This window comes from Neovison vison, chromosome 1, assembly GCF_020171115.1.
Source record: "Neovison vison isolate M4711 chromosome 1, ASM_NN_V1, whole genome shotgun sequence".
NCBI classification, from domain to species: domain Eukaryota; kingdom Metazoa; phylum Chordata; class Mammalia; order Carnivora; family Mustelidae; genus Neogale; species Neogale vison.
Window position 1 is genome coordinate 83,260,690 of NC_058091.1, and position 72,089 is coordinate 83,332,778.

Sequence of the window (72,089 nt, forward strand, 5' to 3'; positions counted from 1 at the left end):
TGTGTTGGCCTTGTCTTAAATAGAACACAAGAATTAAGAAATATATATATATATGAGTAGTAACATCAGAATGGGGGTAGACTCCACTGAATTAGTTTTAGTAAGTCACCATATAAAAAAATTAAAATAAAATAAAACAAGAAAGCAGAACAACCACTTCCAGGATAAGATCAGAATCCTAAAATATCTAGTTTTCAAAAAAAAAAAGTACCATAAGCCAAAAACCAGGAAAGTATGATACACATACAGAAAAAAAAAAGCAATTAATAAAAACTGTGTCTGAATGGACCTAGATGCTGGACTTAGCAAACAAATCAGCTATAAAAAAATATGTCCTATTTGTTGAGTCACTACATCTCAAAAAAATTTTGATCTGACAGAAGAAAGAATTAGGAAACATGAAGACAAATCAACAGAGAAAATAATTACAAACAATAAAAAGAATAGAAAGACAAAGAATGAAGAAAACTGAACATAGCCTCAGAGACCTGGAGAAAATGTCAAGCATGCCAACGTAAATGCAAGAAGAGAAAAGGGCAGAAAAGAATATCTGAAGAACTTATGACTCAGATCTTCCCAAATTTGATGGAAAATACTGATCTGCACTTCCATGAAGCTCAACAAACAAGCAGGATCAAAGTGAAGGGACTTAAAGCTACACGGATCATAGTTAAATCACTGAAACATACATTTTAGGGTCCTTTTATTTCTGGGAAGGGTGCTTTCGGTATTTTGAGGACGATTGTGTTACATCTGTAGACAGTGTTGAGGCGTAGGGACATTTAATGATATGCATCCTTCCAATCCACAAACATGAGATGTTTTTCCATTTGTGTGTGTCTTCTTCTTGGACTTCCTTCAGCAAAGTCTTGCAGTTTACATTGTGCAGGTCCTTCAGTTCCCTGGTTACATTTACAAAGATTTCATTGGTTTTGTTGCACCTATGAATGAGATACCTGTGTTTCTTTTTCAGATATTTCATCATTAGTGTAAAGGAAAGAAACTTTTCTGTATATTGATTGTGTATCCTACAACTTTACTCTGATTATGGATTCAACAGTTTTTTGATGGGTTCGTAGAGATTTTCTATATATAGTCGTATCATCTGCAAGTGGTGGCTATTTTACTTCTCCATTTCTGACTTGGATGCCATTAACTTCTTTGTCTTCCCTAATGGCTCTAGCTAGGGCTTTTAGTATGAGAAGAGTGGTGAGAGTGGGAAGCCATGTCTTGCTCATGATCCTGGAGGAAAAGCTTTAAACCTTTCACTACTGAACATGATATTTGCTGTGGCTCCTCATAGATAGTCTTTATTATGTTGAGCTATATTCCTTCTGCACTCACTTAAGGATTCTTAGCACGAAAGGATGTTTTATATTTTCAGTTGTCTTTTTAGCATCTATTGAGATAATCATGGTATATTGTCTTTGATTTTATTGCTATATTACATTTATTTAGTTGTGCGTGTTGAATGAAACTTGCATCCTAAAGATAAATCCCACTATATCCCAGGGATATACTACTATAATGCATTTTTCAATTTGGTTGACTTTTTTGTGCAGAATTTTGCATCAAGAATATTGGTCTATATTTTTTGTTTGTTTTTATTTTAAATTCAATTAGCAAACATATAGTATATCATTAGTTTCAGATGTAGAATTCAGTGATTCATTAGTTGCATAAAACACCTCATGCTCATTACATCACATTCCCTCCTTAAGCCCATCACCCAGTTACCCCATCCCCCCACCACCTCCCTTCCAGCAACCCTCAGTTTGTTCCCTACAGTTGAGACTCTCTCATGGTTTGTCTCCCTCTCTAATTTCTTCCTGTTAATTTTTCCCTCCCTTCCCCTAAGAAACTCTGTGCTATTTCTTTTATTTGACATATGAGTATAAGCATAATTGTCTTTTGCTGATTGACTTATTTCAGTCAGAGTAATACCCTCCAGTTCCATCCATGTCAATGTAAATGGTAAGACTTCATCTTTTTGATGGCTGAGTAATATTCCTGTGTTTGTCTGTCTGTGTAGTAAATATGTACTATAAATACTGTGCTCTTTCTATTGTGCTATTTCTATTCTTTCTGCTCCTTCTACAGTTTGGCTATTGTGGACATTGCTGCTCTAAACATTGGGGTGCTGGTGCCCTGTTGGAGCACTACATTTGTATCTTTGGGCTAAATACTTCATAGTGCAATTGCTGGGTCATAATGCACCCCTATTTTTAACTTCTTGAGGAACCTCCGTACTGTTTTCCAGTATGGCTATACTAGCTTGCATTCCCACAAAGTGTAAGAGGATTCTCCTTTCTCTGCATTCTTGCTAGCATTTATTGTTTCCTGTCTTAATTTTAGCTATTCTGACTGCGGTAAGGTGGTACACCATTGTGGTTTTGATTTGCATTTCCTTGATGCCCAGTGATTGCGGGGCATTTTTTTCATGTGTCTGTTGGCCATTTGTATGTCTTCTATGGAGAAATGACTGTGCATGTCTTCTGCCCATTTCTTGACCAGATTATTTATTTTGGGGTGTTGAGTTTGACAAGTTCTTTATACATCTTGGATACTAGCCCTTTATCAGATGTGTCATTTGCAAATACGTTCTCCCATTATATAGGTTGCCTTACTCCCATTATATAGGTGCATTTTGCTGGTTATGGGTCTGTTTAAATTTTCTGTTTCTTTTGGTTTCAATTTTGGTAGTTTGGTGTCCTTGTCTGATTTTGGTACAAAGGTTAACAGTGGCATTACAGAATGAGTTTGGAAATGGGCCTTCACCCTGGATAATTTGGAAGACTTTGTGGAGGATTGGTATTGTTTCCTTCAATGTTTGGTAGAAATCATCTATAAAGCCATCTGATCCCAGGGATTTTGTGTTGGGCTGATAACTGATTCAATTTGTTGACTCCTCACTTGTCTGTTCAGATTGCCTATTTCTTCTTGATTCATTCTTCTAGGTTGTTTGATTCTACAAATGCATCCATTTATTCTAGATTATGTAATTTGCTGGCATATAATTGCTCACAGTCATCTCTTATGCTTCTATGTTTTATTGCTGTAGTATTACCTGCAATGTCTCCTCTTTCTTTTCTATTTGTTGTTGTTGATGTTTGACTCATTTGTCTTCCTTCTTTGTTAGTCAAGGTGAAGTTTTGTCATTTTGGTTGATCAGTCTTAGTTTTGTTGATCCTTTTTATTGTTTTTCTGGTCTCAATTTCATTTATTTCTGCTCTGATCTTTTTTTTTAAGATTTTATTTATTTATTTGACAGACAGAGATCACAAGTAGGCAGAGAGGCAGGCAGAGAGAGGAGGAAGCTGGCTCCCTGCTGAGCAGAGAGCCCGAAGCGGGGCTCGATCCCCGGGTCCTGGGATCATGACCTGAGCTGAAGGCAGAGGCTTTAACCCACTGAGCCACCCAGGCGCCCCTCTGCTCTGATCTTTTGATCTTTATTATTTCCTCCTTCTGCTTACTTTGGGCTTAACATGTTCTTCTCTGGTTCCTCAAGCTGTAAAATGGAGTACGTTATTTGGTCTCTTTCTAATTTGTAATATGTGATTAACAGATTTATATGTCCATGTAGTACTGTTCTCTCAGCACCCCGTAAGATTTAATATGATGTTCTAAAAAAGTTTTGATATGTTGCATTTCCATTGCATTTGTTTTGAGATCAAGTTTTCTTTTTTATTTATTTTTTCATTATTTTTTTATTGTGTTATGTTAGTGACCATAAAATACATCATTAGTTTTTTTTTAATTTATTTATTTTCAGAAAAACAGTATTCATTATTTTTTCACCACACCCAGTGCTCCATGCAAGCCGTGCCCTCTATAATACCCACCACCTGGTACCCCAACCTCCCACCCCCCCGCCACTTCAAACCCCTCAGACTGTCATTAGTTTTTGATGTCATGTTCCAAGATTCATTGTTTATGTACTAGACCCAGTGCTGCATGTAATATGTGCCCTCCTTAATACCCACCACCAGGCTCACTCATCCCCCACAACTCCCTCCCCTCTAAGACTCTCAGTTTGTTTCTCAGAGTCCACAATCATGTTTTCTTTTCCTTGTAATTTATTTTTGACTCACGAGTTATCCAGAAGTGTCATTCAATTTCTATATATTTGTAGATGTTTTCGCTTTCTTATTGTATCATACAAAGTCAGCAAAGATGGTATAAATTTAATCTTCTGAAATTTCTTAAGATTTTTGTATCCTATTATATAATCTATACTGCACAATAATGCGATGAATGTATATTTTGCAGGTGTTGGATGGATTCTTCAATGGATGTGTCTTAAGTCGGCTTCTTCTAAAGTATGTTTCCATTCTAATGTTTTCTTGTTGATTTTCTGTCTGGATAATGTGTCTACTGCTGATAGTGGCATGATGAAGTCTCTTAGTACTACTGGATTGCTATACACTTAGCCCTTAAGATCTGTTAGCATTTGCTTAATATTTTTCATTGCTTCCATTTTGGGAGTAGAAATACTTGTGGTTTTTATACCTTCTTGATGTATTGACCCTTCACATTCATATAATGACCTTCTTCTCTTTTGTTACCACTTTTGACTTGAAATCCATTTCATTTGCTATAAAACAGCTATAAAATAGCTCCCGTCTTCTTTTGGTTTTCACTTGTTTGGTATGTAATGTAATGTAATCTTCCATCTCTTCACTTTATGTCTTTAGACATAAGTCTCCTGTAGGCAGCATATAGTTGATTCTTGTGTTTGTTTTTTATCATTCCAACCACTGTGCGCACTATTAATGGGTGAGGTCATCCATTAATTAGGGTACATGATTAGAGTAACTATATTAATACATAAGGAATTGCTTTTATCTTTTGCTTTCTGATTATTTTCTATCTATATTGTTCCTTTTTTTTTTTAAAGATTTTATTTATTTATTTGAGAGAGAGAGAGACAGTGAGAGAGAGCATGAGCGAGGAGAAGGTCAGAGAGCGAAGCAGACTCCCCCATGGAGCTGGGAGCCTGATGTGGGACTCGATCCCGGGACTCCAGGATCACGCCCTGAGCCGAAGGCAGTCGTCCAACCAACTGAGCCACCCAGGCGTCCCTATCTATATTGTTCCTTTTTCATTCTGTTTCTATTCATCTTTGTAAAGTGGTGGGTTTTGTCATGATTTGCTCAGTCTTCCATTGGGGTGTGTGTGTGTGTGTGTGTGTGTGTGTGTCTGCTCCAGATTTTTGTTTTGTGGTTTCCCTGAATATTACATAAAACGTGCTAGTCCTTTTTCTCCTGCTAGCAACTCATACTGATTTGTGTCTGCTGAGTTTTGCCTTGTGCTTACATTGAGGCTTACATAAATAATGCTAGTCCTATATCTGCTGCTGGAACTCATATTCATTTCCCTATAATCATTCCACACTTTTACTCCTTCACTTTTATGTTTCTGATGTCAAAAATTACCTCTTAGAAGTGAAGTTGCTACATGGGGGGTTTGGAGGGTAGGAAAAGAATAAATGAAACAAGACGGGATAGGGAGGGAAGCAAACTGTAAGTGACTCTTAATCTCACAAAACAAACTGAGGGTTGCTGGGGGGAAGGGGGTCGGGAGAGGGGGGTGGGGTTATGGACATTGGGGAGGATATGTGCTATGGTGAGTGCTGTGAAGTGTGTAAACCTGGCGATTCACAAACCTGTACCCCTGGGGATAAAAATACATTATATGTTTATTAAAAAATTTAAAAAATTATCTCTTATTATGCGGTGAATTCCTTAACCGATTGCACTTCCCACCATCATTTTCAATACTCTTCTTCCTTAAACTTTATTCTATAATTGTTTAACAAACTATTCTTAAACTGAGCTAATTTTCCTATATTGACAGTCTATATCATCTCTATCAGAATTTTGTGTGATTTCATTTTTTGCATGTCACTAGTAATTTCAGCTTAAAGAGCTCTTTCAGCCTCTCTTACAAGGCAGGTCTAGTGTGGTAAACACCCTCAGCTACTGTTTGTCTGGGAAAGCTCTTATTTTCCTTCATCGCTGACATCTTTGGTGGACAGAGTATTCATGACTGCCATTTGTATCTTTCAGTAACTCTCCTTTGTCTCCTTTGTCTCCTGGTCTGTAGTGTTCCTGCTGAGAAATCTGCCCAGAGGCTAAGGGGTGAGGTGTTCCTTTGTGCACCAATTCTTCTCCCCCTGCCTCGAAATCTTTACCCTTGGTTTTAGACACTTAGAATGTCTCCTTGAGAAAGACTTTTTGGCATTGAGATAATAAAGTGTCCTATTAGCTCTGTGGACTTGTATGTTAAGTTCCTTCAGCAGATTTGGGAAGCTCTCAGCAATTATTTCTTTAAATAAATGCTATCTCCTTCTTTTCTTCTAGTATACTCATGATTCCTATATTGGCTTTTTTCAGTGTCTGATAACTCATATAAGGTTTCTTGACATGTTGAGAATCTTAGTCTCTCTCCTCTTCTACTGGAATCATTTTTAAATTCCTTTCATACAGATAGCTTATTTCCTTCCATCTGACCTGCTATATTTCCGATGCTTTTTTTTTTAAGATTTTATTTATTTATTTGACAGAGAGAGATGACAAGCAGGCAGAGAGGCAGGCAAAGAGAGAGGAGGAAGTAGGCTCCCTGCTGAGCGGAGAGCCCAATGTGGGGCTCGATCCCAGGACCCTGAGATCATGACCTGAGCGGCTTAACCCACTGAGCCACCCAGGCGCCCTTCCGATGCTTTCTAATTCATTTTTCATCTCACTTGTTGAGTTCCTCAGATCCAGAATTTGTTTGGTTCCTTTATATAGTTTCAATCTCATTGGTAAAGTACTCCTGTTCATTAATTTTACGCCTGAGTTCTCAGAACTGCCTTCTAAATGTACTGTAGCTGAGTTTCTTCATGAAAGCTGTTTTTAGTTATATATGAATAGGATCGCAATATTCAGTGTCTTTGAATTGTCATCATTTTATGATACCATCGTGCTATAATTCTTCATACCAGGTGAAATGTGCTTTGTCAACTGACTGGACAACTTTCTTATTTAGGAAAGCATCTTTCTTATTTAGGATCAAGCATCTTTCTTTTTTTAAAATTTATTTATTTATTTTCAGCATAACAGTATTCATTATTTTTGCACCACACCCAATGCTCTATGCAATATGTGCCCTCTCTAATACCCACCACCTGGTTCCCCCAACCCCTCACCCCCCTGCCACTTCAAACCCCTCAGATTGTTTTTCAGAGTCCATAGTCTCTCATGGACTCTCTCATAGTCTCTCACCTCCCCTTCCAATTTCCCCCAACCCCCTTCTTCTCTCTAACTCCCCTTGTCCTCCATGCTATTTGTTATGCTCCACAAATAAGTGAAACCATATGATAATTTACTCTCTCTGCTTGACTGATTTCACTCAGCATAATCTCTTCCAGTCCCATCCATGTTGCTACAAAAGCTGGGTATTCGTCCTTTCTGATGGAGGCATAATACTCCATAGCGTATATGGATCACATCTTCCTTATCCATTCGTCCGTTGAAGGGCATCTTGGTTCTTTCCACAGTCTGGCGACCGTGGCCATTGCTGCTATAAACATTGGGGTACATATGGCCCTTCTTTTCACTACATCTGTATCTTTGGGGTAAATACCCAGGAGTGCAATTGCAGGGTCATAGGGAAGTTCTATTCTTAATTTCTTGAGGAATCTCCACACTGTTCTCCAAAGTGGCTGCACCAACTTTCATTCCCACCAATAGTGGAAGAGGGTTCCCCTTTATCCACATCCCCTCCAACACATGTTGTTTCCTGTCTTGCTAATTTTAGCCATTCTAACTGGTATAAGGTGATATCTCAATGTGGTTTTAATTTGAATCTCCCTGATGGCTAGTGATGTTGAACATTTTTTCATGTGTCTGATAGCCATTTGTATGTCTTCATTGGAGAAGTGTCTGTTCAAATCTTCTTCCCATTTTTTGATATGATTGTCTGTTTTGTGAGTGTTGAGTTTGAGGAGTTCTTTATAGATCCTGGATATCAACCTTTTGTCTGTACTGTCCTTTGGAAATATCTTCTCCCATTCCGTGGGTTGCCTCTTTGTTTTGTTGACTGTTTCCTTTGCTGTGCAGAAGCTTTTGATCTTGATGAGGTCCCAAAAGTTCATTTTCGCTTTTGTTTCCTTTGCCTTTGGAGACATATCTTGAAAGAAGTTGCTGTGGCTGATATCGAAGAGATTATTGCCTATGTTCTCCTCTGGGACTCTGATGGATTCCTGTCTCACGTTGAGGTCTTTTATCCATTTTGAGTTGATCTTTGTGTACGGTGTAAGAGAATGGTCGAATTTCATTCTTCTACATATAGCTGCCCAGTTTTCCCAGCACCATTTATTGAAAAGACTGTCTTTTTTCCACTATATATTTTTTCCTGTTTTGTCAAAGATTATTTGACCATAGAGTTGAGGGTCCATATCTGGGCTCTCTACTCTGTTCCACTGGTCTATGTGTCTGTTTTTATGCCAGGACCATGCTGTCTTGGTGATCACAGCTTTGTAATAAAGCTTGAAATCAGGTAACGTGATGCCCCCAGTTTTACTTTTGTTTTTCAACATTTCCTTAGCAATCCAGGGTCTCTTCTGATTCCATACAAAGTTTTGGATTATTTGCTCCAGCTCTTTGAAGAATACTGGTGGAATTTTGATCGGAATGGCATTAAAAGTATAGATTGCTCTAGGCAGTATACACATTTTAACAATGTTTATTCTTCCGATCCAAGAGCATGGAATGGTCTTCCATCTTTTTGTGTCTTCTTCAATTTCTTTCATGAGTGTTCTGTAGTTCCTCGAGTACAGATCCTTTACCTCTTTGGTTAGGTTTATTCCCAGGTATCTTATGGTTCTTGGTGCTATAGTAAATGGAATCGATTCTCTAATTTCCCTTTCTGTATTTTCATTGTTAGTGTATAAGAAAGCCACTGATTTCTGTACACTGACTTTGTATCCTGCCACATTACTGAATTGCTGTATGAGTTCCAGTAGTTTGGGGGTGGAGCATCTTTCTTATTTAGGAAAGTCTTTGTTGATCTTAAGAATTAAGCACATTGGCAATCAGAAACTTTACTTGTGGGGCGCCTGGGTGGCTCAGTGGGTTAAGCCGCTGCCTTCGGCTCAGGTCATGATCTCAGGGTCCTGGGATCGAGTCCCGCATCGGGCTCTCTGCTCAGCAGGGAGCCTGCTTCCTCCTCTCTCTCTCTGCCTGCCTCTCTGCCTACTTGTGATTTCTCTCTGTCAAATAAATAAATAAAATCTTTAAAAAAAAAAAAAAAAGAAAAGAAACTTTACTTGTGTTTCCCAGAAGGTCATGATATCACACAATTCTCCTTTTTCCTTACTGGAATATTTCATTTTCTCTTGCTGGAGCTAATCCATTGCTAAAATTAGGAGCACACCTAAGAGAACTGACATTAAAAAAAAAAAAAAAAGTTGGTAGCAGAGTGGCAGGACCGTTGTGGGCTTTAGCACTTTGGTTGTGGGTGTGCCCAAGGCCAGTGGGATGGGTAAGTGGGGTCTCAGACCTCCCAGACTTCTTGAAATCCCAAGGCACACAGCAGGAAACACCTTCCTTCAATTCTTTTAGCCTTTCTTCCCTTTCCTTCCCTTGTGCCAGTCACAGAGCTCTCTTTAGGAATCTAGATGCTGCTGAAGAACAACAGGTCCCTCCGTGCACCTGAGCAGCCAACGGGACTTCAACTTACCCTTTGCTTTCTGCCTCCTCAGCCTCCTCTGCTAGGACCAGCACTGGCACGCTGCTGCTCTACCTCCCTTGGCCCTACAACCTCTCTGATTCCAAATCTACCCACTTCGGGATGCAGGTGCAAGGATCTCTCAGTGTCCTTTAATGCTCTGCAGGGGTACTTTCATCAGTCACAGATGTCCAATTAGATGTAAATGGCAAGGGAGAGAAAACACGCAATTCACACTGCCAAGATGCTGATGGGACACCTCTTGCTCATTTCAATAGAATTTAATGAGAAATGTTGAATTAGGAATTTCTTCTGTCTGGTGATTTACCTGAATGAGGATGGAGATGAATTTGAAATGCAGTACAGGTGTTACCTGGAAAAAACAGGCATATACGAAAGGGTGGGGAAGAACCTGAGGAAGGCCAGGTTCCAAGGACAACCACAGATGTCTGTTTTCCTCTACAAATACATGACTCACACCAGAACAGTGAGAACCCTTCCAAGATGCCACAACTTTATCTGAGATCAATCTATTCTAGAGCAACTTTAGACACCCATAATTGCCCAAACTCCATTTAACCTCCTGGAACCAAAACTCTATCACTCTAGCTCTGGTCCCATGATAATAGCACAAACCCCCTCCAGTCCATCTTTCACTTATCTATAAAATCTGGACAAATACCAAAAACCCCACAATTAGCCACAGACACCAAAGAGTGTATGGGAGACAAAACTTGAACAAGGGGCCAGCAAAGGGAATAAGGTTTCCAGGTTTCTATTTATTTTTGTGCCTTTTGTTTCTGCAACAACTCTTCCAATTGTGGGGCTGTCCTCACAACTCATAGAACGTGTTTGGTATCCCTGGCTTCTTCCCACCCTGATAGCTTGTGACAAACAGAAATGCTCCCACGTATTTCCAGGCTACACCCACAACCGGTTTCCTAGGACCACTTGGGGTCTATGGGGAACAAGGATCCTGGCTCAACACCCATCCCACCAAACTGTCCTCAGCAGATTCTGTTCCACTGCTGTCCTGCCATCGGGTCACCAGGCTGCTTTAATTGAAATTATTTCATAGGATGTTTTCCTTTGGGATTCTCGGAGGACACAGACTGAGATTTGCATGAGGACTGGGAAGGGCCCTCAGGACACCACCTGTGAGGGAGTAATGGCAGCTACTATGGGCAGAGGAGGAAGCTGAACTCCAATGACAGAGCATTAAGACCCTCAAGTGATCAAACAGGGAGCTAAGGAGCTGGGCTGCCCTTCAAGTTGCTTTAACTTGAGGCAGTTTTGCTGCTAGCGTTGGAATGCAGGGCGTCAGCTGTGGCCCCACAGCTGAAGAACTCAACACCTGCACTGCTGCATGTTTTATTTGCTCCTTGATTCACTTTTTTGATGAAATAAAGGCAAAAGAAAGATGAGGAGTATTTGTCTAAGTCCATTCAGGCTGCCATCACAGGACAGCATAGACTGGGTGGCTTCTAACAGCAGACCCTCTCACAGTTCAGAGGCTGGGAAGTCCAAGGCAATGCCACCAGGATTTCATGTCTGGAGAGAATCCCCTTCCTTCCTGGTCTTCTCACTGAGACCTCACATGGCAGAAGTGGCAAGGGAGCTCAGGGCTTTGTAAGGGCACTAATCCCAGTCGTCCCCTCCCAGAGGCCACCTCCTCACATCATCACCATGGGACTCAGGATTTCAATATATGAAACATTCAGCCCACACAGTACACCTCTCCCCTAAAATTTCATTGTGTGGAGCAGGAGGACAAGATGGAGAGGAAATGTGCGGAGATTTGGGAAAAAAGCCCTGTGAACAACTGCAGTGTTAACTCACCAATTTGAACACATTTATTAGTTGTCATTGTTATTTTTTCATATTCAGAAATTAATGTTCCCCATATTACAGAGGAAATCAAGAATCAGAGATTGTTAATTATGTACAAACTCTCAGTTATTAGAAGAGCCTATTACTCCAATTCTCACTCTTTCCACTAGAGCCATCTTATATATCTTCATACTACACATGCATTAATTTTTGGTGGTGAACTAAAATATGAAGTATTAAACATTAAAATCATTTTTTTTCCTTTGTGTTCAAGCTCTCTGGGGCTAGCTCAACATGTCCTGTTTCTTTATCAATTGAGTACCAATGTGAGGAAGAGAGACATTTCAACCTCACTTCATAAACTACATGGACACAGACACTTCCTATCTCAATAAGAATCCAATAACATAAGTTGATAATGGGGGGGGGAAAGGGGGGGGACACTAAATGCATACCTTAGAGAATGTGCCTAAGACTCTCCTTTTATGTTGTTTTTCAAGGGCCTTAGCATCAATATTTCCATTTTAAAACACTCTTGGTAACAGATTCTAATGGCTAAGGGCCATTTCAAACAACAGAGATAAATCAGTCTGACCTCTAACACAAAACTTAAATGTCAGAAGATGCATCCAAATATCAAGTTCTTTTAAAAATATCCCAAAAATCTAGGTTGAAAATGTTCCAGATCTGTAATTTCTAGACAGTGAGTTCCACAAGAATCAATCTATTAAAGATACCACCAAATATGGAGTATAATTCATTTTACTAAAGATTATATCACACCTATGGTTGGATTGGTATGGTCAAAGCTATATCCTATTTTTTTAATTTTGTTTTTCCAGTGTTCCCAGATTCACTGTGTATGCACCACACTCCATGCTCCATGCAATACATGCCCTCCTTAATGCCCACCACCAGACTCACCCATCCCCCCACCTCCCTTCCTTCCAAAACCCTCAGTTTATTTCTGAGTCCAGAGTCTTTCATGGTTTATCTCTCCCTCTGATTTCCCCCAATTCACTTTTCCTTTCCTTCTTCTAATGTCCTCCACGTTATTCCTTATGTTCCACAAATAAGTGAAACCATATGATAACTGACTTTCTCTGCTTGACTTATTTCACTCAGCATAATCTCCAGTCCCGTCCATGTTGATACAAAAGTTGGGTATTCATCCTTTCTGAAAGCTGCAGAATATTCCATTGTATATATGGACCATATCTTCTTTGTCCATTTGTCTGTTGAAGGGCATCTTGGCTCTTTCCACATTTTGGCAATTGTAGCCACTGCTGCTATGAACTTTGGGGTACAGATGGTCCTTCTTTTATAACCTATTTTTTAAAAGATTTTATTTATTTGAGGGAGCACAATCGGTTGGGAGTAGAGGAAGGAGAAATAGACTCCCCGCTGAGGAGGGAGCCTGATGTGTGGCTCCATCCGCATCCTGGGGTCATGATCTGAGCCAAAGGCAGACGTTTAACCAACTGAGCCACCCAGGTTCCCAGCTATAACCTATTTTTTGGGATGTCTTAGGCATGTGGAAGTAGCACATAGTCTAGTAATTTCCAGGCCCTTAATTGCTTTAGCTTAATATCTGCTTGAAACTGGTATGATTCATTCTTTGTTTTCTGAGCATCTGCTTTTACACAAAGGAGCCCCCCTCCACATGGTTTCACCTCCAGGCCTGTCTCAATATTCTGAGGATAGAGACCAGAGAACCCTGAAAGCCTTTTGGAATTATCAAGGACTACGGTAAGGTAAGTGGCACTGATATTAGTTGCAAAAATTAAGGAGGCACCAAAAACCCTTATTAAGATAAATACTATTTAATGCAGTATTTTAAAAAATAAAGATTAACATAAAATCCAAAATAAATAAAATATTCCAAATTTTAAGTAATTACTGGTTTGTCCTTTTACCTCAGGTGCCAAAATGGCTCTGCACAGCAGTTATTATTTAAAATTTTGTTTTGCTATCCCTTATAATGTTCTTGAACATTTTTGAGCATTTTTCCATTTTTTTTTAATGGGAGGTAAACTAAATTGTGCATTCCCAAACTACCTCACCCATTTTCTTTCCAAGTCCTTTGTCCAACTAAAGTGGTAGGAAACAGAAGGCTATCAACATAATATACCTTTTGGCAACATTCTGCATCTCTTACTCTGACACAGGTCCTAAAGCAGCGAAGAACCTATTGTCGTTACTGTTTATACATTTATATGGACTCATACTCCACGTATCATTTGCAAAAACCTTTCCCTATCACATTAGATATCGATGGTTTCTCCAAAATTACTCTCTACAGTTGTGGAAGTGTCGTCCCAACCCATTTTAATATATCATACAATGTCTACCTTTGCTGCCTGATATGTATGTTCTCTGAAAGACAAACACTGTGAGCTACTGGAGGTCGTTTACTACTTCGTGTTATAACACGAACTATGTGCTAGCACATAAATACTGAAAACCCACACTCCCCTCTCTCCTGGACTCCAAGAATGCATCTCTTTGCATCTTAGCACATGTATCTTTGGAGTTTGTGACAGTGCAAGCCATGAACTCATCCTGTGCATCCATAAGAGCTGTTATTCATCCTCTTCCTGGTCTTACCTCAACTAGGAAATGTTCCTGTAACCTTTTAGATGTGTTTGCCTTAAGTCAGTATTTATCCACCTCTTCCCTAAGGCACCTCTGCTGGCAGAAGAGTATAAAGTAATGCAGAATCCAGTTATGCAAAACTGAAGAAGGCAAACAGAACACTGAACTGTCATGATTTATCTTTAAAAAATGCATGCCAATTTTTCATTCTATTTCGTAATTCACTCATTCAACAAATATTAGATGCCTACTCAGTACCAGACATTGTCACAGGGATACAGCAAAGGATACACATACCTGTATTTGTTTTTAATCTTATATTTTATACAACTTAGCATACATAGAGAAACAAAAGCAAAAATCGTCCCAAATCCAAGAACCAAACTGATAATCTGAGGTGGCCAGTGATTGCTTCAAATACCACCAGTCATGCTTTTGCATATCCTGGCATTATATGTGCTCCATTTTGAAAAGTCCTTGTTTAACTCAGAAAACAAAAGAAATATTAGTATTTACTCTGGATGAAAATACTTCAGAGTATCATTAGAACAAACTCTTTGTCTTCATTTCCATACCATTAGGTTCTGCCTATATTCTGAAATGACAAAGGTAGAATTCACTTCAATACCTACAGAAAATGTAAAAAACTTACACTTTAAAAGAAAATCAGGAATCAAGAGGAGGTGGAAACACTCTGGACACTCGAAGGTCAAATCTTCATTGACCATAGCACTACATTTCTTCATCATTGCTTGTTTTACCCTTTATTAAACTGCTCTTGAGTTCTTAATGCATCTTCAGAAAGGATCTCTCCTTAGAAAAAGTTAATTCTTGGGGTGCCTAGGTGGCTCAGTAGGTTAAAGCCTCTGCCTTCGGCTCGGGTCATGATCCCAGGGTCCTGGGATCAAGCCGCGCATTGGGCTCTCTGCTCAGCGGGGAGCCTGCTTCCCTCTCTTTCTCTCTCTCTCTGCCTGCCTCTCTGCCTGCTTGTGATCGCTGTCTATCAAATAAATGAATAAAATCTTAAAAAAAAAAAAAAAGTTAATTCTCACACAAAAGAAACTTTTAGACTTGTCTCTGCAGAGAAATGCTGAGCATTACTGATATTCCCTTTTATTGGTCAGAACCAAAACTAGTGACAAAGTATTACATTCCTCAATGACAGTTTTGTCTTAAATAATATGATTTTAGCCAGAGTTCTAACTCCAAAAATAAACATGGGACTGAGGTGCTTGTGCTTGTGGATATGTAGTATATGTCCTTTTGAAAGGAGGCAGTGATCTGCAATAGCACAAGTAACTTCCTATTAGGATTAAGACTCAATTCTCCAAAACTACAGTGACTGGCTAACCTGCATGAAGCTTGGCTCTCCTACCTGAAGTCCCCAAGTCAGTCGTTCCAAATCATTACAGAAAAGGTCTCATATGTGCATTAATGTGCGTATGTGTTCTCCTGCAGACAGTGTACGACCTCAACAATTCAGAGCTTTTCAGAACTGGTTAAATTAGAAAAGTAAGGGAACATCACAAATATATATATTTCACGACTGTAGGATAAGGATTATCCAACGGTGTAACCTGTGTCAACTGGCATGAGATTTCACTGTTTCAAAATTCATATTAAAGTCAGTGTTTAATAAACTAAACTGAGAAAAGCCCAGGAGTGCACACCTTTTAATAATTCCACAGAGGATGCTGACTCAAATACTACCATAAGACTAAAGTCCACTTTAATCCTGAATACAAATTAGGATTCTGTTTTTGTAAAGACTTAAATCTATCAAGACCAAAGGCTAGAATTCAGGTTTAATGTGCTCTTTACCTCCGTCTGCTAGTATTTTATATTAATGATAGCACTCAGAAGCATAAAGCTGTCAGTGTCTCCAGCATGGGAATTCCAAGTTACTACAATTCCTTGTATATGAACCCTCATCTTTGCACTGCTGCACTCTATCTTCAAGTCTTAGTGTTACAGGCTGGATCTCTCTCTAACAGTAAATGATTTTAAATATGTGACCTTATTCCTACCAAGAAGAGGAACTGAACATGTTATATTTGAAACTTTAAGGTCAGTTTATTAAGTTCAATGATGAAAGCTATCAGAAGAATATTCTCCTGAAAATTATTTTTTCTTAGAAAAAAAGAAAGAAAAATCAACACCTCAGCACAGCCACAGATGCTGTGGCAGTCACACCTCTCTGCAGCTGGGGACAGTCCATTAGTCAGTCAAATCACTTTCTGGGTCAGCAGGATTATAGTCTGGATCATCCTCATCATCCTCTAGCTCCAAGTCATCCATTTCTTGGAACAGAGATTCATCTACCTCCACATTGTTTCCAGCTGCAAAAGACAAAAGATTTCACTCTCAGTCTTATACTCAGGAATAAATCACATAACTCACTGGCAACACCACACACAAACTTCTAAATGTGCAAGTGAGGTGCCGGTGATGAAATCCTGAACTACTACTGCAAATCAAAGCAACAGTGATCTGCACTGGTCAGCACAGACACATATTTTAAGAGCAACTTTATGCTTCAAGTTTAAAAAAAAAAAAAATCCAGTTATTAAAAAAAGCTTTCCTAGAATGAATTATTTATGACATGGCATGTTCTAAGCGGAGGACGATGGTATATCCTGGTTATACAAAGTTGACTGTTACTGACCACGGGGCCTGAACCAGGAGTTTATCTCTTCCAGTACTGGCAGATATGTACATCATTAAAGCTCAACTATACTTGTTATTTCATGGTTAGATATAACCTGACCCTTCCTCTCACATAGTTCCCCTTATAACCAATGGTATGCCTTCCTCAGATTCCAAATAGCTGAGCACTATACGAAACAATACCTTGGCCTTGCATTAAACATCTCTACTCTTCAGTTTGTCTCAAGTACATAAACGTGGGATAGTACAGTACTCTTAAATCACCAAAAATTGTTCATCTTCCGTTCCTGGCAGACTCCAGCCCACTGACATTCAATTCAATGAGAATGAGTCTTGCTTCATGCCTGTGAGCTGTTAAGTAATAAAATACACTTTTGCTAAGTGCAGGCCAAAGAATAATTCCCTGTCTCTGGGAATGACAGAGAAGGTTTCCCAAAACAGATGACATCTAAAATATCTTTATAATAAAGTTTAATCCACCAAGAAGAAAAGGGGACAGGATGAAGCAATTATAGGTAGAGGTATACACAAAGGGAGAAAGAAAAAATAAGACTGAATATTTCCAACTGGAATACAAGATTCTTTAGGAAAAATACCTGGAGATATCATAGATGAAGTCCAAATTGAAGGACTGTGTAGGCCAACCTTTTCCTCTAAATAACACAGAACCATCAAAAGATTTAAAGGAGAGAAGTGTCATGATCAAACATAAGTTTTAGGAATGCCACCTCAGGGGCAGTGACTAAAGGCACCAAAAAGAGGAAGGGACTGAAGCAAGGAGACAATGCAAGAAGCCACCACAAACACCGAGGGGGTAAAAAATGATAAAACACTCAAGTTAGGAGGAAAGAGTTGAAAATGTCTGGAAAAGACATTTCTGATGCAGAATCAATGGAGAGCTTTTGGGGTGAGTCACTGGATATGAAGAGATACTTGATCCATTAGACAGGGTAAGGAGTCAGGGATGAGGGGAGACAGTAAAACTTCTAAAGTGCAAGAGAGAGTAAGACACAGCTTTCTGGTTCCAGAATTTCTCAATAAAATAGGAGAAAAACAAGCTAGTAAAGTGAGGGGGGGATGCACAAGGACAACCTTGCTGGGTCGGTATGTCTGTCAGTTTGGGGTGTTTTTGGTTGTTTGAGACTAATAAATGTCTTGGAGCAAGAATGCAGTAAGATAAATAAAATAAAATGGTGAGTGTCCATAAGGGCCCAGCTCTAGTTAAGAAGCATGATTTGGCAGTGAGGCCACATCAACATTGCTTCTTAACCTTTTCCAGGAGATAGTCTAGGAACAAAGCTGAAAGGCCAGATGCTACAGGATCCCCAACTGGCAAGATGAGCATGAATAAACACTAATGAAGCAGAACTCTAGGACACTATCACAAGTGTGACTGAGTATGAAGCCCAGTTTAAGAACACACATAGGCCAGGGCAAGGAATTTGTCTATACTGTTCTCTGCTGCTGTATCATCAGCAACCAGGGCAACGCTTGGCTTATACTAGGGGTGCAAAATATCTATAGATGGATGAATAATGGATGGACAGAAGACTGAAAAAGGATAAGGTTTAGGATAAAAAGGAGAAGGAGAGTACAGGGAAATAGATGTTTAGGACGGTAAGATTAGTATGAAACATAAGATTTTCAGTTAGAGGGCATGAAGACTTTCAGATTTGAGGTCTTTATAAAGTTCCATGACCATGAAATAGTTTCCAGAGATTTTTGATACTAGAAATTTAAGTAAACCAGGTCACCTGGTTTACTGAGTTACAGTGGCCTGGTTTACTAGTTATCAGAGACTAATGTGACCACAGTTGTTTACTTCTCTTTGATGTTGTTTAGGTTATCAGAAAACTTTAAAAAACATATTGCTATAGTTTAGTGTATAAATTAACCAAACATTACAATCTATTCTTCAAAATGTGTGTGTTTTTAGCCTTGGAGGAAAATTTTACATTAAGTTATCTCTCTGATTTTCATGGTTTGATATTAAGAACAGTGCATTATGTACACGTGGAATCTTAATATTATCTTACCATCTTCCAGAAACTGGATATCAGATGTGTCAAGATTATGATCTGTCTCAAAGAGCTGTTTCCCTAAAAGAAACAAATATATTTAATTCAAACGTATTTTTCCTATATGTTCCAGTTTCCCACCTCTCCAGTTTTCCTCCATCTTCCCTACAATCCTTTAAAAAGTATAATAATCCAAGAAAACCTATTTTTCTGTGAATTTCAATAAATTTATCAATTCAGTAGAGGCATGTGATATGTATCTGCATTAAAATCAAACAAGTGAAAACCCAGTCTGCTTCAGAGTCCTAGAAAACCAAATGCAACTTGTCTCTACCACTTCTAACCATTGTGATTCAGAATGCTGTGGGAGCCACATCTCAAGATCTATCCATTGCGGTATTTTGATCAGAGGTAAGCCATAAAAATTAATTATAATTATGAATGAAGAAATGTCATCATGTCGATAGAATGCTTTCTCTTATTGTCCTAGATGCCCAAATATGTTACTTTTTTTATAGAAATCTGTCCAAATGATCCTCTTGCTGTGTAAGAATATAGAACAGCCTGGGCAGCAGAGACGGGAGTCATACCACTTAATTTATTTTTTCCTGCTTGTTCTTCTTCTTTCATTCGTTTCTTTTTAATTTCCATGAGTTCTGCATCAAACTTGGCCTTCCAGCTTAAGAAATTCTCAATTGTAACAGGAGTGCCATGAAATAATTGCTTAGAAAATAAAAAAGACATATGATTACATAAATGAGACACTTAAAATTTATTAAAAAATTAATACTTTATAAAGAAATAATGTATATTTCTCAAACTTACTTGCATGAGCTCTACTAACCTTTTATTATTACCCATGCTATGTGACCAATGCGGTAAGTGACTTCTAACATTTTATGTAGGAAAATTTAAGTAAATTTTACTCTTATTTATTTTGCAATTGCCAAAATTACTGAAATTTCCAAAAACAAAAAATCCCACCAAACAATTTAAAAAAAAATGTAAAAAATAATGAAAGAAAACCCAGCTTTATAGTATACCTTTTCAGCTTCCTCTGCCTCTTTTTCTTTTTGTTTCTTTTCCTCTTCTCTTCTAGTTTTTATTTGATCTACTATTTCATTTAATTTTTCTTGTACAGCTGTCACTAAAGTAAAGATCATCACCATACCAAGGTTTTCTTCTGCCTATGTAAACAAAAGAAAGATTGTAATAAGAAACATACTTCTCAGAAAAACAGAAAAACTAACCAATGAATAAGTGCTTCATCATAATCACTAAATTCCAGACATTTATAATATGATTACTAATTCAGTTACAGTGTAAGTTCAGATACCTGGATAAATGAGCATTTAAGAATTGAGCACATACATACATATATATAACTATATGTTAAATTTTAAAAGACATGTAATTTGCTACCTCCAACCTGAAAGAGATACCTATTTTACTCAATTCTGTTTAATAACCAGAATTCAGAAAACTTTTTCCTACAGCTAGTAACATGAGCTCTCCACCAAACTTTCACGATTTAGATCTTTTGGGCTATTTTAAGAGCTGTGACAATGAACTGAACTTTGAGGCCAAAGTGACTTTCTAATATACAATAATAAAGAATATAGATTGTGATTTATCTTTACCTATCTTTTTCCTTCAATTTGAAATGGCCTAAAATCAAATATAAAAGTTCTCCAACTCAAGAAAGGGACAAACAGTTGACCAGTTGACCCTTGAACAATATAGGTTTGAAATGCACAGGTCCACTTACATCCATTTCCCCCCTCAATAAACACAGTATAGTACTGTAAATGTATTTTCTCTCTCTTATGACTTTTTAAGAACATTTTCACGCTTATTTTAAGAATACAGTATACAGTATATATATCATACAAAATATGCATTAGTCAACTGTTTGTATTATGGGTAAAGCTTCCTGCCAGTTAGTAGTAGTTTGGGGGCAGTCAAAACTTACACACAGATTTTCAACTGTGTGGAAGGTCAGTGTCTCTTAGCCTCCATGTTATTCAAGGGTCAACTGTAATTCAAAAGCTATTTGGAAGTTGGTCATTTGAAAGCAGACCGAAGAAAAACAAGGTTTCTCGCTTATCATAGAAACAAGAGAAAAAAAAAAAAAAAAAAGAAACAAGATATAGTCTGAAGGAAACAGACCTAAAAAAAAAAAACAAAACCAAAAAATCCCAAATATACAAGCCAGAATCTCCATCTTAGAAGCAGAAGAGATTTCCAGCCACTACTTTGACAGGGCTGGCCTCAGTGGCATTCAAGTAGATATTTTATCTCCTTGGCCTTCTCTGAATACAAGGTCTCAAGCTAGCTCCTATGATTCTCTTCTGGGGGTTTCTCTGTGGTGTCTCCATGCTAACCTTCCTAAATCTGACTACATAAACCTATCTCCTGAGTGCAAAACCCATATCAAAACTGCCCAGTGGACAGCAATATGATGTCCGCAGGCATGTGAACACTAAAATCATCATCTTCTCCACAACTATTTCTATGTTCCCCAACTCAGAGAACCAAACCACCAACCACCCAGCATGAACACTCACATCCTATCATAAGCTCTGCCACTGCCTTTAATCTATTCTTAAAATGTCATTTCAATCTGCCTATTGTTCTCTATCAACACTGTTATTACCCTAACCCAGGGCACCATCATCTTCAAATATTACAAGAAACTCCTAACCGGTTTTCTTAAAACCTGTGGTCTTATCACCCCTGATATCAACTTCTCTAGCCACTCAATACACACACATAACTGATCCAGTCACTCTCTCACTTAAAATTCCTGACAGCCTCCCAAATCAATCAGAGCCACACCATACTTTTAAAATAGTGTAGAAGATCCTTTGGGAATTAATATTTTTAGTTCTGTCACATAAGATCCCTAACCTCAAATTCTAAGCTCAAGAAATTTAGTATGACTAGAAGCTCTGGAAGGAAATATTGATCTCTTGTCTCCCTCTCATTTCCATGCCTCTGAACAAGCTTGTTCCTCTGCCCTGAATCTTCTCTTCATTGCCTGACAAACTCTTTCTCTTGAAAGCTTCTCCAGTGCCTCAAGTCTATGTCCACTCACAGCACTTTTCCACACAGAATAACAATTTCCAATTTGCTAGTCCACATTCCTCACCAGAACATAAAACCTATGAAAGGGGGGATGGTGTCTGTCTTGGTCACTTAACTTAATGCTTGATACATTTCAAAATCAAATCCCAGTATGCTCTCTTTTTTAACAACTTAAGTATTCCAGGGCTCCAATAAGAAAAGCAAACAAAGAATCAGTTATATGAAACTAGACAATGAGAAGTCACACAAGAGATTTCCACATCACTACTAATTAAAGAATTTCAAATTATGATTAAATACTATTTTCATCTTATCTTTTTTTTTTCTTTCTAAATGAAAAAAAATCTAATGTTAGCAGAGGTGGGCAGACACCTCAATGGCTACAGTGAGATCATAACCTGGCGCAACCATTTCGAAGGTCTATTTGGCAATGTGTTAGAAATTAAATATGCACAACCTTTAACCCAGTAATCTTACTTATAGAAAACACTGGACTATATACTCATCAATAATATACTTTCTTCATTTATTCAAAAAAATATCTGAGTGTCTACTATATACCAGGCAATAGGGATTCAATGGAGACTCTGCTCTAAGGATTTACGAATAGTGATATAGAAGAATGTGCAAAGGGACACCTGGGTTGTTCAGTCGGTGGAATGTCTGACTCTTGATTTCAGCTCAGGCATGATCTTGGGGTTGTGGGGTCAGGCCCCATGTTGGGCTCCGCACTGGGAGTGGAGCCTGTTTGGGATTCTCTCATTCCCTCTGCCCCTGCCCCTTCCTTCCCCGACAAAAAAAGAAGCATGTTCAAAGAATTACATATTAAATCAGATAAAAATGGTAAATATTGTTTCAAAAAGGATATGTGTAATTACACACAGTGAAATTGTACACAGTTATCAAAAATGATGATGGAGAACAGTGTGGAGATTCCTCAAGAAATTAAAAATGATGATTCATTTGCATGTTTATTAAAATGGACAGATGCCCACATCTGGATGTTATAAAACATTATATATAGAATGATCTAATTTGGGGTAGAAGAGGAGTACTAGGAGTATAAGCATAAGAAAAAAGTCTGGAACCATATCATACCAAAATGTTAATAGGCAGTTATACCTGGTTTGTGAAATTAACAGTAATTTTAATTTTTTTATGAGTTTCTATACTTTCTGAGTTTTTTATAATATGAATTATTTTGATATTGAAAATCAATCCTATTTTGGAAGACAAAGTATAAATATTCCCTCAATAGATATGATCTTAGGTAAGTATGAGAAAGAAATCAAAACTTCTTTTCTGAAATGATGAAGCTTGAGTACAAACAAAATATAAAACACATAGAAAGTAATCACTCAGATCAAATAACTTACATTAATAAATGACTAACTGAATTAGCATATTGCCTCAGGTTCTCTGCAATGTTTTAAAATGAAGCATTTTAAGTCAAATATTAGAATTAGTATAACTTCATACTGGGTAGTAGAATGAACAGAGCCCAAGACAAGCATGAATTCATGTTTGATCTATTTCACTCTTCATTCTCTAATAGCTCCAGATATTTTTAAAATATCAGCAGTCAGAGGACCAATAGTCCTTGAAATATACCAGTCACATTTAAAGTGTAGATATGTTTTCTGTCAATTGTTCTTAGAACAAATAAGCAAAACTAGGACTTCTATTTATAACATGGTGGAATAAAGATTTTACTCGTCCTCCCTACTCCCTACTCTGAAGAACCCAGGAAAACACTCAACCAAAGCAAGACAGAGCTTTAAATTCTGGCTAAGCACAAACTATGGGGAACTTTTCCTACCACAGAACTAGCCAAGAGTTTTCCAATACCCACTTTTTCTTCACAACCCCCCATTCTCAGAGGGATCATAAACCCTGGCTGCTTCTTGTAAGCCTCAGGAGATGAAAAATAAGAAAAACAAAACAATCACCAGGCCTATTCCCAGATTGCAGGCAACTAGCCTACAACAGGTCAGAGGGTTAGGAGTTTTAATTTTTTTAAAAGTCGGAATATTTTTATTTTTTAAGTCAGAATTTTTAACTGCACATGGGGCTAGACATTTTGAGAACCAGATCAAAACTATGTTTAAACTTAAAGTACTTACCAGACATTTTATTAACTAAAAGCCATGAGGCTGACTGAGTTCCAGGAAGGGATATAGGAACTTCAGTTACTCAAATTTTAAATGTACAATGAGAAACAAAAAAATATGCTTTGTGAATACCTGTATCTGTACATACATATACATACATACAGATCTCATGAGAGAGAGAGAGAAAGGGAGAGAGATACAACAGGAATTCTCCTTGTTCAATGTACTGGTTATACATATTTACTAGCATTTTCTGACTCTTGACATTACTGCATACTATTTAAAGCCAATAAAAATGCCATTACAAAACGTATTTCCTTACCTGTAATGCTAATAGTTTTAAAATGTCTGAGACATCACTATCTTCTAGATTTTCCTGGGAGAATATTTCATAAAGAGGGGCTTCATCTGGGTATTTTTCACTGTATGTAAACTTGAGAGTAGTCTGGACAGCTAAAGACATGAGGTAAGAATTTGATATGAGCATTTTAAAATGTAAAGTGTAGAGAGGTCAACATTTTTGTTGAATCAATAATTAATTTACAATGTGTCAACGAAAAGTAGCACAAGAAATTTTCCTGCAAAGAAAAACAAGGTTACTATAAGAAAAGACAGATAATCACTAAGAGAGATAACACATACCACAAAGATAAGTGAAAACAAATCATGGCAATACCAAAAATCACCTCAAAACATGAAATACATTTATTACTTATGAGTATTTTACCACACTGCATGTCTGAGAAAGAGGATGGATAAAAGCCACTCTTTTTAAGATCCTCCTTAAGATGAACAAAAGGCACAGAATATAATACATAGGAAAAAAAAATACTACCTTAGGCTTATTTTCAGGCCTCTACCAGAGCCAGCTCCCAGTGAGGAAGATCTGCGTCAGCCCTGAAGTCTGTATATCTATATGCACAGTGCCAGCAAGGGACTGCTAAGGGGTTGCTAGATGACAGGGTTTGGAAATAGGGTTTGAGAGGTTGTCTGAGAAACTTTTTGCTTGACTCATTATACATTCTCACTCACTCTTTTAGCCATATCAATGCATACATCTGACATTTGTATAGGAATGAGATCCTTATAGGCAGATCAATACAAGGTATCTCCCTACAGACCAACCTGGTGAACTCAGTTCCACCAGGAAATTTGCAACTAAGCAGCAGTGCTAAACATTTTCTATTAAAACTTAATATTCACAAATACATAAATAAATAAAATTTATTAATCACAATGATCCTTTGTCTAAACTTCACCTTTCTTGTAAAAACTCACACTTTAACTATTAAAAACTCCTGATCTTGACAATTTTAACTCAAATCTAGATTCCTCCCCATAAGAGGAAAAAAGAACCTTAAAATGTGTGAGTTTGATATTTTAATTTTTGTGTATGATATCAGTAAGAAATTTTATGAGTCAATGGATATGAGAAACACTGGGGGCACCTGGGTGGCTCAGTGGGTTAAAGCCTCTGCCTTCGGCTCCAGTCATGATCTCAGGGTCCTGGGATCGGGCCCCATATCGGGCTCTCTGATCAGCAGGGAGCCTGCTTCCCCCCCGCCCCGCCTGCCTCTCTGCCTACTTGTGATCTCTGTCAAATAAATAAATAAAATCTTTAAAAAAAAAAAAAAAGAAAGAAAGAAAGACTGTTAACCCAAAAAGATAAAATCATGAATGAAAGAGAGATCAAAACCAGCATCACAGAAATACAATTATAAGAGAATACTATGGAAAATTATATGCCAACAAATTGGGCAACCGGGAAGCAAATGAATAAATTCCTAGAAATTTACAGACTACCAAAACTAAAACAGGAAGAAATAGAAAATTTGAATAGAACCATAACCAGCAAAGAAATTAAATCAATAATCAAAAATCTCCCCCAAAATGGAAGTCCAGGGCTAGATGGCTCTCAGGGGAATTCTACCAGACATTTAAAGGAGAGTTAATACCTATTTTCCTCAAACTATTCCAAAAATAAAAATGGAAGGAAAACTTCCCATCTCATTCTCCAAAGCCACCTTGAATCCAAAACCCCACTAAAAAGGAGAAACAGGCCATCAGAGGATGAACACGGATATAAAAATTCTCAACAAAATACTAGCAAATCAAATCCAACAGTACATTAAAGGAATCATTCACCATAATCAAGTGGGATTTATTCATGGACTGCAAGGATGGTTCAATATTTGTAAATCAATGCATGTGACACACCACATTAATAAAAGAAAGGAAAAGAACCATATGATCCTCTCAATAGTTGCAGATAAAGTATTTGACAAAATGCAGCATCCATTTTTGATAAAGACCTTCAACAAACTACAGATAGAGGAAACATATCTCAATATCATAAAGGCCATATACAAAAAGACCCACAGCTAATATCACCCTCAATGGGGAAAAACTGGAGAGCCTTTCCTTTATGGTCAGGAAAAAGACAAGGATGTCCATGCTCACCATTACTATTTAACATAGTACTGGAAGTCTTAGCCTCAACAATTATACAACAAAAAGGAACAAAAGGCAACCAAATTAGCAAGGAAGAAGTTAAACTTTCACTATTTGCAGACAACATGACACTCTATGTAGAAAACCTGAAAGACTCCACCAAAAAATTGCTAGAACTAATATAGGAATTCAGCAAAGTTGCAGGATATAAAATCAATATGCAGAAATCTGTTGCATTTCTAGGCACTAATAATGAAGCAGCAGAAAAAGAAATCAAGGAATCAATCCCATTTGCAACTGCACCAAAAATGACAAGCTACCTAGGAATAAACCTAACTAAAGATGTAAAAGATACATACTTCGAAAACTGGAGAACAGTTATGAAAGAAATTGAAAAGGGCATTAGAAAGGACACAAAGAAATAGAAAAATATTCCAAGCTCATGGATTGCAAGAACAAACACTGTTCAAATGTCTATACTACCCAAAGTAATCTATACATTAAGTACAATCCCTATCAAAATACAATACCACCAGCATTTTTCACAGAGCTAGACCAAATAGTCCTAAAATCTGTATGGAACCACAAAAGACCCCAAATAGCCAAAAAAATCTTGAAAAAGAAAAACAAAACTGGAGGCATCACAATTCTGAACTGTAAGATCTATTACAAAGCTGTAGTCATCAAGATAGTATGGCACTGGCACAAAAACAGACACATTGATCAAAGGAACAGAACAGAAAACCCAGAAATGGACAAGAACTATATGGTCAACTAATCTATGACAAAGCAGGAAAGAATATCCAATGGAAAATAAGACAATCTCTTCAACAAATGGTGTTGGGAAAACTGGACAGCAACATGCAGAAGAATGAAACTGAACAGCATGCAGAAGAAAAGACCACTTTCTTACACCATACACAAAAATAAATTCAAAATGGATGAAAGACCTAAATATGAGACAGGAAACCATCAAAATCCTAGAGAAGAACATAGGAAGCAACCTCTTCAACCTCAGCCATCGCAACTTCTTACTAGACATGTCTCTAGAAGCAAGGGAAACAAAAGCAAAAAATGAACTACTTCATCAAGATAAAAATCTTCTGCACAGTGAAGGAAACAATCAACAACTAAAAGGCAGCCTATGGAATGGGAGAAGATATTTGCAAATGACATTATCTGATAAAGGGTTAATATTCAAAATCTATAAAAAAATTACCAAACTTAACACTCAAAAAACAAATAATCCAGTTAAGAAATGGGCATTAGAGGGGCGCCTGAGTGGCTCAATGGGTTAAAGCCTCTGCCTTCGGCTCAGGTCATGATCCCAGCGTCCTGGGATCGAGCCCCGCGTCGGGCTCTCTGCTCAGCAGGGAGCCTGCTTCTCTTCCTCTCTGCCTACTTGTGATCTCTGTCTGTCAAATAAATAAATAAAATCTTAAAAAAAAAAAAGAAAGAAAGAAAGAAATGGGCATTAGACATGAACAGACACTTTTCTAAAGATGACATACAGATGGCTAACAGACACATGAAAAGATGCTCTACATCACTCATCATCAGGGAAATACATACACATCAAAACCACAATGAGATACCATGTCACATCTATCAGAATGGCTAAAATTAACAACAAAAGTAACAAAAGATGTTGGTGATGAGGCAGAGAAAGGGGAACATTCTTGCACCGTTGGTAGGAATGCAAACTGGTTCAGCCATTCTGGAGAACAGTTTGGAGGTTTCTCAAAAAGTTAAAAATTAGGGGTGCCTATGTGGCTCAGTTAGTTGAGCATCCTCTTGGTTTGGGCTCAGGTTAAGATCTTATGGGTTATAGGACAGCCCTACATTGGGCTCTGCACTCAGTGTGGAGCCTGCTTGAAATTTTCTCTCCTCTCCCTCTGCCGTCCCCTCCCCCCAACACACACACACACACACACACACACACATTCTCTCTCTCTCTTTCTAAAATAAATATTATTAAAAATAAATAAATAAAATTTTTTAAAGTAAGAAACAAAACTACCCTACAATCCAGCAATTATACTACTAGGTATTCACCCATAAGATACAAAAATACAGATTCGAAGGGGTACATGCATCCTGATGTTTATACAGCAACAGCCAAACTCTGCAGAGAGCCCAAATGTCCATCAACTGATGAATGGATTAAGATGTGGTATATAGGGGCGCCTGGGTGGCCGAGTGGGTTAAGCCTCTGCCTTCAGCTCAGGTCATGATCCCAGGGTCCTGGGATCGAGCCCTGCATCAGGATCTCTGCTCAGCGGGGAGCCTGCTTCCTCCTCCCTCTCTCTGCCTGCCTCTCTGCCTACTTGTGATCTCTGTCTGTCAAATAAATAAATAAAAAGTTGTGGAAATTTGTTTAAAAAAAAAAGATATGGTACATATACACAATGGAATATTACTCAGCCATCAAAAAAATGAAATCTTGCCATTCACAATGATGTGGATAGAGCTATAGTGTATTACACTAAGTGAAATAAGTCAGAGAAAGAAAAATATGAACTCAGTGATATATGGAATTTAAAAAAGAAAACAGATGAACATATGGGAAGGGGGAAAAGAAAAAAAGAAGAGGGAAACAAGCCATAAGAGACTCTTAAGTATAGAGAACAAACAGAGAATTGATGGAGGAAGGTGAGTGGGGGGTGCGTTAAATAAATGTGTGACGGGTATTAAAGAAGGCACTTGTTATGATGAGCACTGGGTGTTGTAAGTGATGAACCACTGAATTCTATTCCTAAAACCAGTATTACATTGTGTGTTAACCAAGCAAAGTTTAAATTAAAAAAAAAGATTGTCAGGCCAATAAGGATACATAGTATCTTCTGGCATATTCTTTCTTTTTTAATTAACACACTTTTAATTTTATTGCTAGGAAAAGAATTCTTTAATACATTTACTGATTTTACTATTTGATGTAATAGACATTCATTATAGAAAATTTGGAAATATATTAAGGGGAAAACAAAATCACTAATAATCCCACCACCAGGAAAAGATCACTGTTACCATTTGGGGATATTTAAAGCATCATAAAAATATTTTTTAAAGGATATTTTAAAGTATCTTCTATACATTTATTTACATTTCAAAGTATAAAAGGATACTCTGGTTGTATTTGAGATTCTATGTATAAAACCTATGTAAATATATAAATACATATAGAAGTAAAAATGACTGTGTCCAACACTTTTTTAATTCAGATTTTAGTAATATCTCTGTGCTAATCTCTTTTTCAGTTGTACAAGACAGATTTAGAGTTATCAGGTGATACCACTAAAATTTGCATTATTGATTGCTCATAGCGAATTTTAGTTGACTAGCTTAACGTTAAAAAAAAAAATCCTTGGGGTTAACACCAACTTGTGTAACATTTTATCAAATTCCAAAATTAACTGAACTGGACGAATGATGGAAATGAACTTCAGATCCTCCCCCAACATCTGCCACATTTAAATCAATCTATTTAATTTTAAATTATTGGTTTTATAGCTGTTTTATTTCCATCAGTATATTTATCTTGGTTCAATAGTTGTATAAGTGGCTTCACCTGGTTTTATGTATATATGTATTTAAACAACAATACACTATCCATCCTAAAGAGAGAGAAAATCATAAAGAAAGACATTTATTCAGTTGAATTTATAAATAACAGCAAATGTCCAATAAGCAATCTAAATGCCCAAAGAGTAAAAACAACCATGGGAAAATAACACTCAATGGAATACCACAACATAGTCACTGAAATATACTTCAAAGTCTCATTTTACAGAGTAATCTTCTAACTTTTCTCCATTTGCTATATTGTTAATGTTTCTTTTTCACTTTTTAAAACTAAATTCACTGTGTCAGAACACATCTCGGTGACTTCCTGTTTCTCTGTAAGTCATGTTTACATAGTAAATGCTAATTAGGGAATACACAACATTCATGCTAGATTCCTAACAGCACCATACTTATTAGCACCTCCACATCTTCAATGCCAACATAATGGCTGCAGGAGTAACATTCCTGAGAGCAACTTAGAAAAACCACAAGTATTTTCGATTGGACTTACTTTCATCATTTTCTCCAGCCTCAGATGTCACAGTAATGGTGAAACTGGGTGGATTTTCTGATAATACTGCAAGAAAATATACACAGGTTTTAAGTTATTAACATGTCTCTTAAGGCAAATGCTTTCCTTATTACCAAAATACCACTACCCAGTCCTGGAAACTGATCCCTAGTCTGTATTTCCATTTCCACAAATACAGACTGAACCGCACATTCAAATGATAAAACACTTATGAATTTTCTATTTAAATCAAGGGTTACCTTTCATTTGGAAAATATATATATATCTATAGTAGACTCTGTTCCAATCAATTAAACTAATTAAGTAATTTACCTTTTAATTCAAAATTTCCATCTATACATGGAAAATTACATTCTAAAAAATTTCCAAACAGAATGACAAAAAAGTTTGATGTTTCATCAGAAACTATCCACTGACAGTATTATCACTAATTTGTAAACTTATATATTCTAAGCTGTAATTCAGAATCTCCATGACAAACAGTAAATATTAACTGGTTAACAGTTGTGTCTTCTTTCTCTTTCTCCCACATCATCCCTAAAACCAAACTTTATTCTTCCCCCAATCAATCATTAAGTCTCTACCATCTTTCATGGAATTACAAAATTAACTATGAATCCCAATATCAAATTGCTTACAATTTGTTAAGCAAGTCAAGACATGCAAATCAACACTTATATAAATAAGAAAGCATATATACCATCTTACAGCCTGATGCCTGACAGTATATATGTTTATATCTCTTCCCCCACAAGAATACTATAAAAATTATAAGAGCTCCTAGATCAGTGCCTGGCAGTATCTAGAAATTCCACAAATTCTAGCTAAATGGTAGAGCTAAAACAATGGAATGAAAGCAGAAAAACAAAAACAAATTAGACTTATATTCAGAACCATTAGAAGAGTAAACAAGAAAAATACAGGCCACCTGGGATTGCTGCTGAGCCCCTGAGAAAAGCCTGTGCCTCACTCCAGCCCTGGGAAGCACTGGCCCCTGTCAAGGTTGGCAGCAGCTCAGCAACCTCTTTCTGAAATGAAAGGGCAAGGAGATCTCTGAAGAAGTCACCAAGGAAAATACTCAAGTTTTTCCTACTTAAGAATTTCTGAAGCTTTCATAAATATTCATTATCAATAAAATTTTCAAGACATATACCTTCATTTTAGTTGAAGTTTAAAAGTACTTGAAGCATGATGAACATCTATGATTACTATGAAAGTATCTGTCAAGAAGGTAAGACTCAATGGACCCATATTTTAATAGGCCTCGGATAGTCCAGCCCATGCTAAAAAAAGTCCCTGAAAGGTAATTAAAATAAAGCTTTTAAAATATGATTGATCCTTTTTTAAATTTTTTAATGTGTATAAAATATATTTGATGCATCTCATTCCTACTTCTTTTCATGACCAACTTTAGCATTCATATGTCATCAAATGTAAACATAGCAACTACAGAAATAAGGGTTCAACTCAATGACATTCCAACTGATTACCATTTTTAGGACTCCATGAGGCCATAATTTAAGGGTCACCTATACCTAATAACAACAGCTAACATTTATTGAGCACTACTCTGGTCCCGTGTGGTTACTACGCATTTACACAAAGATCATTAATTCTTACACCAAGACCACGATATTACATTGTTGCCATATGATACCAAATTTAAGATACTATCAAGTAGGAGATGCACTCTACTTTATGTACTAAGAAAAAAAATCTGCCAATTAAACTTTAATATATAATCCATTATAAGACAAATTCCTATTTAGAGATGTTAAAACATAGAAATGTCTTAGAACCAATTAAATATAGTATTACCCCAATTTCACAGATGTAGAAACTGAGATAAAAGAGCTCTTAAATACTCTGCCCAATGTTATTCAGCTAGTAATTGGAACTAGTGAATAAACTATATTGAGTTTCATGCAAAAAGAGAATGTTTTTTCCTGCTGAGAAATTCCGGCAAAGTCACTTGAGCTAGACTGTGAATTAAGGCATATTGTAAAGATGGAGAAAAGAAATACAGGCAACAGAAACATGGCAGCAAGGGCATAATGGTTTAAGGAATATATATGGAAGAAGAAATTATTCCATTTGGTGGATGTATATGTGGGTGAAGAAAGCTACTTGAAAAAATACTGCTGAAAGTTTAGTTGTGGACAATGATATTTTTTCTAGCAGAAGCAGTATGGGCAGAATTGTATTTCTAAACATAGGAAGATAAGTGTAGCAACAGGGCATAAATTGGAAGGAAAGAAACAAGACCAGAGGCAGGATGAAACTAGATAGCTATTAAAATCATCCCAGTAAGGTTAATGAGGTTCTGAACTAGGTTAGCAGCCATGGGAATCGCAGGGAACAGGAAGGACTCACCGTTCCAAATCTGCAGGCAGAGGATGGTAGCACCACTAACAAAAAGCAAAAAATACAAAAGAAAAATCAGAGATGATATACTTAAATGACACAGGAAATTTCAGTTGGAGATATCGAGTATGCCATATGCAATAAGAAATGGGCAAATGGAGCTAAAGCTATTAGACCAAATGAGATCACCAGAGGAAAAAATAGAGAAATAGGGCCAACAGCGACTTTGTAAGGAATCCTAAATTTGGGAGAAAAAAGTACAAGCAGAAAAAACTGCCAGAGAGAAAAACAAAAGCAGCAGCCATGAGAGGTCAAGACAAACTCAAGAGAAGCCTATTTTATTTGTGAAGGCATCCCAACTATTGAGATCCAGGTATGGTATGGCACCGTTTACAATGTGTACTATATGGGTCTGTGTAGCTCTGTCGGGGGGAAATAGGCGATGAACCACTGGCCTACAAGATCAGATCTAAATCCCTAACAAGGCCCTCTGCAATCTGGTTCCTGCTCACTTGTCAGGCCTCATTTTTCATGACTCTCAGTACTCATTTTATGTCCTAGGCATATCAAGCCATTTTTCCCTTTAAATACATTTTGCTTTTGCAGAGTCCTGCTTTTCCACATGCTATGTCCCTTCCCCTGGTCTCATTCACTTGTTAGTTCCTCATCACCCCTCAGTTCTCCAAAACAACCAAGACCCTCCCCTTTTCCTGTGCTCTGGCTGTATCCTCCATGAAAGAATCATCACACTATGTTGTAAATTACGTATCTGATGTCTTTGGTAAATGAGGACATGGGATGCTAGCAAGAACATCACTGAAATGCCTGACCTTCGGAAACATAAAGAATAGGGAGGCAAGACAGACAAGAAGCTGATAGACTCTTAATCCATGAAAAATCACGATGAGAGGCATGTTCAGCAAAATAACTAGAATGAAGAACTGTGGGGCAAAAGGTTTAAGGACAGAAAGAGGACTTTCAGAGGGCAAAATTCTAAAGATGACATTAAAGATTGCATGCCCTCATGCAACTGAAGGAAATAGAAATCAAGACTGGTCACCGATAAAGACAAGGAATTATGAAGCCGTATTATTAGAAGAATCAGCAACTAAGATGGTAAATTTCTAGGAAAGAGTATCTTATATTTAATAGTTTAAAAGTATTTGCATACTTTGTATTACTCCCCATTAAACACATATGGAAACTAAAGACTGGAGAGATTGTAAGAGTTGCCCAAAGACACAGAGCTCATACCCACTACACCAAGCTGCCATTAGAGAGAAAAAAAAAATGTGAGCCAGAAACAACAACAAAAAAGGATACTGGAAAACACTACTTATATCCCCTACTATCTTATCTACTCACCCCATCTTCTAATGATACCACTTTTAACTGAGCATATTAACCACCCAGAATAAAGACTATATTTCCCAGCCTCCCTTCCAGTTAGGTCTCACCAAATGACTAAGTTCCAGCTATTGAGATGGAAGCAATTAAGTTCTTTGACAGTTTCCAGGAAATTTACTTAAGAAACTGCTGTCTTTGGCTTCTCCCCCGGCCCCCTGCCCATTCCTTTATCTACCCTACTTCTGGAAAGGAATACTGCCATCTTCACCATGAGGTAGAGACTACATCTTAGGAATGGCAAGGAACTAAGATGCAACCTGGGTACCTAAGGAATTTTTGGACTAGAACTACATAACTATCTTTTATTTGCAAAACAAATAAAGTTTACCATTTTAAATTTACTTTTATTTATTTAGAGAGAGAGCATAAGCAGAGGACTGGGGCCAGGGGGTGGGGGGTGGGGACAGAGAGCAGAGGGAGAAAGAATTTCAAGCTGACTCCGAACTAAGTGTGGAGCCCAATGCAGGGCTAGATCCCATGACCCTGAGATCATGACCTGAGCCAGCATCAAAAGTCAGATGCTTAACCAACTGAGCCACCCAGGAGCCCCTAAACTTTTACCTTTTTAAAACCATTGCTTTTTGGGGCTTTCTGTCACAGCTGAACCTAATCCAAGGAAAGGAAAGGAAGGAAAGGGGAAAAGGGAAAGAGGAAAGGGGAAAGGGAAAGGAAAGGAAAGAAAAAAGAAAAGGAAAGGGGAAACAAAAAGATAAAGAATATTCCAAAACTTGGAGGAAGCTAACATAGGAATGGGGAAGTTATTTAACTGGACTTGCAAAGATGAATGTTTCATCAGCACTTTGATAAAGGAATAATCCCATTCTAATGCATTACTGTGAGTTGGGATAAAATTAGCCTTCACTAAAGATGTCGGATTTCCACCACTGTAAGTGAATCAAAATATTTTTGAGAAGAAGAATAAGGCTGCTGGGCATAGTGGAAGGAACCAGTGAGCAAGTAGGGGAACTCTTAAGCGACAGAGGGGCAGATGATGGCAAACTGGACAGAATTAAGGACAAACATAATGGAGGTAATACGCTAAAGGGACACACACGAATGACATCAAGGTTTTCACAAAGAACCAGACAGCCCATATTAAAATAAGTCCCTGTGGTTCTTAGGGAGTGTCTCAGAAAATCTGCTTTTAAAAGATGACTTCTGCCCCATCTCTAGGATGCAGTTCTAACTGTTAAATGCTCATGGATGCTACTTAGAGGTACTGACACAAGTAAGTACAGAATTACGTACCCCTCTTTGTAAGACCAAATAGAATTAAGGGAACTTGACTTTTGGTTAGCTCAAAGCCAACCAATGTGTTTCAACAAAACTTCCCATAGTTAGAGATTTTGATACAGAAATGGAAATAACCAAATTCTACTACCTTAGCAGGGCCTTGTCAAGTGAAGCACTACTGAAGGAGAATGTGGTATCAGGAGAGTCCATTTATATTTTGGAAGACTAGTTGTTAGGAGGATTGGATCAATGTGCAATCAAGCTACAGAACAGGCAAAAAGAAGAAACTGTATTATGATTTGTTATAATTCACAACAAATTCAACAGTGGACCAAAAGTTCTTTGCAAATAGTCAAGCAATCAATTCTGAGGTTAGGCTAGGTCTATGTGGCTAGAACTATGGGCTAGCTGAATTGTGCCTCTTAGAGCATCCACAAAGGGATCATGATGTGCTTAACAAAGGTTTCTCTGTCAAGCACCAAGTTCTCTATTAAAAAAAAAATACACACACACACACACACACACACACACATATATACACATATATATACTTCCTTCATCAAGAGCATTAAGCATTTACCACATCTAATATTAAATGTGATTCAAAATGAAATTAGAAAATTGTCAATCAGTGTTCCTTGACAAACTGACACAAGCAAGCTCTCTTCTTAAATCTGGTACAAAAATAGGAAAGTATGAAATCATCAACACAAAAGAAGGCTGTAAACAGTAAACCTTACAAATCCTCATGATTCCAAAAGATCTAACATGGAAGAGCTTTATTCCAAACTCCTCTGTCTTTTCCCTGAGAGGTTTCATAAACAACATGATCACGAGTAAGGCAAAGTTCCTAAAGAACTATAAATCAAGACATCTTATTTTAATTTATTTATTGCAAAGTTTTAGGAATACTGGTAGGAATTAGAGACAGATGGGCTCAGCTGATAATGCAGAATACTTGAATGCATCAAAGATTCACAAATTGTCTTTTATTGCCCTAGCTCAGAATCCTCAAGCACTTTTGCATCTGACAAGAATTTCACATACTGAACTATATCAGAGCTTAGTGTAATTTGAAAGAACCATAAGATTGGTTTAGGATTGGTTTAGGATTTAAAATGTATCACTTTTTAAAATGCTTATAGGCACAGTATTTAATGAGGGATACCTTATGTCCATAGAAAAGACTAGCACACCTTATGCTTTAACTCTACCTACACAGTGCCAATTACATTTCCAATGTGCTAGAAATAACCAAACGTCACGATTAAGAATATATCCAGCAACTGACCCTATATTCTCTTTTATTTAGACATTGATATATAAGAAAGGATAGAGAAGGGAGCCAGACTCCATACACACTCACCCAGTTAATGACACTCTCAAACCCCTCTTCACTCATCCCCTTAACATCCTCACAGCACAGCTGTACTGTTGGTGAGAGAGAACATGAACAGGACTGGAGCTATACAGGGATAGCTGAGAGACATCTGCCTGTTGGCAAAGCAGAACAAAATTTGCTACCATTGCAAGCAGTGGTCAAAAGGTGGAGCTAAGAAAACTAAGCTAAACAAGGAAAGGGAGAGGGATCGGAGTTGAACATACCTTACATTCTGAATTCTGACAATCAGTGATGGACAACAAAGGAAGGGCAGGAGCTGTAAATCCCACAAACCTAGGTTCTACTCACTTACACTGGCTTTACTGGATCATTCCTCAAACACTGAGCGTCATGCGAGAAGAGCCGTATTGATAGCGTTACCTTGCGGCACTTTCAAAACCATCTGAAGCACGGCTTAATACAGAAAAATTCTCTTCCCTTAAAACATACCGAATGAGTTTCTCAATAATATTTTACATTAGCCCAACCTATCCAGTAATCTTCTGCTCCCCTTCATCCCAGCTGGAGCTTAGATCCCAAGTTTCACAGGTCTGCAAAGTGAAGGAAGAGGAGGGGGGTCCAGACCTAACTCTTAGTACCAGTTCCGCCACTAACTGCTGGCCAGACCCAAAGCAAGCCACTTACCCTCTTCCTGCGCCTCCATTACCTTGCTTGTAGCAAGACGCGTCCAGGCCAATATCCCCCCCTAACAAACGTGAATCTGCGGTGGAGCTGAAATTTGTGCCACATCATTCACTGGGCATTCACAGAATATTAAAAAAAAAAAAGGACAAATCCCAGGGATTCTCAAAACTGCTTCTTCTGGGTAACTCTGATAACAGCACTCTGAGCCCCCATAAACTTTAAAACACCAACATATGAAAACAGCTTCTACCCAAGTAAAGGTGAAAAATCGACACCTCTGCAGCTCTAGAAAAACTCCCACTTGGAGTTATCTGTTTTCGTGTTTTTTCATTAAACCTCGTGTCGCTGTAAGTTACACAGAAACCAAAGTGCACCCAATTCAATTCCAGGCCTAACACTCTCCAGGAACCTCGCCAGTCTCTCCCGGACTTTCAGATCTCAGGGAATAAACCGAGAACAGGAAAAAGCTGTGGAGTTACTCCTAAGTGCCTGAACACTTCGGGAAAAGAGGGTGAAGAGAGAGTAGCGGGCGAGGTGGCCACGCGGCCTCGCTGTCCCCTTCTCCATCCTCGCCCGGGAGGCCGAGGGCTCCGGCCCATCCCACTCCACCCCGGGGCCGCTCCAGGCCCGCAGTCGCGGAAGTCACCTGTGAAGGAGTCGGGATAGATGGACTCTAGAGCCTCCAGCTCATTGCGCTGCTCCTCGCCGTAATCTGTCATCGTGGCCCTCGCTGCTGCCCATGGACCGCCCAGCCACCCAGGCGGCGCGCTGCTGCTGGGACCGCGGCCGCACCGGGAGAGCCGGCAGCAGCCGGACGGGCGCAGGCGCAAAGTCCCCGGCTGGGAGGCCCGGGGCCCAAAGCCAGGCCGGGCCTGCTGAGCAACAGCCCCCGTACGGGCCTAGCCTGCTCTCTAGTTCCGCGTTCGACTCGTTAGGCCTGCCCAGCGGAGCACTGCGAAGCTGCCGGTCGCACCGACGCTTGGGATTTGCTAATATGGAAATGGTACCCGGCCGGGCATTCGCTACGGACACCTGGGGCCGATTCCTGGGCTTTTCAGGGCCTGAGCCTGAGAAGCCACTCAGCGCGACACCATCGTTCGATGGGTCTAGACTTAACGCCGGCCACGCGTACCGAGGCGGGACGAGGTGGCTGCGGACGGTACGCGCGGTGCGTCCGCGAACTCGGTCGCTTCCGGTTTCCGGTTTGCGACCCCGTGGCCGAGGCGAGGGGGATCGGTGCGCCGCATAAGTCGGCTCATGGTGGGGTCCGGGTGGTGTTTACGCCTGTCGAGTCTCCCAGGTCCTTGGCATCCCAAGGGAGTTGTTTGAAAAGCCGACCAGGGTAGGTTCCAGTGGGCAGAGAAGCAGAAATTCTGCTTGTGCTAAATGAGCATGGTACTTTTAAAGAGAAGACTGAACTATTTCTATTTTATGTTTACAGTAAAGGAACATGGATATGGTAAGTCAAAAGAGAACATGGGGAAATATAATACTCCCAGCATATTAAAAGATGATAACATTCTTTGTATTTTCCTTCGTTTTCTGTATTAAACTGATTTCACTTGTGTAGTGGGGGTAACAATTTTTAAATAAGTTCCCCAATGATAAAGTCTCTTAAGTTCTCTCTTGTTAAAATGGTAATGTACTATGGACCAGAAATCATCTTGATCTTTTATTGGGAAGTATTACTTACAGCAGAGGAATACGTTAAAACAAACGTATTCAGGTACACTTTGGTACTGATTTGTGTCTTTAAGAGTTGGTTTGGGGCATTCTTTTAGACTTTGAGGTGAAAAGTTGGGAACTCTACTGCCAGTGGTGAGAATCAAATAAAATTCAAGAGTTAACTTTGCAAATTTAAGGTGCCTATTTTTCTGGATATCCTGAGTTCACAGAAAACAATGATTTGTTGGGCGGGAAGAGTCAGTTCAAAGGTCCTAAGGTGAGACCCCACTTGGTATTTTGGAAGCCAAGGTAACTAATGCACAGTGAACTGGGGGATGAGAAGGAATTTGCAGATCCTGTGGGATCAGGATTTGATGTGGTTTGTAAAAAAAAAAAAAAAAAAAAAAAGTCAAAAACTGTTTTTGACTAGAACAACAGGAAAGATGAAGCTCCAGTAACCAAATTGACAGGTAATGACAGAATGAGCTTGGCGCAGAAGTTGATAACACCTTTAAATAATGGATCAAAGAAAAAAGTAAAATTTTAAAACTTTTCCTTATGTAATAAAAACCTATCAAAGTAGAGGAGGTACAGCAAAACAACAAATTTAAGGTTTATATTCAGAAAAAGATTAATGTTGGTTGCAAGTTTTAACTTAGTAAATGAAGTGCTCCTATGTTTCACTACTAATAGAATTTTTGGTTAAAAAAAAAACCCTTTTTTCAAGCGTGTTAGCTATATTCACTACAAAGCCTTCATATTTCAGAATGTTCATGTGACGGTTTTGTTCTGTTTCTCAATACTGCAGATAACTGCCTTAGAGAGTTCTAGTGCTAATGTAATCAAGAGAGCACCCCCCCTACACCCAAATATTCTTTATCACATCACTAAGAATTTTTTTGCATTTTTTTAATTTATTTTTTATTTATTTTCAGCATAACAGTATTCATTGTTTTTGCACCACACCAGTGCTCCATGCAATCCGTCCCCTCTCTAATACCCACCACCTGGTTCCCCCAACCTCCCACCCCCCTGCAACTTCAAACCCTCAGATTGTTTTTCAGAGTCCATAGTCTCTCATGGTTCACCTCCCTTTCCAATTTCCCCCAACTCCCTCTCCTCTCTAACTCCCCTTGTCCTCCGTGCTATTTGTTATGCTCCACAAATAAGTGAAACCATATGATAATTTACTCTCTCTGCTTGACTTATTTCACTCAACATAATCTCTTCCAGTCCCGTCCATGTTGATAGAAAAGTTGGGTATTCATCCTTTCTGATGGAGGCATAATACTCCATAGTGTATATGGACCACATCTTCCTTATCCACTCATCCATTGAAGGGCATCTTGTTTCTTTCCACAGTTTGGCAACCCTGGCCATTGCTGCTATAAACATTGGGGTACATATGGCCCTTCTTTTCACTACATCTGAATCTTTGGGGTAAATACCCAGGAGTGCAATGGCAGGGTCATAGGGAAGTTCTATTTTTAATTTCTTGAGGAATCTCCACACTGTTCTCCAAAGAGGCTGCACCAACTTGCATTCCCACCAACAGTATAAGAGGGTTCCCCTTTCTCCACATCCCCTCCAACACATGTTGTTTCCTGTCTTGCTAATTTTGGCCATTCTAACTGGTGTAAGAAATCACTAAGAATTTTTTGGTTGAGGGACGCTTGGGTGGCTCAGTTGGTTGGACGACTGCCTTCGGCTCAGGGCGTGATCCTGGAGTCCCGGGATCGAGTCCCACATCAGGCTCCCAGCTCCATGGGGAGTCTGCTTCGCTCTCTGACCTTCTCCTCGCTCATGCTCTCTCTCACTGTCTCTCTCTCTCAAATAAATAAATAATAAAATCTTTAAAAAAAAAAAAAAAGAATTTTTTGGTTGATCTCTAATTTCATTTCATTTTGACAATGACAAAGACACTTCACAGATGCAGGAAGGCCCTTTACTCCCTGAAATGGGGGAATTGTTATGAGGCAAATTGGCTTTCTTTTAGTGTTTCATTTTTAATATATAAAGATGTTAGAGGATAGGAGTGTTTCAAGCTCTGCATATAGGCAAATGGTGTAGGGATAACATTACAAAATCTGAGGCCAGAAGTGAGAAGCCCAGCTTTAGCTACTTATAAGCTAATAAGCTTATAAGATCATCATAGAACAGGAAATAATGCAAATTCAAAAATAGGATATTAGTGTTATTTATAATTTTGAATGTATAGAATATCTTCTGAAGCACCTCTCCTCTCTGTTGCTGTTCTCCATTCATCCTCATTACTAAAGAATACTGTCCCTAAAATATTTGTCTTATTCATTTGTATTCATCTAAGTTTCTTTGCAAGTAATGCAAACTCTCAGTTGCTATTTCCTAATATTATCAGTCTTTAAAAACTGTTTTGGTGTTTTTTACTTGTCTATGCCTATGAATTTTCTAGACACTCTTCACTACTCTCAGATGCACAGAATTTCAAAATCCTTATTTAAAGGTTAATCCTAATTCTTTTAGTTCTTGTGGCTAATGTTTCATTTAGCCAGGTGTCCCAACACTCATCACTAGTCACAAGTACAAATAGCCATATGGAATTCTAATTTTGTGTCCTCTAAAGTGTTTCCCTGAAGAGTAGTGATCCCAGTATCACTTCGAGCCTAACTTACCTCCCTACTTACCCCTCATTTACAATCTGCTTTAACTCAACCTAGGAGTCAGAGTGATCTTGCTACAGTGTAAATTAGGTCATGTCACTGTACTCATAACTGACCGCTCCCCCCCCCCAAATTGAAGGCCCGTCTGGCTTCCTTAACCCTCACCCGCACATCTTGTTACCCTTCTGACCTTATCTCCTACTGCTCTGCCACCTATTCTCTGCTCCTGCCATACTACCCTCCTTACAGTTCCTGCAGCATGCAACGCAGATTCTCTTCCTGACGTCTTTGCACTTGCTTTCCCTCTGGTTGGCATGCTCTTCCTCCCATACCTACGTGGCTCCCTCCCTCACCTCCTTCAGGTTTTTCCTCAAATGTAACTCTCCCTGAGGCTACCTTGATTACCTGGCTTAAAATTACAACCACTCTTCTCAGTATGCCCTATCCTCTTTACCTAGTTTTATTTTTCTCATGGCATGTTAAAATTGCACTAGAAATATGTATTCATATTATTCTCCCCCATTTCTCTCTCACACACACACTCACACATACCTTTGCTTTGGATTTGAAAGAGACTGGGTGGAGAAGGAGAGAAAGTGAAGGAGCAAAAATATAGAAGAAGATAGGGTTAGGGAGATACAATACAAATTACTTAAAATGTAGAAGGAAAATGAACTTGAGAGTTAAACACTTAAGTCAAATTATTTTTTGGCTTCTTGTGAGAAAATATAGTGAAGGGTTGAGTCAGCCACAACCCTAAGGGTATGTAGTTTCCTGGGCAAACATGTTTTGGGGGGGTCTATCTATATAAGCAATATTATTAAAAGGTGTATTTTAAAAATTCCTGGGCAAAGTAAGATATGGTGATTTACTGATAAAGATTTAAAGTAATAGACACATGTATGCATTTCTTTGTTTAATCAGTGAGCATGAAGGTTGTCTGTAGTGCCCATGTACCATCTCTTCACGTTCTTTATCATGAAATGCACTGCTCCTATCTAACTGCCTATCTCTCACCATGAGAAAAAGAAAAAAAGTAACAGTGCTGTTACTACTCAGAATGCCAAGACTCTTTGTAACTTCTACTGAAACAATCAGTTCTTGCTTCTGCAGTATCCTAATGCCATTAAGGTAATGTTGGCCATATCCTTCTCATTAAGTTCCATCATCCAACATGTTGCTCCTGAGTACTGGCTTCTAGTGGTTTTCTCAAAGAATGTACTCTTTTGTTGATGTCCACAAATGCAAGTCTTACCCAGAAGTATGCCAGAAAATGAGAGTGATCATTTGTTTTCTAGTCACGCTAAACTTACTACACATCTTCCAACCGTGTCTTGATTTCTTCGGGCCTGGATCACCGCATCCCTAGAATGTGATCTCTTTCAGTGTCAGCAGCACCATACCTTCCAGGTGGGTGGATCCGGTTCAGCAGTTGCATTGGCCAGCAAGAAATGCACTTGACTAGCCCGGGAGAGCACAAAGCCACCACGTCATCTGGGGCTGGGGAGGACAGCCATCTGAAGGGCCAGTTGTAAGCCTCAGAGGACTTGAAGCACCACCCCAGTGGTCTACCAAATCCGAGGCACATAACTTGTGCTTGTCCCTACCCTGGGTGCCGGTGCAGTGCTCTTGAGTTAGGGACCTGCAACCACCCCACTTTGGGTGCCATAGACATAGTGGGGAATACCTCCGGCTCCGTGCTCCAGGAAGGAAAGACCTGGGTCCACCCAATGAGGTCCAACTCCAAGAGCCCCATGCGAGGGGGCTCTAGAAAATTTCCAAGAAGGAGCTCAAAACACCTGATGCCCTGATGGCAAGTAGTACTGAAATGCATACCAAATTATACTATTCTTGCTCCACCATTTGGATAGTTTTTGCCTTTGACTTTATCGTCCCCACAAAATACAGATCTTTCTCTGGTCTGCTAGGACTTCATAGGATCTTTAAAATCATATTGGAATAAAAATGCTTATTTTGTAGGCAGCTTTCTCAAAGTCAAGTTAAAGTGAAAGAATGGGAAGCATAAACTAAATAATAAGCCCATTTTTCTTGATCTATAAAATTTATATAATCAAAAAGCACCACATAGATCCAGATTTGCCTTCCCTCCTCCGTTGGTATGTGTTTTCTCATAGTTCAGTTCCTACAATTGTCCATGTTATGAAACAATTCACAGTACATAGTTCTGTTGATGTCGCTCACTGGCAACTAAAGAAAAATATATTTAAATGTTTTGTATTTGTAGTTTAGGCTGAAATATCTATTAATACATAAAAAATACATATAATACATAAAAAATAATAGAAATATCTATTAATACATAAAAAATTTTAGAATACCTTCAGTTCTAACACATTATTTATAAAGTATTCTATTATAGATTATTTATTTACCAGGAGCAAGTTTTGCCTAGGGCAGAGCATCAGTGCATATAGAATCACAGGATACTTGTGCTAGAAATTACCTTGAAGAGGTCCTAACCCAGGACATGTCATTCATGACCAGCTTGTGGATTCATAAATTTCCTGAAATGCGTTGGTAGGTATATTAGTTTCATGCCCCTGGAACAAATTACCACAAACTTGGTGGCTTTACACAGTGCAAATTTATTAAAGTTCTGTAACTATAAGAATAGTATATAATTCTGACTGGTCTGACACCAATTACACAGGTCTCAGTAGACTGAAATCAAGGTATTATTGGGGCTATGTTCCAGAGGCTTTAGGAGAAAAATCTATTTACTGTGTTTTGCAGGTTCTAGAGGCTGTCTGCCTTCCTTTGGCTCATGACCCCCTCCGTCTTCAGAGCCAGCAATGGCTAATTTCTCGGGTGTCACTCTGATGCTCCTTGATACTCCTTTTGGGTTTTCACTTTGCCTTTGCTGACTATGCCCCTCTTACAAGGAAGCTTATAAGAGCCCCCCCCCAGGATAATCTGGGATATATCTCCATTTCAAAATACTTGATCACATCTACAATGGTTCTTTTGCCATGTAAAGCCCAGTATAACATTCACAAATTCCAGGATTCTAACATCAACATCTTTGGGGAGGCCACGATTTAGTCTACCCTAGTGTGTAAACTCTGAGACCAATGAGCCCATCTCCATGTGTTTTTCTGCAAAATAGCTTGCCCCGTAATGGCTTTTCAAAGAGATCTGTGACTTGATACAGTTTAATCACTCCCACAGTTTTGTCACCCTCCCCGTCTCATGTAAGGAAACATTAAAGTCCCAGAGAGATTGACTTATCCAAAACCATATGAATGAGAGATGTTTCCCAGACTCCATTTTTGACCTTCATAACTATAGCCTGCCAAAAACAAGTCGGCAGACGATAGCAGTGTCCTGCCCATTCCTTGCATGGAAAGAATGCCTGAGCCTCCTGGGAAGCCCGCAGTTTGTCTGCGGCTAACAGAATTGGTGCCACTGGCTGTAGCATAGCTCAGATCCAAAGTGATGCCCTAGTGAGAGTGCACATCTCACTTTGTTAAGAAGCACAGTGCCTTGAAGCTGAGCCTGTCTACCTTCAGGTACAGTGGAAATGGAAAGAGAGGGGCAGAGATGTGATAGAGTACCTTATTGTCAGAGCTCAGGGTGTTTTAGTTATTCACTTTCAGACATAGCAGGAGAATTCTTCTGACACCTGCAAGGCCTTGGAAGGTTGATCAGCTGTCTGCTGTTGCTGTATTCCAGCATAGTACTATGGAGTGCAGGATCAGGTCCGACTGCTAGCGCCAGATTCTGTCTCTATCACTACGAGTCTGTGTCCTTTGGAAAATTGCTTGGCTTCTCATTATCTCAGTTGCTTCATCAGTAAAATGGGGGGATTTACTTTATTGGGGTAAGATAGGCTTTAGGGATTCCAATTATGAATGTTTCCATAGTTCACCAGTTATGTCAGTGAGACAGCATTTCCTATGTGTAGAATTTCACATATACAAAATTGCTTCACATTCTCTGTTATTCATGCCATTTCAGCAAGCCATATCAGAATATATGATTCTGTTTACCAGTTTGTTGCAAAGAGTAAATGGGATAAATTTGTTTAAAGTAGCTGGCATATAGTAAATACTACATACTATTTTTACTACTATTAACCACTACTACAGATGGGTGCAGGTACTTGTCTTGGCCACTGGGGACAGCAGAGGAAACAACACTTCGAATCCATTTCTGTCTAAAGTTCTGGTGTACTGAGATTAAAGAAGTTTAATTGTACCTGGTGGTTAGTGCAGAAAAATAATTCAGTTCGGAAATGATATAGTTTGCCTCTCTGGAAACACTGTTCATTGATCTTTGGTCCACCAGTCCCATTTATAGATGTGTGCCCCACAGCTAAAGGATAAAGTTGTGTAGCTATGTAGCTGAGGACAGCCTGCCGATATTTGTTCTTTAGTGACCAGGGCTAAATTTTGGTAGATTTATTTAGAAGCTAACATTATATTGCTACACTTCATATTTTGAGGTAGCAAATAACTACCTAGTCTTGCATTTGAAAGGCCTTTTGTCGACGGTGATATTTTAAAGTTTTAAGGTTAATGTGATTTTTCTTTGCACTAAACCAAATGCAGAAAGCACTTTGGAAATTCACTTTCTTGTTTCTTATTACAATCCTGCATTTGAATTTTTTTAATAGAAATTGAGATTGGGAACAGAGAAAGGAGACAAAGAAGGTAAATGTAAGTATGATTCTGCAATTTGGCTTTGGAAAACATAAAGTTGGATAAAACACATCTAAACATTTATATTGCATTTGTCTTCCAGAAAGGAAGCAGCTTAGATTGTGGGGATGGGATGGGGATCTGACAAAGTCAAAGTTAAGAAATGAGCAAGTCTGTACATATGCCAACCCACAGCATTTGATGTAGTAGCCAAAAGCATTTGGTAACAAAATATAAGATAGTATTAGCATATAATTGATTTTAATTATATGTCTTAAAATTACATATATCCACTAGGCATTAAGAGGAGGAAGTACAATGTTCTTAATGGAAAAGTCTTGTCTAACTGGCTGTGGAACAAAAGAATATTCTGGACAAACACACATATACACACACACAAACATACATACACATACACACACATGAATGAGAATTTTATTTATTTAATTGGAAATGGGTAGTATACAATGAAATCTTCAGGGATGTGAACCACCCTTCAAATGCTCACATAGTGGCTGTAAAGCGTCTGAAGCCATGTAGAAAAGCCAAAGATTACTTTAATCCTTTGCTAAAAAGTTCTAGTGGAAGATCATGATTACATGATTTAGAATATAAACTGTGCATGTCATACTCTGAAGGAGTTTGGTGTAAAATGGACTTCCAGAATCTAGTAAAAAGAAAATTTCCTGGTGTTACTGTATATAAACAACTATTATCGTCTTTCTAATGATGTAATGCTTTAACTTTATATACTCTTTGATCCTTCTGTTAACTGAAAATCTTATTGGAGAGTATGTACTATGGCATAATCCCCAAAAACTAATAAAATAATTCTCAGCATGGTGTAAAGTGTTGATTTAACTATTCTGTCCCAATACAGAGGAATTTCAAAAACTCCCAGACAAATAAAGTGATAGAATTTTAGTGCTGGAGGGGACTGTGGAGAACAAAGTGGACATAACCTTCCATATTTACACAGCTCATTTACCTCAGAGCCAAATGAGGACCCTAGTCACCTTCCAAAACTTCTGGGTTTTTTTTTTTTAAGATCCCTCTTGTAATATCAAGTCAGCCAGTCTTGTGTATGGATTTATGTGATAAAGTTGGAATAGCTTTCCTCGGCCACTTTAAAAAGTTCAGTACATTAACATTCTTTTGAAAGTGGAACACCAGCAAATGTCTTTAGAAGAAGAATTGAACTCAGTGATCTTTTCCTTCTAATGGAGACAACCTGGGCATACTGCTGTTCCAGAAGGTTGCACACATATGGACCTGTATATATTTGAACATGAACATCAAAATCTTATCAGATTTAAAAGGAACCTCAAAATACACTTGCTTTGGTTCCTTGCCCTACAGCAGGTAAGGTATCATTATCTACACTTTATAGATGAAACAGTTGAGTCCCAGAGAGACCAACTGACCTGCCCACTAAGTAATCATAAGGGAGAGATAGGTCTCCTGCTATAGCAAAGTACTACACTATGCGTCTCTTTCAAATTTTTTTTTTTAATGAACCTCTTCAAACTCATTTTCTATTTGTTTCCATTAAGTTTGTGGAACCCATAATTTCACACAGAATAGACTCTCTTCCACAATTGTATAAAAGTAATTGACTGCATTTTAGTTACTCAAGTCTCCTTGCAAGTGAATCTTGAAGGTCAGCTTGACAATTGGCATTTGGTCCATTATCCAGTAAGCAGCCATGGTTTTGGTTTAAAAAATAAAAGCCCTCATTTTGCTGACTTTGGCAATGAACCAGTTGCTTAAGTGAATGTGACAAACATCAGGCACAAAACACTATGTATGCCAGGGAGTACCTGGGTGGCTTAGTAGGTTAAGCCTCTGCCTTCCGTTCAGGTCATGATCTCAGGGTCCTTGGATCGAGTCCCGCATCAGGCTCTCTGCTCAGCGGGGAGCCAGCTTCCCCCTCTCTCTCTGCCTGCCTCTCTGCCTACTTGTGATCTTTCTCTCTGTGTCAAATAAATAAATAAAATCTTTTTTTAAAAAGACACTACATATGCCATAAATAATCAGGATAAATTAGAAAACTCAAATATTAGAAGTATGAAGTCACAGGGAAGAGTCAGGTGGGTCTCCCCTTTCAGAGTTTTAGACAACAGATGTACAAATATAGGTGGCAGTCTCATATCCCTCAACAGATTTTGAGTGCAAGGGTGCAAACTGATCATGAGAAGACACAGATAGTGTCTCTGCAGTAGAGACACACTGCACAGAAGGGAAGCTTTCTAGAATAAACTTTATATGTTGTGGCTATAAAAATACTCCGAGTGTGCAGCTGCTATAAATAACATTTATGATACTAATGATGATAGAATAATGCATCATCGTCCCCTGGTTATGGCAGAATGACTCAAGACCTTCTTGCATGGGTTTCTCCCTTACATGTTATCAGCTTAGAAAGGATTTTTTATTCTAGTTCCCAAAAGGTCAGATATTTAAGATCAAAAGAAGGGACAGAAACAAGTGAAAAGTTGCTGAATATTAAAGACGTAGAAATAAAGAAAACTAGAAATTAGAGATGGGGGAATAATGATGGGAGACATGGAACACAAAGAGAAAGGGAGAAAGTAATGTGTGTTGGCACTTATTTTAGGAAAGGCACTGTGCTGAACATTTTGCTTATATTATCACCTTTAATCCTCACCACAGCTCTATGAAGTAGCTATTATGTGCAGATAACAAAATGGCATTCAAAATATTAGTTTTCCCACAGCTAACCAAGTAACAGAACCAAGATTCCCATTCTGATATGACTTCAAAATCCATATTGTTTTAATTAAACCAATACAGGCATCACTAGACCACCAGAGAGATTTCAAAAACAGAGACTGGCACAATGATCAGATAAACTGCTTTCGGAAGAAGCATCTTGAATGGACTTATTTAAACAAATGTCAGAAGAGACAGAAAAGATGAAGGGATTACACTGAAACTCCATCATGATGAGAGTCAAGTATCTGTTAAGCAACCTGAATCTGTTAGAGCAACCTGAGGTGCTATAATCAAGGTTTTAATTCAATCCCTTCCGATTTGTTTTCCTCATTATCCTCATCCACCCTATCTCTAAGGAAGCTGTAGTGACCTTGCAAGTCCTCACCCATGCAGAGAAGACTGGGTGCTGAAATATCTCTCCAGTCCTGACACGAAGGAATACGGATGTGTCTGACATCTTCCTTTCCAGGAATGAAGCCGAAGAGTTTCTTTATGCGCTGCATGATGAGGAGTCGTGAATGTTGCTCGGCGGCTTGTTCAAAGAGCTCCCTCTCATTGTGGAGGTGGTTGGTCCAATAGCAGTGCTGCAGAGTTGTGAGGGGAGAGCAGCACCTCGCCAAGCAGCGGGAGACTAGGGCAGCGATGGTTGCCAGGGTGATCAGAATCCAGCCCAGCATCTTGATGTAGTTATTTGAAAGAAAAGCAGAAAACGTAAATATAGTAGGTATCAAAGGAACAGACACCATAAGAAGGATTCCTGAGAAATAAACTGTGGGTAAGAAATTTTGGTGTGGGGAAGCCTAGGTGGTTCAGTCAGTTAAACATCTGCCTTCTGTTCTGGTCCCAGCCTCCTGGGATCAAGTCCCACGTAGGTCTCCTTGCTCAGCGGGAAGCCTGCTTCTCCCTCTGCCTGCCACTCCCCCTGCTTGTGTGCTCCCTCTCGCTCTCTCGCTCTCTCTCTCCCTGTCAAATAAGTAAATAAATAAAAATTTTCCAAGAAAAGAATAGAAATTTGTGGGGCACCTGGATGGCTCAGTCCTTAAGTGTCTGCCTTCAGGGTCAGGTCATAATCCAGAGTCCTGGGGTTGAGCCCTGCATCCAGCTCTCTGCTCAGCAGGAGGCCTGCTCCTCCCTCTCCCACTCTCCCAAGGCCCCTGCTTGTGTTTCCCCTCTCGCTGTCTCTCTGTCAAATAAATAAATAAAATCTTTAAAAATTTTTGAAATCACCTATTTTAAAAAAAAAAACAAATTTGTTTTTCTAGTCTTTGAAATAATAACAAGGTACTGATCACTTAGTATGGATATAGGCATGATGGAGAGAATAAGCCCAACCATTTCAGTTTGGTTTGGGGACTACAAAGGATATTGACCTGTTAACTTGGAATGGATTAAAACTACTGTCCTTGAAGTGGCAGATGCTGTAACTCACCAATTACTCTTGTGTAGGATACATAAACCATACTCTTTGGTTTTAGCTCAACTTTCCTCCCCAACAATTAGGGACAGGTCAAACATCCTTTGGGTGCTTAATAACTATTTGATAATAAGATAATGATGGTGATGAAAATGATGATATGATAGATAATAATGGTAGCTTCCTAAGTGCCTTCTTAATAATGTGCTAACAGGTATCCATTGATATTTCTTCCTGAGTTGCTCTTACCTTTTATTTTTCGTGACCAAAGAAGACACTTATGTACCTAAATGGAAAGCACCTTATTATTTTCCTTTTCCTTTCCTTCCTCCTTCAAATAGTTATTTGCTGACCAGTTTTATGATTCATTTTTGAAATATACTATGAAAGGAAATTTAACTATATATTACTTACATTTAGTGCCCTCTTTGAAAGACTGACATAAATGGCTGTTTTCTAGTCTTAAAACTCTTTTTTTTAATTATTCTTTTTTCAATAATTAGCTATTATTATGTAAAGTAAGAGAGGCAAGTTCCACAGGTATAAGGAAGCCAGCAGTCGGCAGCCTCAGTCTGGGAGGTGAAGGTCTCTCCCCCAGCTTGTGATTCACCAGTAGGCCTGGAATTACCAGTGTGAGCTCAGCAGAGCTGCTGCACTCAGTGGAGGCTAAAATCTACAAAGTGACACTCACAGCAATTTAATTTGAGAGAGGACAGCACAGTGGAGGAAAGGCCATCTGAGATGCCCATTAATTCATCAGCCATAATTTATTGAGTCCCAGGTTGACCTTCCACCATGTTCTATACATGGTTGTTGGTGATGCGGACTCAGATGTGAATAATTTAAGATATATTCACTCTTTCAACAGTCTTTAAGCCTAAAGAGGGAGACAAAACAACAAACTAGGAAATATGGTAAAATGTAGTCGTTTCTTGTATCAGTAAGAACAGTGGGAGAGAAGTGAACTCATCTTAAGGAAGAGGAAAATCAGGGAGTGCTTCCCAGAGGAGATGATGTTCAGACTTAAATATTAAAGGGTAGTTCACCAGATGCAAGAAGGTGAGGAGAGTTCTAATAAGAGAAGAAGAAAAATAAGAGCATGAAGAGTTAGGAGAACCTCAACAAGTTTGTACCTCCAGGGTCATAAGAGTCACGTAGAAAAGTGGTCAGAAACCAGATACTGAAGAACCTTGTATTTCATGACAGGATTCTGGATTTCGGATTGGGCTAGTCGAAAATCATCAAAGAACTTTATACAAGGATTGGGAGAGGTGGTGCTCATCATTCAATTTGCATTTAGAAAGATAATTTTGGCATGGCTGTGAAAAATTGATTAAAATTGGGTAAAACTCATGTCAGGAAGCTATTTTAGAATGAGGTATGGGCAGAGAAAGGGTTTGAACTTAATATGATCTTGTGGTCAACTCAGAAAAATCAAACAAAGACAGTGTATATTCTTCAAATGAGATTGAAGTTCAAGGTGGTTGTAAAGTATGGAAACAGTATGACTTTTGACTATCTCAATCAACCATTTATTAGCTCTGTGAACTTATAAGAGTTACATTAACTCTTTGAGATTTGGTTTCCTCATCTGTAAAATGGGGTTGATTATACCTCTCTCAAGAGTCTAAGGATTAGAATTAAATGTGAACTTTTTATGCAGTAAATGATAAACGTCTTAATAAATATTTAGTTTTGTGGCCATTGATCCAAAAACATCCACTGGCTGATGACATTCTGAACCATAAAACTATCTTTTCACAGAAGTCTTTGTATGCATCAAATAAGACATTTTATTTTCACTTTAAGAAAATCTTACCAGGGGCACCTGGGTGGCTTAGTGGGCTAAGCCTCGCCTTCGGCTCAGGTCATGATCTCAGGGTCCTGGGATTAAGCCCTGAATCGGGTTTTCTGCTCAGCAGGGAACCTGCTTCCCCATTTCTCTCTGCCTGCCCCTCTGCCTCCTTGTGATCTCTCTCTCTCTCTCTCTCTCCCTCTCTCTGTCACATAAATAAATAAATAAAATTTTTTAAAAAAGAAGAAAGAAGGAAAATCTTACCACTGTGTATTACATGTTAGTTTTTCTTGAGCAAGAATATTTTTGAAAGCTTAAAATTGCCTCACTGATTATTTGACTTTTCACCTATCTTCACGTAAGTCCTCTGCCTGAGCTTTAGGGCTAGTGTAAAATGTTGAGATGGAGCCTACCATAATGAGATTTCTAATTTTGCTTAAATAGGGCCATGCAACGCACAGTATTCTGTATGTTGAGAACAATTTTTCTTCAACAAAATAGCACTAGCATTTCTAAATTTTAATAGTTAAAAAGCGATGAGTGAAAAAGTATATGCCTTTGCAATAAAGAGTTTAAAATTAATTTATTTTTATTGTATTGTAGTGGTTTACAAATGTGCTTTTTATCCCAGATCCCTCGGAGAAAGTGATGAATGCCAATGACTCGCTGTATTCACAAAATACACTTACACTTCTTAAATTTAACCTGTAAGTACAGTAGATATGGGCCTTTTCCCTGACTCCTCCCACCGCTTCACATAAATTGGTCTAAGGACATTAAATTTAGAGCCATCACTGGAATTTATTTTAACCTCTAATTTTAGATAAAATTTTAAGACACAAGAATGAATATTTCAGAATATGCAAGGTGGAATGAGGTAATTCAGTATTATTATTAAAATATCAAAAATTGTTTGTTTTTAATATGGAATGTGGACACAAGGCTGAACCCTTTAGATGTATTAGCTCATTTGTTACTCACCCCAACCTTATGTGGTAGACCTTGTTAATATCACCATTTTACAGTGGAGAAAAGTGGAAACATGGATAAGTTATATGACTTGTTCAAGGTTTTGCAGGTTAATAAATGGCAAAGCAAGATTCCAACACAGGTCTGCTTACTCAGAAGCCCAACATCCTAACCGTATGTATATAGCCGCTCACTAAAAATCACTTTGATGGATGGCATTGAGTTTGTGTACTCAGATAACACGAGAAGCATTAGGAATGTGAAATGTTTCCAATGACTGTGGTTAAGCTAGGATACCATAGCAAGAAAAAAAGAAAAAAAAACAAAAAACAAAACAAAACAAACAAACAAGCAAAAACAAACAAGAACTTACTTGTGACTGGTATCTGTGCCGGAGAGCTACTTCATCTCTTACCAGGATCATGTCAGATGGAGCTGATTTGCCGCATGGAAACCCAGCCAGGATCTCCTTCCGTTTGTTGACGCTGACATTGTCAAACACAGAGTAATGGTCCACAGGTGCAAATTCACTTGCCGCACATTCATAGTAGGTGCCTGTCAGCAGCGTTACAGCCAGCCACGTTAATGGCGCAACAAGTGCCCTCCCGGTGATGCTGAAGAACCGAAGACAGGCCAGCTTGCGCTCCAGAGGGCTGATTCTCCGCTGGCGAGGGCCACAGCTGCAGCAGTATTCACTGGTCATGGTCCACATCTGGCTTCTCAGAGCATAGCCAGCAACCAGAAGGATCAAGGCTGGAATGACTAGAAAAGCAGAACCATAGTAGAAATTTTTCCCAACCTGACAGGGACAACTGAAGGTGAAAGAGGAGAAAAGCTGTTGCGCACCAATGGTCGAAGCAGCAATTAAAGAATTCATAAATGTTCCACTTCTCTGCAGGGAAGATACGATGTTGTTGAGATTCGGGCTCATCGTTGGGAAGCTCTGACACAAATGGCCCTTTCTGATCATTACACTCCACCAGCTATAACCATTTTATGGGATCTTACTGGTTTAACTGGCTGTGTCAAGTGACCCAACATCCTCATATGTTTAAAGGATTCTAGCATCTTTCCTTGTGTAGTTTGTGAATCCTGAGCTAATTAATGGTCTTCAGATTCCACCCGGGAAAAACTAGAGGAGAGATTCACCTGGAACAAGTGACAGGAAAAACTGCTGCAGCGTATCTTTCCACTAAGAAGAGAATGGCTTGCTTGCAAAACAAACTGCTGCCGTCTCTCCATGTGGTGCTCTGTGGGACACGACCTGCTCGGCACCAGCAAATAGAGCATTGGAAGCAAAACAGAGAACATTCTTACCCTGTACTAGACCAGGATTTAGTTACCATAAAATTATGACACAAAGCATAACAGAAATTATCAAATAATAGAGTAATCCAAACTTTAGGGCTGTCTGGAATGTCCATAACCTAAGAGTTCTGCCAGAAGATCCCAAAAGCTTTCCCCAAAAGAAGAACAAGACCTAGGTACCCCTAAAGCCAAAAAAAAAAAAAAATTTTTTTTTTCCACGCTTGCCATAGATGACTTTATTTGTGAAGCCCCGGGCAGCCCAGACACACAAAAAGCGAGCAAAGGGGAAAACACAGAGTGGGGTGGGGGGGCAGCTCCAGCTCAGTCCCCACCTTGTCCTGGTCCTTTAGGAGCCTCTGAGCCACAGCTCAGGCTCTGTGGGCCCTGCCCCCGGGGGCCAGAGACCAGGTCTGGGCCTACCAAAAAGCACCCCCCAGCATGGCCCCCAGGCCAGTCACAGACATCTCAGCAGCAAGGCGCGGGCCCCCACTGGGTCTGGAGCCCACACCATCCACCCAGCAAGTCCTGCTCCTAGACCCCCAGGGTCTGCCACCAGCTTCTCTTCCTGTCCACATGGCCTGGGAACCAGAGTCTTGCCTTTTGCTGACCATCCCATGGGCCCATGCCCGTGGCAGTCTCTACAGTCCAGGCGGAGAGATCAGCCCAGCAGTGATGGAGAGTGTGGATGGCAGTGGCCACGGGACCAGGGCTTAGTGACAGGAGGCAAAGTCGGCCACTAAGTGAGCAGCCCCAGCCAGGGCGGGAAACGCAGCCCAGCCGCGACACAGAGGGAAGGATTTTGCATAAAAGTGCAATTTGTATTGACAGAACATAATATAATAATGTGTTGCCTTGTAAGTTAAGTTGAAAATTTGTTTATATGCTATCTTTTTGTCACATGAAAATGTGATACTTAGGCATTGGTAAAATTATGTATCTATGAAAAGAAATAAAATAATCAAATACATGAGGTGTTTTCTATATTTATTTAATCAGAAAATATTTATTATATGACTTCTATAAAGAAGGCACTGGACAAGGCTTGTTTGGGTTAATAAAAAGTGAGTAAGATATAATTTCTCTTCTCAAACTCTCAACTGGGTGTGGTTAAATACATAATTACTGAATTGAAACATAATGCTGAGGAATTCACCCAAAGTATACGATCAAGTATTACAGTATAAAATAACATATTTTAAAAACCAATTCAAGGAAACAAAAGACAGATTAAGCAACTCCATAATAGGAGTCCCAGAAGGAAAAAAAAATGAAAGGATAGGCAGAGAAACAATATTTGAAGAGAAATAACTGAGAATTTGGCAGAATCGACGAAAGTTCTCACATCAGAAGAGTGTTAGATGTTCTGAACAGTGCAAATAAAGACAAATTGACATATAAACATGCCACAGTAAAACTACAGAGTGTGAAGCATGAAGAGATGTTATAAAAAAGTACCAGAAAGAAGAAACAGAAAACTACAAAAGAATGGCCTTAGACAGAAGAAAGATTTCTCATTAGCAACACTAGAGACAAAAGGCAACATGTTCAGAATGCTTAGTATCAGATACAATACCACTCAAGACAGAATTAAATAAAGATACATACGTTAATTTTAAAAAGAGATACATAAAGGCTAAGGGAATTTACTACTCACAAGGTCTCATAAAAAGCATTATTAAAGGATATAGTTCAACAAGGAGAAAAATCAACTCTAAGGAAAGACATAGGACAAAAAATAATAATGAGTATAAATATGATTATTTTTAAGTTATTTTCTTTAATTATTAGCTGTAGAAAGAATTACTTTTTTACTTTAAGAGATGGAACTAAGGCAATACAGGGATATGATAAGCTATCACTGGGCAAATGGCTAAAATTAAGAAAACTGACAATACCAGATGTTGGTGAAGATTGCGAAGTAACTGGAACACACACACACACACACACACACACACACTATCTCTTCTTTAAGATTTATTTATTTTAGCATACCTGGGTGGCTCAGTTGGTTAAGTGTTGCCCTCAGCTCAGGTCATGATCTCAGAGTCATAGGATCAAGTCCCACATCAGGCTCCCTGCTCAGCAGTGAGTTTTCCTCTCTCTATCCCTCCGCCCCTCTGCCTGCTTGTGCTCTCTCTGTTGCTCTGTCCCTCCCAGATAAATAAATAAAATCTTTTTTAAAAAGATATATTTATTTTAGAGAGAGAGAGAGCATGGCAGGGAAAGGCGGAGGGAGGAGAAAGAAAATCTCGAGCAGACTCCACTCTGAGCATGGAGTCCAAGTTGGAGCTTGATCTTGACACCCTGGGATCATGACCTGAGCCGAAATCATGAGTCAGATACTTAACCAACTGAGCTACCCAGGTAGTGGGAATATAAAATGGAATAACCACTGTGGAAAACTGTCAGTTTTTTCTAAAACAGTAACTATGTACCCAGTATATAATACATTTACCTCCTAGATACTTGCTCAAGAGAAATGAAAGTATAAGTCCACATGAAAACTCATACTTGAATGTCCACAGTAGTTTTATTTATAGTACCTGCAAATTGAAACAACACAAATGTCCATCAATAGGTGAGTAGATCAAAAAGCTGTTATATATCCATATGATGAATACTACTCTGCAAGACAAAAGGATTAAACTATTGATATATGCAATAAGAAGAATGAATTCAAAAGGACATTCTGAATTAAAGAATTTAAGCAAAAGAGTACATAATGTATGACTCCATATAAAATTCTAAAAAATTCAAATGAATTGATACTGACAGAAAATAAGCCAGTACTTGCCTAGGGAGTGGAGGAGGAGGAATAAGAAGAGAGTGATTACCAAGGGGCGTGAGAAGACTTTAAAGAGTTGTATCAATTTATAATGACAGGGTTTTAATTTATGGAGGTGACCGAGAGATGACAGGGAAATGCTAAAGGCATTGACGGAAGATTTCTTACTTTCATTTATCAAGAGAAGAGGGCATGCCAGGCCATGCGGGGAAGAACCAGGTTTGGTCAGGGTGCAGAAAGGAAGAGAGGAGACCCTATGCCAGAGCTTTTATTGGGATTTCCATGGTAAAGACAAGGTAAGGCATGGGAAACAGCTTAGGATTGGTTAGTTTAAATAATTCTGATGGGCTTTGGGGCATAAGGGCTGTCACTGCTTGTCCAGTACCTGGTCCCATGTTGGTCTAGAGCAGGGGAAACAGTGGCTTGATGTATGAAAGGTAGATAAGAAGGTGGTTCCAGGTATGGGCTCTGGATTTGGGGGGGAGATACAAATGGCTTTGGCTGGTAGTGCAGCCCTATAATTAATGGATGCCAACTTGACAAAGAATAAGATAACAGAGTTCAAACAGGGGTAGTGGGAATAATTATGTTGATTGATTTGATGGCTTCAGGGGCATATACATATGCCAAAATGCATCAAATTGTAAATCAATTTATATCTCATTAAAGCAGTAAAATTTTAAGTATAAATCAAATAACTGATGTATAGATCATTCAAAAGCAGGAAAGAAAAAGGGAATACTAACTGGAAAAGAGATTGTAAGCAAAGGGGAAATGATGGTAAAAGAAAACACAAAATAATGGTAAAAATGAAACCAAACACATCAGTAATCACACACACACACAAAATTTTACATACCTAACAATTACCGCAAGTCATGACATGCCAGGCACTGTTCTAAGATCTATCATGAGATACTAATGTTATCCTCAACTTCTTCACACATGAGAAAACTGAGGCACGGAGAGATAGAGGAAATTGCACAGGGTCATACAGAGATGCTGGAAGAATCAGGATTAGGAGCCCAATTGTCTGGCACACACATTTCACCACCACACCAAAGCTGGAATAAACTTACCACCAGAGTGATTAAAAAACAGAGTCATACTGCCTACAAAGGACACACCTAAAACTAGACCACACACAAAGCTTGAAAAATAAAGGTATTAGAAGATATTAAACTGAGAATAATAAAATTAAAATAAGGCAAAACTTAACTAAAGACAAAAAGTGTCAAAAGGGCTAATTTGGAACACTCCATTATAATAAAAGGAACAATCCATTAGGAAGCTATAACAATTGTCAGCTCATATGTCTGTGACTGCATCACTGAAATATATAAACCAAAAACTGGTCAAGTTACAAGTAGACTTCTTATAATCAGAGATTTTAACCTTATCTTTATCAGAAATGATTAACATTAGGGTATAAAGGATATGAACAACAAGCAAGCTTTATCTAAAGTATATGTAGTAGTCCATCATAGTATTTCCATTCCATTTCATTAGTAATGTCCAATAACAAAAAAACAGATTAATAAGCCACAGAAATAGAATGCTATAGACGAGGGGTGTACCATACAGGGCTCATAGACTAAACTGGCCCACAGCCTGTTTTCTGTGGCTGTGAGCTAAAAATGGTTTTTACGTCTTTTTTTTTTTTTTTTTTTTTAGATTTTATTTTATTTATTTGAGAGAGAGAGACAGTGAGAGAGAGCATGAGCGAGGAGAAGGTCAGAGGGAGAAGCAGACTCCCCATGGAGCTGGGAGCCTGATGTCGGACTCGATCCCGGGACTCCAGGATCACGCCCTGAGCCAGAGGCAGTGGTTTAACCAACTGCGCCACCCAGGCGTCCCAAATGGTTTTTACGTCTTAACACGATTGGAAAAAAAATTTTTTCAGTATTTCATAACACATGAAATTGCATGAAACTCAAATCTCTATGTTTACAAATAAAGTTTTATTGGCACCTCGGCACACCTGTTCCTAAATTGCCTATGGCTGCTTTCCCACCACAATAGCAGAGTTGAGTGGTTGTGACAGAGTCCCTATGTCCATAAAATTTAAAATATCTACTCTCTGGCCCTTTACAGAATAAGTTGGCTGACCTCACAGAATAAGTTGGCTGACCTCCGCTATAGAGGCCGTGAAAATAAACTATCTAGAGTGACAGCTATTTATATGGATAAATTGTAACAAAGAACTAAGAAGGAAAAATGCAAGCTGTAGGATAGGTACAGTGTGACCAATTATGTAAAGTTTTTGGAACAAAACGACATTACATATTCGTTGTGGTTACTAACATATGTAGAATTTAAAAACAAGAATAGGGGGGCGCCTAGGTAGCTCAGTGGGTGAAGCCTCTGCCTTTAACTCAGGTCATGATCTCAGGGTCCTGAGATTGAGCCTCGCATCGGGCTCTCTGCTCAGCAGGGAGCCAGCTTCCCCCCACCCCCCGCCTGCCTCTCTCCCTACTTGTGATCTCTCTTTCTCTCATTCTGTCAAATAAATAAATAAAATCTTTTTTAAAAAATAAAATAAAATAAAAACAAGAATAGGAATGAGAAATACCGAGTTCTGCGTAGTGGTGACCACTGAGGAGGACAGACTAAAATTAAGGAGGGGGCTGGCTAACTCACTTGTATCAGTACTGCTTTATTGCTTACAGCAGAGCCTGAAAGATCTAGCAGCTTGTTCAGTAGAGCTTGGTAATAACCACATCTTCCTTATGCTTATAATTTCATATTTTAAAAGTCCATTTTATGGAACACATCGGAAATAAGAAAGCAAAGAAGGAAACTGTAGGCCACTCAGGGAACAAGGCAGGAAAGGATGGAGCATTGATTGATGAGAACTCACTACAGGGCATCAAAGTCTTGCCATAAAAGCATTTGTTGATCACAAATTCTGGAGTGTTTATTGTTGTTTACAGTCAAAAGAACAAGTGGCTTCCTCAGGGGTACCTGTGTGTCACTTGTCAGTGATTGTCAAGGATTACCTCTGACTGATCAACTTCCTCCAGGGTTTTGTAACCAAATGGTCTTTTCGCTAAAAAGAGCTTGCTGTCACCTGTCTATCCAACATATAAAATGTCTGTTCATCAGCAGAGACCCATCCAGCAGCTCATTCGCTGGGGACATGCTGGCGCACCGATGGGGAAATCAGATATGACAGCTGGAGCAGCCCTCAGAGGGTTGGGGTGTTGAGCGTATCATCACTCATTTTGCATAAAGAAGTTTGGTTAAAATAAACAAAAAAGCAGTCTTACAAGAGAAGTTGCAAAGAGAGAACAAGTTCCCAGTACAGATGTGATGTGATGACCACGTCTGAGAGTTTGTGGGCGCTCTAAGATCACGATAACAGGGCTGACACATCAACAGATGTTGCCCTCTGTTAGCACCTCCCAGGTCCCTACCCAGCTACCCAGGAACCTGCCAGGGGACCACTCTCAGGAAGCGGCCCAGTTCATCATTTCCTTGGGCTCCAAATTCTAGCCTAGGCTACCAAAAGAGCTCCTAATAAAACAGCAAAGCCCCTCTGCATTATTGTGAAACCATTCGTCTTCCTAGTCTGCCGCCAGAAGAGATATTATCTATCAGCTACCTGTTTGAAACATCCCTTCCTCTGTATTTTTCTTCTATTTAGGAGAAGGAGTGAGCGAGCCTGGGGCACAGCAGACTTCCTTGGTTCCCAACAGCTGCTCAAGGCTGGCGGGTTTCACAGTCTGGTGTCCCATGCCACTGGCTGTGTTCGTGCAGGCTGTGCTCTTGGGAGCAAATGCCAGGCAGGGATTCCTTCCTTAAGCCCCACGGTCCTGGATAAAGGGGCAGGAGAGGGGGGAGGCCTGTCAATCCAGTGGAAGAGCTGGCTCTTCCTACAAGTATCCAGGATGTCCTGAATCCACATGGTGGCCCCGATGTCAACACAGCACAGCCACTGGAGTTTAGTGAAATTGATTTCAGTATCACCACTCCCCGCCTGCCAAGCACACAGGCCTTTTCTTGGTTTTTCTCAGAACCCAACATTGCCCCACACTAGGCTCAGCGACATGTTCTCACCATACCTTAGCAGCTATGGGGAGTCTGCCTCTGAAATATATTGCTCTACCATAGAGTGTGTACAGAAGAAAAAAAAAATGTTTGATTTGGAGTCAGCAACTTGAGCCCAAATCCCTCTTTGTGGCCAACTATCCAGTGACTTTGAACAAATTTCTTAACGTGACTTTTAGATTCTCATCCTAGGAAATGGTAATCATTAATGATTACAGTACTATTTCACAGATGGTAATTGAATTAAACTGAGATAAAATAAAACTATGTTGTAAATTTTAAACTTTGCATAAATATGAGGTGTTGTTAATCAACCACACCCCCCCACACACACACACCACCACCCAGCAAAACTGACATTTCCTGGGAATAGAGTCATGGAACATGGGCACGAATAGGGATACCCTAAATATTGTAGAACCTCATTCAACATACTCACTTATGAGAAAAATCCACAGTAATTAATGTTTCTATAGTGCATTATAATGTGTTTTATAGCACACATTATCTCTTTGATACTCACAATTATTTTGTGAGGTGGGTACTATTATTGCCAGTTTGCAAATGTGGAAACTGAGTCATAGAACAATAAAATGGCTTGTCCAAAGTCACACAGCCCGTAAATGGTAGAACTGCAGCTCAGCCTGAGACTTCCAGATTCTCCTAGGCTCTTTCAACTACACCACTCTTTCAAAGTAGCAAGTAGTCTGTCACTTTATAGCAAGAATTTTCTAGAACACGCAGAGCTAATTGACTCAGATGGCAAGGAGCAGGAAATTACTTTCTTAAATTGAGTCATAGGCTTCTATTTCTGGAACAGTTTTGATCCTCCACATCCTGCAAGTTGTCAAGATGGGGGAGTTTCTCATTTTAACTTTGAATAGCTATACTCCAACATAAATAAAGAGAAGCTTCAATAACTAACATCTCAGGAACTATCAAAAGAAAGCTAAGGACTTGCTTTCTCTGCCAGAATCATTATACATTATTAAACTGTAGAACACCCATTTGAGCAACAGTTTTATGAAAAAAAAATACCAACACTCCAAATCCATCATTCCTTAAAACTGCTGGTTAGGAAAACAAGTGTATTGGATATATTTGAATTTTGTAATCACTCAAGATGGGGGTCTGCGATACCCATTAGAGTTGTTGATTAGGTTTGAACCCAATATGTAGTACCTACAGATTGCTGATCCTGTCTTGAATTCACACATCAATCAATACAAAGACAGAAAAATGCTAACATTTAGATCTATTGGATTGTGAAGGTTTCTTTTTTTTTAATAATTTTTTATTTATTTTCAGCATAACAGTATTCATTATGATTGTGAAGGTTTCTGTTTGTGATTTTAGAACAATGCCTTGGCATGAAAGCAAAACACCATTCTTATACTCCCTTGGGCTAAAGAATTTTCAGTAGCTGATGCTTCTGATCTGACTTCCCATTATCAGCTTTTATGCCTCTAGATTACAACTTGTACTCCCAAGTGAAGCAGTATTTGATCAGGGGCGAGGTACATGCCCATTAAGACTGTCCTGCTCAGAATTGTTTTCCTCTTCAACCTAGCAAAGAACAACAGCAGGAGAGTGCAGAAGGAGCACTCTTGTCTCAAAGCAAGAAGGAACATGCAAAAACAGAAAGACAGAGATGGATACACCTCTAAGGTCAAAGCCAATTAAAAGAAATCAAAGACCACATTCTTCATCTCTCAAGCACCATGTCTCTCCCTGCGCACAGAGGACCAGAATACCATAAAATTGTTAAGATCTTTTTATAAGCATATTCTCAAAGAGGTCTTTCTTCTGCTTCAAAGGAAATGTTTTCTTGAGTAAATTCTGATTTATTTCAAAAGGTGGCACTATACAGAGACTTTTCTTTTCGGTAGAGCAAGGGAGTGTTGAGTGGATCAGAAATCACACCCCTGGGAATAGTGCAATGATCTCTAACACACTATAACAGAATAATTGAGTATTTATACATATTTTAGGGTTTTCTTCTGAGACTAATTAGATCCATAAAGTGTCAAATTTGTCTCTTGTGTCTGACAGAAAATATGAAAAGATTAAGCAATCCTTTGTATTTCATACTTGTAATTCTTTATATTTCGTACTTCATGAACTAGGAAATGAAATGTATATAAATATATATATAAAATAGTGATTATGTGTTAAGTTAATGGGGATAAATCAGCAAAAAACTCAGCATTAAAAGATTGCCTTTAGGGGCACCTGAGTGGCTCAGTGGGTTAAAGCTTCTGCCTTTGGCTCAGGTCATGATCCCAAGATCCTGGCATCCAGTCCACATCGGGCTCTCTGCTCAGCAGGAAGCCTGCTTCCTCCTCTCTCTCTGCCTGCTTCTCTGCCTACTTGTGATCTCTGTCAAATAAATAAATAAAATCCTAAAAAAAAAATAAAAAAAGATTGCCTTTAGAAATGTGTTTCCTTGTCTTAAATGTAAGTATCTATTATTATTATAATTTGGTATGTGCTATTATCCTTTCTATATACTTCAAGCTTAGAGTTATTTTCAAAACTTAATTATTGGGCACCTGGGTGGCTCAGTGGGTTAAGCTGCTGCCTTTGGCTCAGGTCATGATCTCAGGGTCCTGGGATCGAGTCCCGCATCTGGCTCTCTGCTCAGCAGGGAGCCTGCTTCCTCCTCTCTCTCTCTGCCTGCCTTTCTGTCTACTTGTGATCTCTCTCTGTCAAATAAATAAATAAATAAATAATCTTAAAAAAAACACTTAATTATTTGCAGATTAGCTTTGGATATATATTCTTTTTTCATCCTCTCATTAGAAGTTACAGGTGTGAAAAATCTATTGTTACATTTAAAGCTCTTTTAATTATTTCAGGGAACTGATAAGCATTGAAGAAAATTAAGTGATTTCAGTTATGGGTACTTGGAATTGTATGATTAGCTGTCACACCCCAGTTGGGAATGTCTGCAGATGTCCCATCTGGCATTCTCGGATCTTGATTTATTTTTATGTGGGGTTCTGAAATACTAAAAGATATTGCAGAGTTCATCCTGCCCCTTAATCTCTTCATTTATGTGTCAGTTAAAACACACTTTTCAGGGGCACCTGGGTGGCTCAGTGGGTTAAGCCTCTGCCTTCGGCTTAGGTTGTGGTCCCAGGGTCCTGGGATCAAGCCCCGCATCAGGCTCTCTGCTCACCAGGGAGCCTGCTTCCCTTGCTCTCTCTCTGCCTGCCTCTCTGCCTACTTGTGATCTCTGTCTGTCAAATAAATAAATAAAATCTTAAAAAAAAACACACACACACACACTTTTCATTCCAATGTATCCAAAGCCTCGAATAACTAATGGTGTCCTATTTTGCATATGTGAAAACAACTGTTTTTATTGTTTTGTAAATTGTGGAGAATAAATTTTATGTTGACATTTTCTGTGACTGGTAGTATAAATTTGAGACCTACTGGGCAAAGTACAGAGAACTCAGAATGGAGAAAACTGAACCTCATGGGTATTAAACTTGAAACTCAGCTACAAGTAAACTGTAGTTAGTATTCATCCATCAGAATAAGAGAGAGGAAGAAAAAAATGCCATGATTTCAGTTTGGCCACATGGGCACAATACTGAAGCTCTGGCATATTAAGGAAGGTATAATTTCATTTTCTTTTATCTCTTTTTCAAATTCTTCTGTTTTTGCTGCTAATGGCAACAACCACATTATTCTTTCTGTCTCTCTCCTTCAACCGTTGCTTATTTTTATGCTGTGCTCTTACCACAGAACAGTAATTTATCTTTTGTGCTGGTTCCATATATACTGAGAAGATATTTCATATTTCATATGCTGAGAAGATTCCATATAATTTACAGACATTTCTTGCCATGTATGGTTCAGTTTTCTGAGTTTAATAAGAACAGAATTAAAATTGAATACATCGTCACCCTTTAGTGACTTAACAATATTTTTGTTAAAATCACTTGCTTTACATTTGTTTTCTAGTAGAAATATGAATGTACTTGTTATTTTCCTGTACCTGACTCATCTAGATTAGTCCTTAATGTAATGTCAATTAGTGTATCTAATGTACATTCTACACACACATTTTGATTTATATTTTCAACATAAATGATGTCTACATGTAGACCTACTTTTGTGACTATAACTATTTAGATTCTATACATTTAAAACTTATTTAGCTACCACAAATATTCTATCTGATTAAAGAAATATATTTGTCGATGTTTGGCAGAAATCTCCCGAGAATTGGCCAGAAAGCCCTGGTGAACTCGCATCCGGCGTCGGGGGCCTTTCGGGGAGCCACCTGGGCCCAGCCCAGGATCCCACCTGGTGTTCCCAGAAGCTTACAGGAAAAGTGCTCTAAAGGGCGGGTGCACACATGGCCCCAGTCGCCTCCAAATGCCATGCCGGCCAAACCCACCCTCTACTCAGCCCCTCAGGGAGCCCACCTCAGCCCCATCAGGTGGGGTCTGCCATGCCCTTGGCCCAAACCCTAACTCTGGGTTGGATTCTCAGGCTTCCATCCCCAGAGGCCTGGACCTCAAGCCCTCCGGATTGGGGAACCCTGAACCACACCACAGGACTCCCCCTGCCGCCCAGGAAGAAACTGTGCCTTTGGGAGCCAAAAAAAGCCAGAGCCTGAGGCTCAAGCTCACACCCTAACTCAACTCTGCCCCCTGGGGAGCTCGCCTCTGCGAGGTGCCTCTGGGAGCCCCCTGGGCCCAGCTCGAGCTCTCACAGTGCCACAACATGCACCTAGCAAGAAAGCACTCTCAGCAGGGGCCGGTGTGCAGCCCCAGTCGCCGCCCAATGCCGGCCAATTCTAACGGCCAAATCGATGTCCATTTGGTCATAAAGTTCGTGAGAAAGCCCAGGCAAACTTACTTCCTCTGGTGGGACCTTCGTGGGAGCCACCTGAGCTCAGCCTGGGGTCCCACATAGTGTCACCCTAAGCCTATGAGAAATCACTCTAAAGGGCAGGTTCACATGTGGCCCTGGTCACCTCCAAATGCTGGCCAAACGCAGCCTCTACTCAGTCCCCCCACCCCCACGAGGAGCCTGCTTCAGTGGTGGCAGGTGAGCCCTGCCAAGCCCCTAGGCCCAAACCCCAACCCTGGGTTGGGTTCTCATGCTTCCATTCACAGAGTCTTAGCCCTGAAGCCCCCCATATTGGGGACCCCTGAACCACACACCAGGAGACAGCCTGCCCCCCAGGAGGAAACTTGCCATTTGGAGCTGCCCCGAACCCTCAGAATGGGAGAAACTGCATGCGCCCCTGAGGCCACCACCAACTTCAGCACCCCCCCACCACAAACCTGGAACCCTATGCCCCCTTTGACCACATCCCTCCACTCAGATCCCTGGCGACCCTCAGCACTTGCAGATCTTTCCTGTACTCCCAGACTCTCATGAGACTCTTTATGGGGCATATTCTGAGAACAAAGTGCATGTCAGGGCCACAGAAACCTCTGACACTGGTTATAATGAGACTCTGTGATGTCAATGGAGTCCCAAGCCATGGGCCATCTCAGAGTTTGTTTGCAAAAACATGGTTGGTAGGAAACCCACATGTTGAGAGAGGGTAGAGGAGATAGAAAAAGCTAGGCTTTTCCATCGTGACTACACAAGTGGCCTAGGCCAGGCCCATGCCAGTGCCACACAAGGCCCAGGAAGCCAGGTGCTCCGTAACATTGCTGACGGCTGAATCAGACTCATCCTGAAGTCCATACATGCTAGATCTTCTGCTATCTCAGGAGAACCATACATGTGCTCATGGCACTGGCCTGGACAAGATGAGCATCTGTGTGGTACGTAACCCATAAGATATACCCACCAGTCAATGGGGATGAATTCAGTCAATCAATACCTACATGGAACTCAACCACAGATAAACGTATTGTGGGAAGCTGGAAGCCTCCAGAGACATGAGGGGGGGGGTATTCCTGAGGCCTTAGCTGTTGGCCAATCTCACTATCATCATTTTTTTTCTTTCACATGCAGGGGCTGGAGTCAGGCAGGATAGATCCCAGTGTCTTCCCACTCTGCCACTGGAAAAGAAGAGCCCTCTCTCCCATCATCCATTGTTTTGCATATCTGGGGTGTGGGAAACTACCACCCATGGGCCAAATGGACCTCCCCCCATATTCTCTCAATCAAGTGTGCCTGGAACAGTAGTTTATGGATGGTCTGTGGCTGCCTTCAAGCCATAATGCAAGAGTGAAGTCATTGTCACAGACACCACATGGACTGCAACACCTAACAGAAAATTTTTACAAGACTTTCCAGAAAAGTTCGTGCTGATTCCTGGTCTCAAAGATCTTAGGATCATGTCCCTTCTTTGAGTAGAACATAGTGCCTTCTGGGACAAATCTAGTTTCTTCACCCCCAGAGGCAAGGACTTCCATCCTTTTAGCCATAGCGCCATCTCCATCCTCCTCTACTGACACCTTGAATGTCACATCTACAGGTCTATAGCCCAACGGGAATTCACTGTCATTTCCATGATAGTGATTGCTCAGAAACGGAGGTGTAAGTGTGAACTTGTGAGGGTGAGCGTGTGTTTCCTCTTTGGTAGCCACAGTGTGCAAGGAGAATACAATACAATAGAGTGCTTTCTGTCCTCCAGGAATGGCCATGCAATGTGGTTGCATAGTGATCTCAGAAGGAAGCCACCTTCATAGAACAAACTTCATCTGCGAGGACTCCCAAGTCCCTTGTCCTGGACACTACGTTCCACCAAGGGACCTGTGGGGGCACACAGAGGGGCAGAGACTCCCCCTGCCCATTGGGGTTTTGAAAGACATCTGCTATCCAGGACAAAAGATCCCGAAACCATTTATCCACCTGTCATCCAACAGATATACTCCAAGCAGAAAGGACAGACCGAGAGACAACAAATGACAGCCTTGTGTGCCAAGTGTCACAACAGGGGAAACTCAGGAGGACTGGGGGTGTGCAGAGTTGGCCAGACCAGGGAGGAGGGGGACCAAGGGTGCTCCAGGAGGATGTCACATCCGTGCCTTTGTGTGGCTACATGTGTCAGTGTGACTGGGCATAGGCCAGACCAGAAATGACAGTACGGGTGAAGGGCAGTGTTCCTAAACTGTCTTCTGCAAGGCAAAAGTTCACTAATGAAATTTCTTTCAGCGCAATTTCATGCCACATGCATCTGTGAGTCCCTAAAGCTGATTGTATAGAACAGGAAGTACATAGTGGGCCAAGACTTTCAAACCTGAGGTGCTGGGGGCAGAGCACACTTGATTTTTCTTTTGGCTGCTTTTAGAGTAGGATGACTTTTCCCACCTTCATCTCCGAACCCAGGAGAGGGAACAAAGGCAACACAGATCTACACTTTGAAAACTCAACAGAAATCTGAAAATAAATAAATTGAAAAAAAAAAAAAGAAATCTGCAAACCCAAGTTCTCACAGGAGCTAAAGGTTCAGGAACAGGGTGACAGAAAGGGGAGGCCGACAGCAAGGAACCAAGGGAATATGTCATGTGCATGGGAACAGGCCCACTTCTTTACTGGTCAGAAGCAAACCATGCCTGAGAGGAGGGAGTCCCACCTGCACCTGGTCCCTTTGTTTGCTTCCCTCGAGCAGAGCAGAGGATGCACTGAGCTGGGTGTGGCTGTGGTGGGGAGATGGCCAGCTGGCCACAGATGCTACCTGCCAAGCACATATAGGCCCATCTCCTGGTCCTCAGCTAATATGAAACAATCATTGTGTTTAGTGACCTATTTCCGGGGACAGATCATGTGCTCAGTGCTTTGGTAACTATATCTTCTCTTATTGTATTCTTTAAAAACACCTCAGCCTCTCTTTTTGCTTAGAGGACCCCTTTCAATATTTCCTGTAGAGCTGGTTTGGTGTTTGCAAATTTTTTTCAGTTTTTGTTTGTCCTGGAAGCTTTTAATCTCTCCTTCTATTTTCAATGATAGCCTAGCTGGATATAGTATTCAATAGAACTACCCTATGACCCAGCAATTGCACTACTGGGTATTTATCCTAAAGATACAAACGTAGTGATCCAAAGGGGCATGTGCACCTGAATGTTTATAGCAGCAATGTCTCAATAGCCAAACTATGGTAAGAACCTAGATGTCCATCAACAGATGAATGGATAAAGAAGATGTGGTATATATACACAATGGAATACTATGCAGCCATCAAAAGAAATGACATCTTGCCATTTGCGACGATGTGGATGGAACTAGAGGGTATCATGCTTAGCGAAATAAGTCAAGCGGAGAAAGATAACTATCATATGATCTCCCTGATATGAGGAAGTGGAGATGCAACATGGGGGGTTAAGGGGGTAGGAGAAGAATAAATGAAACAAGATGGGACTGGGAGGGAGACAAACCATAAGTGACTCTTAATCTCACAAAACAATCTGAGGGTTACTGGGGGGAGGGGGGTTGGGAGAGGGTGGTGGGGTTATGGACATTGGGGAGGGTATGTGCTATGGTGAGTGCTGTGCAGTGTGTAAACGTGGCGATTCACATACCTGTACCCCTGGGGATAAAAATATATTATATGTTTATAAAAAATTTTAAAAATTTAAAAATTTAAAAAATTTTTAAAAATTAAAAAAAACGCCTCAGGCAGGTAAGATTGACATACAAGAAGCTGTCCTATAGTTAATGTATGTAACTTGACCCTGACCCTAACCCTAATTTAACCCTAATTAACTCTAATTTATGAGCAGTATTCTAAATAGATACCCTATAAATCAGAGGATGGTTTTTAGGAGCTAAGGAATTCAAGGACCAACCTTCTTCGGTCTTATTCTCCCTTGAATCCAGTAAATCCGACCCATTCCGCCACGTGCTATCTGGTGAGTGGCCACACTCTTTGCAGTGCCCCAAACCCCACTGCAAAGCCCATTCTTCCTTCATCCTGTCAAAACTTGTTCATTCCATGTTTACAGATCATGGTAGAGATGATGAAAAGTGTGACTTTGTTGAATTTTCTAAAAACTGAATTAATTCTTTCAACTTGTTAAGAATAGAATATATTTTCTAAAATCTTGGACTTCGAGAGCACACGAAGGCCTGGGGCATGGGAAAGGGCTATTACTATGGAATCTATTCAGGTCTACTTAAGAAACAAGGATGGCTTCTATTCCACGTCTTTTCAGCAAGAATTTGTGTCAACAAACAGCACTGAATCCACACAAAATTGTGCAGCTCAGAGGAAAACAAAGGAGAATAAACAGCCTCCAGAAGCAGAAAAGAACCACCCCCAGGAACAAAGAAGAGAGACTAGGAAGGCTCTGCTCAGGCCACTTTGCATTTCTGTAGATCCTCTGGAGCTAGAATATCCCAGTATCCCTGGGGGTCATGGGTCAGGCAGAGCGCATACCCTGATGCTACCCTGTTGGAACCCGTGAAAGCCTCCTGATCCCTTCCTCCACAAGACACCCCCTACCCCTTGACGACTCTACCTGCTTCTTGGAACTCCCCTTCCCCTTTTTGATGCCATCGTTCTTTTCCTATCATAGCCATTATATAGAGTACATTGAACTACTTACTATTCTGTCATTTAAATGGTTTTTGCATCGTTTGGTGGGAATCGATACCTTGCATCATCTATCCTGGTGTAGAATCCCTTGTCACATTGCATGACTTCACTGTGGACTCTGAGTGCCCTCACAGTCTCGTGGGGCTACTGTCCTGGGCAAGGTCCTCACTAAGCCAGCTCAGCGGTTGCGGTGAAGGCCTGACCCAGGCACTGCTATTTGTGTGCAAGTAAGGCATAACAGCCAAAACCTTGGTTTGGATTCAGAATTAATTGCTCATGGCCTGTCAGCCACATCGGATGGCTTGGAGGCACACCCTGAAGACACCGGCTAGTCCAGTGTTGCCCTGGGGAATCTTCATGGAATAGCCTTTGTGTCCAATGGGGGAACTCCATATGAGCAGGGTCGATAAGATTCAGAACTCCTGAGATAGAATCCATTGTGGAGACTGCCCAGAACTTAAAAACATTTAAAAATAGAGCTACCCTACAACCCAGCATTCACACTCCTAGGTATTTACCCCAAAGATACAGATTGAGTGAAAAGTAGTGGCACCCGCCCCCTCCCCCATGTTCATTGCAGCATTATCCACTCTAGCCAAACTATGGAAAGAGCCCAGGTGTTCATGGACAGCTGAATGGATAAAGAAGATGTGGTTCATATCTACACTGGAATATTACTCAGCCATCAGAGAAGATGAAGACTTACCATCACATCCACCTGGCTGAAACTGGAGGGTATTATGCTCAGTGAAATAAGTCTATCAGAGAAAGACAATTGGGACATGGGCTCACTCATATGTGAAATAGGAGAAACACCACAGAGGGATCACAGGGTAAGGGAGGGAAATGAATGGGAAGCCATCAGAGAGGGAGAAAAACCACAAGAAACAAACTGAGGGGTGCTAGGGGTAGATCGATGCGGAATAAGGTAACTGGGTGATGGGCATTAAG

The 72,089-nt window shown here is 39.5% G+C and overlaps 2 protein-coding genes across 7 annotated transcripts; both read right to left on the reverse strand.

Annotated features, from left to right (window-relative positions):
* Positions 1 to 16,184: 16,184 nt before the first annotated feature.
* RWDD1 (RWD domain containing 1) lies at positions 16,185 to 38,740 on the reverse strand. 6 transcript variants are annotated; one of them, XM_044250184.1, is made up of 10 exons: positions 38,243 to 38,314; positions 36,937 to 37,064; positions 35,719 to 35,832; positions 32,940 to 32,974; positions 30,546 to 30,611; positions 24,342 to 24,472; positions 19,865 to 20,008; positions 19,412 to 19,544; positions 18,840 to 18,902; positions 16,185 to 16,475 (listed from the first exon to the last, which is right to left on the reverse strand). In XM_044250184.1, exons 3-10 carry the CDS (start codon positions 35,778 to 35,780, stop codon positions 16,354 to 16,356), a joined length of 756 nt encoding a protein of 251 aa, XP_044106119.1. In that variant the 5' UTR covers positions 35,781 to 35,832; positions 36,937 to 37,064; positions 38,243 to 38,314; the 3' UTR covers positions 16,185 to 16,353. The 6 variants fall into 6 exon arrangements, with proteins under 6 accessions (XP_044106119.1, XP_044106102.1, XP_044106093.1 ...); XM_044250167.1 differs by lacking the exons at positions 35,719 to 35,832; positions 36,937 to 37,064 and adding an exon at positions 31,495 to 31,594 and having other exon boundaries at positions 38,243 to 38,740; XM_044250158.1 differs by lacking the exons at positions 35,719 to 35,832; positions 36,937 to 37,064 and adding an exon at positions 31,492 to 31,594 and having other exon boundaries at positions 38,243 to 38,740.
* A 10,847-nt stretch (positions 38,741 to 49,587) lies between these two features.
* On the reverse strand, positions 49,588 to 54,406 carry CALHM4 (calcium homeostasis modulator family member 4). Its single transcript, XM_044237028.1, has 2 exons — positions 53,849 to 54,406; positions 49,588 to 49,974 (listed from the first exon to the last, which is right to left on the reverse strand). The coding sequence occupies exons 1-2, from the start codon at positions 54,404 to 54,406 to the stop codon at positions 49,588 to 49,590; spliced, it is 945 nt and encodes a 314-aa protein (XP_044092963.1).
* Between the last annotated feature and the right edge of the window lie 17,683 nt (positions 54,407 to 72,089).

Coding starts and splice junctions, on each gene's coding strand:
- CALHM4 (XM_044237028.1), bottom strand. CDS start 54,406: ATGAGCCCGAATCTCAACAACATCGTATCTTCCCTGCAGAGAAGTGGA. Junction 49,975..53,848: donor GGCACAGATACCAGTCACAA/GTAAGTTCTTGT, acceptor AACTACATCAAG/ATGCTGGGCTGGATTCTGAT.
- RWDD1 (XM_044250158.1), bottom strand. CDS start 38,315: ATGACAGATTACGGCGAGGAGCAGCGCAATGAGCTGGAGGCTCTAGAG. Junction 18,903..19,411: donor AGGAAAAAATAAATTAAGTG/GTATGACTCCCG, acceptor TGTTTCTTTTAG/GGAAACAGCTCTTTGAGACA. Junction 16,476..18,839: donor TATCCAGTTTCTGGAAGATG/GTAAGATAATAT, acceptor TGTCTTTTGCAG/CTGGAAACAATGTGGAGGTA.